A 72,089-nucleotide genomic window follows, 5' to 3' on the forward strand; every position below is an offset into this window, starting at 1 on the left:
AAGCTCGTCCCGTGTTCTGGATCATCTTTTCACCAGATTCCTTCAAAATTATCAGTTTATCTAAAGGTTGTCGTTTACCTTAACCCATCTGTAATGGTCAAATACTCATTCCAGAGGTTAATGACACCCAATTAGGACAGAACTGTTCTAGGAACACATAAAACACATACAAAACATAAAGAGCAGTCACACCCACACACACACACATTAAACATTAATTGCTCATTCGCAAATTTTACTTTTAGTGTTTACTCAAATTATTATTTAACCCTCAGAGCCCGACGGCATCGCCCACGACGTCACACGGCACCTCCGATAAATATCTATATTATTTCATGAAACTTTTATCGATTTTCTTACCGTTTTTTCCAGCAGAAAGCTAACGAGCTAGCCATCACGGGGGTGTCTTTGGTGTCTTTGTAGCCTTTACAGAAGGTTTTCTATCCAGCCTGGAACATGTGCATCTTTTTGGAGTTGTTCAGCAATAAATCAAAACGCTTACATCCAAGATATATCCACTTGATGTCCATAATTTATAAATTTTCCATCATTTTTGCCGCTAGCGCGATGCTAGCTGCCATTTTGGATGAGGGTTTGACCAATGACAGGCTGATCCGTCATCCACGTTGGTGTGCGTCATTACGCATGAACCACAGCTCTATTATTGTGGATAGAGAGAGAGACGCACGGCTAGTGTTGAGGAGATAGAGAGAGAGACGCGCTGCAGTTTTGTGGAGAAAGTTTGAAGAGAAGTTCCTGATAGGAACTGTTTTGAGGCTTGGCACCAGTAAATATCCAAAATCCAAGAGGCCAAAAGCGCCTGGACTTTTTTTGGAAAAATGTAAATAGTTTTGGTTCTGTATAAGTTATCATGTTTATTCCTGAGTTCCAGGACTCCAAAGACTTGAACAAACTGTTTTCCAGAGGAAATATGCTTAGCTTTTATTTATTTGTGTGTGTTTCCAATAAATATTTGAGTGATTCAATTTCCGTTTTATGTTTTCATTTGTCTTTATGGTCCCATAACTTATTTTACATTCAGGTGACATCAATGCAACACAAATATACTGACAGTGCAACTTGTCTTGAAAAAAAGAGGTGTGTCAATTGTCTGTGCACAACAGGGTTGATGTTTTACAAGCTTTTTTAGTAAATAAAACCAGGCGGAAAATTAATTGTAAAAATACCCTTAGGTCTTAAAGGGTTAAACTCAGCTTTTACGTATGCTCATTATTAATTTGTCTCTACAAAAGTCAGCTGGGTTGTTTTGGTTCTGATATCATTTCTTTGTTTTGTTTCAGCTTTAGCAGGGCGATAACAAATTGTACCATCCCTGCTTCCACAAGCAGTCTCTCTCTCTCTCTATAACCTTTTTAACAGTCTTCTAAAACTTTAACTTCAATGTTAAATTTATTCTCATTTAAGGTCTATGTGTAAAAACATCTCATACCTTTTTAAACACTATGTTTTCCCTAAAACATGTCTTATTATTTTCAAGTGATGCCCTGTGCGTTTACTCATCAATATCTTCTATCATCTGTGGCACAGGCTTAGATATCAACCTTGAGCTGGTTTTGAAATAGAGAGAGACTTCTATGCATTCAGGACTGGTACTGCATTTTCATAAACTTTTAACTTGTCACTCTAGCACAGCATAAGACTTGGCTAGAGATCACATTTATCTTCTAATAAACATCAGACTTCACACTATCTCAGCGTAAGACCTGGCTAGAAATTAAAATTGTTTTCAAATAAGTGACAGACATTTTCCTTTTAACTCTATCTTTTGCCAGAATTGACGGTTCCAAATAACCATAATTTTATATTTGTCTTTTGCCCAAACAGTAAATTTAAACTTCAGACATCTAAATTGAGTCTGAGTTACTCTTCCAATTTTAGCCACAGCACCAGAAATGACATGGTGGGGCAGATTCAGATAAGCGAATTGTTTAATTACAGCTCTGCATGAGCTTATCTCTTGAAACAAAACATCAGCTTCTAGGGTTTTTTTTTTTTTTTGCTATTAACACCAATTCTCCTACAGTGTTTTTACCAACATCCAGTCAAATAAACTTCATCAGAATTTTTCACGAATCATTTTAACATTTTTATCATTTAAACCCTCTATGTCTCTAATTATATAGTTACTGCCATTAATTTTTAACCTCATAATTTATTTTAAAATGATCATGGATGTTTCCTTTAAAAGGAATTCCTTAAGACTTCAATTTATTGAACTTATTTCCTTATTTTCAATCTGTGTACCTCTGTTTAAAATCCCTCCGTGTTCGTGACTATATCTGCTTTTTCCTTTTTCTTTTCAAAAACAACTTCAAGTCCTTTTACTCAGACTACACAGACCAAATCCTACATCATTTTCAGTGATTTCTGCCAATTTATCTCACAAACAGTTAGGAATTAAAAATTTTCCAGTCTTTTAGCTTTTAGCCAGTCAAGTTTCTGATTAACTTTTCCAATTTAGAATTAAAACTTTTGCTGCCCATTTACTTAATAATTATTTCAAATTTCTTTGACGTCAGGGCTTTAGAGCAGCGCTGCTTACAGCGTTTGCTGTCTTTCGTCTCAAAATCTTTATCTGGACTGATCATGTCACTCAAATTGTTAGCCATCATTTTAGTCAAAGTTCATACTCACCTGAAATTATACCAGCAGAGATGGAGGCGGCGATCTTTAACCAAGACAGCTGTGGCTTCTGCGTGATGAAACTGCAAAGTACACTTATACGAAAAAGTCACTTACTGGTCCATTCCAATTTGGGTCATACCTTACATTTTACTCGGGATCGTTCCTGATGCATCCCTGGCAAACAACCCTGAATCTATTTTTATTTTGTTTAACTAATAACTTAATCCCTAACTGTCTATTGTCCTAAATTCGGGGGCCCCCTGTCTGAGTTGGAAGAGACGGAGAAGGTTTGCGGTGTGCACTGGCCCCCTTTGTCCAGTGCCGCATGCCCCTGAGGAGTGGTGACCTCACCTTAGCTTCAACAATCAGCTCTCCTTCCGCATGCCACTATTTCACTCTGGTAACAGTTCTACTGGCAACCCAGAGCGCCCGCTTATACCCTTTTGTGTTTCTTAACAAAGCTTCTTGACTCACTCGAGATAGCTGAACACAACCCGTAGTATAAGTAATCCTTATTTCCTCTCGAAATTAAAGGCTCTCCCGTACCCCCAACCCAGTCTCTTCCAGTCAGACAAGTCTAATAATAAAAATATACTACCTTATCTACTTGTTTGCCAGAGGTGTACCAAGGAATGATTGCTCGCCAAATCCTCCACCATAAACTGTTGGGGTAACAGCTTAGGACCCAGGACCAGTAGTGAAAAATGAAGACCAGGAGTCAGGAATCAGATTAATTAAAGAAAATTTACTGAAGAATAGTTTGCAGTTTCATCAGCAGAAGCCAGCTCAAGAGGAGTTTGTAGGCCGCACTCCCTCCAACAGTCTCCCCGCCTCCGTCTAACGTACATACAATTTTCTGAACAGTTATACTGTTTTCAAGGTCTAGACACGTCATTACTGCCATGTGGAATGAGTCTGATTGGTTCTAACAACATGCAATGTAAGCAACTTTCCACACGTAGACAGATAGGAGCATATATCACTAAAAATGCGTAGACTCCGTGTCGCCCAGGCCCAGATTAATCCTCAATGACCTCGGAGGTCACAGAAAAGACGCCTCAAAGTCTGGAATCGTTTGCAGAAAGGACCATCTCCAATACTGGATCTGCACAAATCATACAACGCACACACACAATACTCCAGAGAATACCAGTTTCCATCAAGGTCGGGACATCTTAACTAACTATCAACAAAGCTGAATCTGCAAAACATGCTGATACTACATTTAGTACAGAAGTGACTTTATTCTATTCTATAAAGAAAGAAAAGTATATCAGAGAGGTACATTTCGGTTACATTTTGAGTCCCCAAAAGAGTCACATAGCTGTAACATAGATGACCCCGGGGGTCGCTTTAGGAAGACATACAGTTAACACATGCTGAGCTCTTCTCACTTCAAACACCAAGGACATTTGCCTGTCAGCACATCTTGACACAGACATCAGAGCTGGATTCAAAAGCACAGAGCAACTAAAACACTACAATATTCAAAATCACTCCTTGAATATAGAGAACTGATTTATCAAATGTAGGACACTGTTATAACTTGATTATCATTCATTCTTATTTTAATATTGAACATAAAATCATTCTTGAAGGATATGTGTCTGATGAAGAGACAAGTGATGTTTGGCTTGACCCTTGACCCTTCATTTGATATGTGTCTGATGAAGAGACAAGTGATGTTTGGCTTGACCCTTGACCCTTCACAATGAAATATCTTTACATGTATAGATATGATACAACAGGTATTTTGAAGTGGAGTGTAGGGGTAGTGAGGAGTTAAACACCACAATAACAGCTTCTCTCATAAACTAATAAGAGAATTTTAAGTCTTATTGACAGATTTAAGGGAGACGTGACATGAATGCACTACAGAAAAAAGAAAAAAGCTGGGATAAGAATAATAGGACAAGAAAGCAAAGCAATCGTGACAAAACAGTAATTTTCCTGCATTTCTGATTGTTGTTCTTCTAAATCTGATTTGATTTTGTACGTTTCTGCAGTTCATGTAGATGAGCTCTCAAAATACCAGAGAATAATACAAAATAAGTTAGCAATTGAGTATATATTCGATGCGATGCAGGAATGGCTTAAAGGGATAGTTCTCACAGAAATTAAAATGTACTCATCCTCACCCAAATTACATTTTTGGGTCATCTACCCTTTTAATTGAATCTGTTAGGGTGTAACGGCAGTCAAGATGTAAAATCAGTGACAAAAAAAAAAAAAAAAAAGAATATAGAGTTCAGGGTGTTTATTTTGGTGCAAAAAACAGTTTTCAACTGTAACTTTTTTTTGTGTTCAAGATTTACAAAAATTATATAATGAGAATGTACAACATGAATCCATTTTCCAAACCGTGTTTTTGTCTTACCCTAAATCATTATGGTACACTAATAATAAGTGGTTATATTGGGACTATTTGAGATCAGACTGGTAGGAACCGGAAGAGAGCAAAAGAGTTACAGACTGCAGCTTTAAATAATCTAAAATTAGAGTGTCACTGCATTATTCACAAATTATTTATTTGTGTAATTTAATAGTTTTAATTTTGTTAAATGTAAATCTTTTCTTTAAAAATGTCAAATTTTGAATATTTCTATTAATTTTCAGGTTTACATTAGATTTTAAATCTCAGATTAAATTTAAAATTAAACAACACATAATCCTCTCTATAGTCATTTTATATCACATGTTATAAAATGTTATTGGTATCACATTCAAAGAATGACCCACTCCAAATGCATTAATAACTGTATATATGTAATTTTTGTCAGTCACTGTCCACCAATCTATTATTGGCACTCTAAACAATCTGATCAAGTGCCTTTAGTATCAGAACATCAACATCATCCTCTGTGTCAATCTCATCATGGTAGTTCTTCACTGGGAAGATGTTTGACAATGGCAAACCCATTTTGACACTGCACATCTCCATCTGGACAGGAACAGAATGTTAGGTCAGAAAATTAGATGTGGCTTTTAAACATAATAATATAAACATGGGCAAATATTTGCAATATGTCAAATTTTAACATGCAAGTCATTGAATGATATCACATACCTTCTCTTTGATGATCTTGCTAGTGTAGATTTTCCTTAGATCATCGTTGACCAGCGGACATGCTTCATCCACTTTGGTCATGACAACCACTTGAGAAATCCCTACAGCAAATGCAGAAGCAATGTAAAGGTTCAATAACAAGATTTTTTTCTCAACAAAATGGAGAATTTGTGGTTTTTTGTTGTACTTATCTACATAACTAACCCACATACATTGTCTGGGTCAGATAAATAATTAAGCAGAAAAGTTGAGCCTTGACACATGTTCTGTTTGCACTTAAAATGCAGCCTGTGTCTGGATTTTGTCCACCTACTCATTGAAAAAACACACAAACCCAACCCACTTCATGCCCTCTTCTCTCTCCTATGAGCTTATGAATGAAAATCATAATCAAACATTCATGGGTCAGTTTTACCCTTATCACTGATTCTCTGGCGGATGATCTTCAACTTGTCAATAAGTTTATCATCTGTGAGTTGGACTGTATTTGCATCTATGACGTAAACCAGACAGAAAGCCTGATCGGAGAGGACAGGGTCACTGGTGTAAAGTCCATCCTTGTGTGTGAGTGCCTGCTCCTGGTTGAACTAAGATTGGAAATTCAACAAAATATGTTAAACGTCAAACCTACACATAGCTCTATGTTAAAATGTTAATGTAGTGATTTATTACTTTATAGCCGTCCTTCACGTGGCCAAACACAGCATTGATGATGTCATCTGTTTGCGCCCCAGCCAACACACCAGGTTCTAAGCCCATTATGTCCTTGAAGACGAAGGGCAAAGATTTTTTCCCACTTCTGATGGTGTATCCTTTGAGCTACAAATGAAGACCAAACATATTGTGAACAATTTCCAAGAAATCCTCACATGATCATCTAAAATGCTCAACGCTTAAGAGTGGGTCAAATCATATTTCTGGGTCTTTTAGAAAACATCCAACTTTGGTTAAAAATACCTACGTTTTGTGTGAAACTATGACTGTCACCACCAGTTGTATCAACTAGCGCTCTGGAGGAGATCTGTCCTTGAAAGACACTATCGATGGAGTTAATAAAGCTGGACTTTCCTGCTCCAATTTGCCCGGCTACCAGGATCTTGATGTCCTTTACATCTGGATTACTTGGAGAGAAGTTTTCCAGCTTTTCTTTCAGGGCTTTTTTCTGTCTGTACAAACAAAGAAAATATGAGAATTGATCGTGTTTGTGGGCCAAACTGCTGCCACTTTGTCATGTCAATAAAAAAATAACTTTGTCAGGTCAAAATCTTGTTATTACAATAATGGTCAGTAGATGGCTGAAGTGTTCTAGATCAGTGGTTTTCAAAATTTAAGAGCAACCCTCTTTTTTTTCTTTTTTTATTGTCGCGACCCATAGCCTACAACCATTTACATTCAAACAAGTCAAGTCAAGCATTATATTACTTATATACAATGGACCATTTGACTGTATTCTCCATTAAACCACTAGATGGCACAAATCCAGCTCAGCACTTTTCCACACAACCGCTTTTTCGTTCGCAACGCAAAGTTAATTCTGCACTAATTTGATCTAGCTATAAATGGGATGCTAATTAACTGCTGCATGCATTTTGCTGCATGCTTAAAAATACACTACATATACATAATATATATATATATATATATATACATAATATATATATATATATATATATATATATATATATATATATATATATATATATATATATACAGTATATATATATATATATATATATATATATATATATATATATATATATATATATATATATATAAAATCAAAAACATTTTAAATGTTTTTGAGAGAGAAAAAAAAGGTAAGTCATGTAGGCCTATAAGTCGCAGTTTATTGCATTCAGAAATAATACCGGTAAAAAAAGTGAAATGTTATAATGTAGTCTAGGCTACTACAAACATTATAAACACTACAAACATTGCTATAGGCTATTTTAGTTCCCCTCACTCCACAACAAATCATTTAACGTCATTCAGAACAGATCAAGAATGAAAATAATATAAGTAGCTACGCTAACTATATAATTTTCACGTAGTCTAACTCTCTCATTCGAATCCGATTTTTCCAAATATTCGCAATGTAGCCTATTTGGATGCTAAACCACTATTTATTATTGGCTCTGTACTTCACTCGCGTCCCAATATTGAAGGAAAAAATCATCCTCTTCACATGCGCAAAAATGTGCTTGGAAACACCACAGCGGAGCGGTGCTCATGCTGAATGGCACGAATTGTACTACTGACTATTCAAACTGAACTGTGTATCTTTTTATATGTTAGGTTGACTATTTTATTTTGATAATGAACAGGCTGCGATGTCAAGTTTGCAGTGCTGGAATATGTTGTGTGCGCGTGAAGTGCCGGCGTGATCGAACAGAGGAAACCTAAAATAAGTAATTTGGTCAAATAGATAATACGAGTAGACATCGAAATTGCAAAGTGCTTACTTACATTGTGCTATTGTAAAATAAAGAAAACAAGATGTGCTTTCTGTCGTCTGGGTTTCCTTTCCGTGAAGTTGTTGACAAAACTCACAAAAATGAACCAAACTCTGCAACAACTGTCGCACAGTTTTTTCTTTCTTTTTGTTAAAGCTGCTGTCCGTAACTTTTTTTGTGTTCAAGATTTACAAAAATTATATAATGAGAATGTACAACATGAATCCATTTTCCAAACCGTGTTTTTGTCTTACCCTGAATCATTATGGTACACTTATAATAAGTGTTTATATTGGGACTACTTCAGACCAGACTGGTAGGAACCACTGCAGAGGAGCACAGTCCCTGCGTGACTCGCCATAGACATAAACAGAGACGCATGCCGCAAGACGCATACAGTTCAAAAACAAAAAGTTACGGACTGCAGCTTTAATGTTAATTATTTAAGTGAAATATATTTTGCGTATGTATTCCTTTTATATAGGCCTATAGAATATGATTTTATGAAAAAAAAAAATATTTTTATATATTTTTATTTAGGCTATGTAATAATTTGTACTGAACACATTTGTCTGAACAGAGCACCAGAGTTACTTTATTCTCTCACCGGGCACATGAACGCACTCCTCATCGAGCATCACGCTCTCACTCTGTAATCACAACGTAATCACGTTCTCCTAAAGGCATACACCCATTACATCTCCCCTTTTCAGTTTTTTTCGAACAGAGTATTGAATATAAACATTTTCAATTTAACCTATGTTTTTTTTTGTTTTTTTTGCGTTTATCAACTTTCAACATATTTCAGCTCAACAACTTATTTCTTAATAATGATGATTGTTCTTTTTTAACCTGAGACTGGCTTACTCCAGCGGATGCAGGGATGAACTGCAAGTGACAGCGGTTGGGGTGCAGAGTTGCCCCTTGATGTGTCTAAATAACAAAAGATTGAGGAGTCGTGCTCTCTCCTGTGACCACAGTAGCTGTTCCCCAGGTCTTTTGATGGTCCAACTTTTTGAGCACGGCATCACCAGACCTGAATGATGGTAAGGTTCTAGCCCCATGGTGGCGATTAAAGTAGAAGGCTTGCTTTTGCTTTTCCATGGAATCTATTCTCCGTTATTGTCGTCCAGATTTGGCCATTCCGGCTGAAGATTTGTTTCAAGCATTGGAAGTGTTGTTTTAATATTTCTGCCCATAAGGAGTTAAGCAGGGCTTACGCCAGTAGTGATGCAAGGTGTTGCCCTGTAGCTCATCAGAGCCAGAAGAGGATCTTTCTGTTTAAAAATTTGTTTAGCAATCTGCACTCCTCTCTCTGCGTGTCCATTTCCTTGAGCGTGGTGTGGACTAGATGTGATGTGCAGAAAGTCAAATTATTTAGCAAATTCTTGGAACCCAGAACTCACAAACTGACGATCATTGTCCGAGACTATTTAATCAGGGCAGCCTACCCTCACAAATAGTGCTTTCAGTTTTAAAACTACTTCTGAGGTGGTGGTCATTGGCATGTGAAGGATCTCAAGAAATCGAGAAAAATAGTCTGACACAACAAGGTAAGTGTGCTTGTTATACTCACACAAATCAATAGCTAGCTTTTTCCAAGGCCTGTCTGGAAGTGGGGTTGGGATGAGAGGCTCCTTTTGCTGTGTCTGCTTCATCTCAAGGCATGTTCTACAGGATTGAACCTTTTGTTTGATTTCAGATGAGATGTCTGGCCACCACACAGATGTATTAGCGCGCTCCCTACACTTCGTCAGACCTTGATGTCCATTGTGTATTCTGTTTAGTATATCCACTCTCAAGACATCTGGAATCAACATACAACTTCCTCTTGTCAGTATTCCGTTGTGCTCAGACAGCTCATTCTTGAAAGGGAAAAACTGTCGAACTACCACTGGAGTTTTTTCAGCAAAATCGGCCATCCTGACTGGATATACTTCAGTACAGTTTGCAGGTTGTTGTCGGCCTTTGTAGCAGCCCTAATGGTTTCACGTTTTGTTGGGCGTGCGGGCATGCTTCCAGTAACAGCAGCAATGTAAAACTCCACATTAGAGTGTATGTTGAGGTCATTTTCCCTGCATGCTAGTGGGCTTCGTGATAAGGTATCAGCCACCAGCAAAGTTTTTCCTGGAGCATGTTCTGCAGTCAGTTTTAATCTCAAAAGCCTCATAAGTAGTCTTTGACATCGCAACGGAACAAGTCCTTTTTATTCTTAGGAGGCACTAACGGTTTGTGATCTGTCACTAATTTGAAGTTTTCAAGGCCAATCAGGTACTTTTCGAAAGCCCAGACACTCCCCAGACATTTTTTCTCAATCTGGGCATATCTGGACTCAGCCTCAGATTAACTGCATGAGCAATACGCCACAGGTTTCCAGTCTCCATCATGCAGCTGCAGTAACACTCCACCTATACCATAGCTGCTAGCGTCAGCTGAAACAGCGGTAGGCAGAGCCACATTATAGAATTTCAAAACTGGAGAAGGGGAAAGGATGTCTTTAATGTGCTGGAAAGCCGCCTCCTGAGGATATGCCCAAGTCCATACTGTTGTTGACCTCAGCAGGTCATATAGTGGTTTGCCTTCTGCTAAAGGTTAGGAATGTACTTGCCCAGGTAATTGAACATTCCAAGTACACGTTTAGCTCCTGAACATTACGTGGAGGTGAGAGCTCACGGACTGCTCTGACCTTCTCAGGATCGGGCCTCACGTTTATTTTATTGATCAAGTGACCGAGGAAGTGAAGTTGCTGTTGTCTCAGCAGACACTTTTCACGATTTAACTTCAATCCAGCAGACTCAATTCTCTCCAACACCTTGGTAAGCTGTTGATCGTGCTGTTCCATGGTGTCTCCATACACCAATATATCATCCATATACACTGATACTCCTTCAAGCCCTCGTAGAGTTTCTGTTATCTTTCGTTGAAATATTGCCAGGGCACTGGAGATGCCAAAAGGAAGACGTTTAAAGGAGTACCTTCCGAATGGTGTTATTAAAGTGGCCAGTTTGCTGCTTTCTGGATGTAATGGTATCTGCCAAAAGCCTGAGGCAGCATCCAAGGATGAGAAGACTGTCTCTCAGCTTTGCCATTATCTCCTCTGTTATTGGAAGAACATATCTTTCTCGTTTCACAGCTTCATTAATTTTTTTCAGATCTACACAGATGCATACCTTGCCATTCCGATTTGGTACTGGCACCATGGGTGCACACCAGTCTGTGGGGTCTGTCACTGGCTCAATGACCCCGTTCTCTTTCATGCGTTGTAGCTCCTCCTTTACCTTTTGCATGATGGGCAGGGGTTCTCTGTGCGCTGTGTGCACTGCATATGGCTTAGCATTTTCCTTAAGCTGGATTTTAACAGGTGCTGTTTTAAGAGTTCCATGCTCACCAAATGCATTGTGAACTTCCTCAATGCGTTTAACCAGTCCCATTGAGGACACAGTGGCTCGGCTAAGCAAATTGTTCATGTTTTGTCCATGGATGACATATAAAGGAAATGCATACACATTCCCAGTGTATTCGGTACTGGCTTGAAACTTTCCCAAGCACTCTAGTTTACCTCCAGGACTACACAGTGAAACATTTGATGGCTGCAGCATTCTCCTGGGATTTAGCCAGCTGAATGTTTCTTCACACATGATGTTTGCATCCGCACCGTATCAATTTTAAATTGAATTGGTGTCATTCCAATAGAAATTTGCACAGTCCACTGCTCATCATTTCTTTTTGAACTTGTAACAGCACACAGGAAATTGATGTTTTATAAACAAATTTCGGGAGAAGCACATTCAGATAATTAAACCTAACTAAACACAAGTGGAGCACCCTCAGATTATTAAACCTAATTGAACACGGGAGGAGCACATTAAAACTAATCAGTCAATCAACGATAGGAGGTGTATATAGACAGCCGATTTACCTTCCTGTCGTTGACAGTTTCTTAGCTTTTGGTCTGACCGTCTGCTACCATGTCGCAAAGCCAATCATCCTCCTCCTCCGTCGATGAAATCAGCACTCCTCGGGACCCTCTGCCGCAATCTGCCGGCCCTAGGCCAACTCCTCCGCCGCTGGACATCGCACCCGAGCCCCAGGCTTCTTAGCGCGGCCGCCAGCCTGCTCGTTCAGCCTCACGCTCACAAGACGCCGAGGCCAACCCTCGCCTCCACCGGCGAGACGGCCAACTCCATCCCCGGCGTCCTCTTACAGCTCGGCCGTCCCGACGATCCCAGCCATCGGGAAGTGGACGGTGGTAGGTCTGAGGCAAGCGCTGGCAAACTCCGAAGTACAGTTATCGCGGAAATTAACCAAAGCAGAACTGTACAAACTTTATGTCAGCTTGCAGCCAGACAACCGCTTTCCAAAATCCACTCCCAAAACAGCCAACAGGCAGACTAGAGCACGCAGGGCTCAGGAGTCACCTCGATCGACACCTTCTCCTCTCCGCACAAGATCCAGCTCGATTCGAGCAACGGGCAACAACAGGCCTTCAGCAAGCCTGGGACGCGCCCCTGATTTCACCGCGCCAAGGCCCCACCTGCTTTCAACCGAGGGCCAACCTCGCACCGCGGCTTCTCCCGCCGCAGCGGCGTTTGCAGCTGGGCCCACCAACCTGCCTCCAGTCTCTCCTTCCGTTCCTCCCACAGTTACTAACCCTTTTCATTTGCAGTGGCCTCCAGCTCCCTTCGCAGAGGCTAGCGCGAGCTTGCCAGCAGCCCAAGCGCAAGGTTACCATCAGTCCAAACCACCTTTTGCTAACTTTTCTTCTCCTTTCCAGTGGCCTGCAGCTCCAGCAAACTCAATGCCGCCCCTACCGACAGCACAAGCACATATTCCTCAAATGTATTCTACTTTTCCTCATGCTCCCAACAACTTTTCCCTCCAAGCTCCAGAAGCCCAGCCTCCTCTGTCTTCCAACCCCCTTCTGCAGACTAAATCTTCATTTTCTCTCCTCACAGCAACACAGATGCCTGTCCCTGCTAACGCCGTCGCCTCGGAGCCACCTCCAGTGGCTCAAAACATCCGGGCTCAGATCCTGGCAGGTGTAGATGTTGACTTGTCATCTCTCCTCTCTATGTTCCCTGTATCAGACACAAACCGTCAGTTAGACTGCGGGGATTTTTCAGTCACTCTAAAAAAACCCAACCCACATTCTTCCCGCTTACTTTCTTTTCCCGAATTTTCGATCGCTTTTTCCCGTTTCACGGACATAATTTGTTCCGTTTTCCCCCACAGGCGCCGCGAGCTGAATGATTATCTCGCAATCATAGCGGAGCTCGCGTTGTCCTTTGGGGGAAGTCATTTTTACACCCATCACAAACTCTTTTCAGCAAAGTGTGCCGTACGGCTCGCCCAGTGGAATCAGTGCGCTTACTGGGGCGCTCTCGATTCGGATCTCCACAGCAGGGTGTTCCTAGGCTGCAGGAACATCTCATGCGCAGTTTGCAGGTCAGTGGCACATTCCACGACGTCATGCCCCCAGATTAACCCCTACACCCCCGGCCCATATACAACACAAGTTAAATCGACCAGTTATGTGCCACGACCTGCAACCACCTCAGCAACCCAAGATTTCAGACGAAATCCCCCTCGTTTTGCAGACAACCAGCCGTGCAACAGTTTTAACACAGGGAAATGCTACAGACAACATTGCAGATTCCTGCATATCTGCAATTTCTGTGGTGGAGCGCACGCTCGCTATGTATGCCCAGTGAAAAAATCTATCAATAAAAACCCCAAAAATTACTTATCGACTCCTGTGAACATTTCTCGTCTTTCCGTCGAATTAGAACACCACCCGGACGCTGATTTCACAAATTATTTGCTAACCGGGCTCGAACACGGCTTTATACCCGGCATCGAAAGCCCGCTTTCCCAGAACACGATTTGTAACAATCTCCAATCTGCTCTCGCTGAAGCCGAAGTTGTAGATCACCTGATTAAAAAAGAAGTCGAGTCAGGATTCATGATCGGCCCTTTTGACGACCCTCCCATTGAAATTTTTCGCATTAGCCCCATCGGCGTGGCCACGAGAAAATTTTTCGGTAAAAAACGCCTCATTATTGATCTCTCAGCACCGCACAATTCCCCGTTTCCTAGCATAAACAGCTTGATCCATCTCGACGAATTTTCTCTCAAATACCATGAAATAGAGCATGCAATCGAAATGATTAAAACCGCAGGACGGGGTGCTTGGCTCGCAAAAATCGACATCACTTCTGCTTTCAAAGTGATGCCAATCCATCCAGATTCATGGCACTTATTTGGGGTCCGTTGGCACGAGAAATTCTATTTTGCCGTACGCCTAACGTTCGGATGAAAAAGCAGCCCCAAGATTTTCGACATGCTATCAGAAGCGGTTTGTTGGATCCTGTCGAACAATTATGCCATCCCTCACCTCATCCACCTGCTAGACGATTTTCTCATTATCTCGCCACCTGACTCCATCCCAGACGCGCACATTCTCACCGTCAAAAAAGTTTTTTCCGAACTCGGAATCCCCATTGCCCAGGAAAAAACTATGGGTCCTGCCACATCCATCGAGTTCCTTGGTATTAATTTGGATTCCGTAAAATTCCAAGCTTCACTACCAAAGGAAAAAATTTATAGGATAATTCTCGTCGCATCAACCTTTTTAGAAAACGCCCACCGTTCCAAACGCGAACTCCTATCCCTGCTATGTCACTTAAACTTCGCAATGCGCATCATTCCGCAAGGCCGCCCTTTCATCTCGCATCTTCTCTCACTTGCATCTTCGGTTCACGCGCTGGAGGACCTAATTCTAATAACCACGGCGTGCCGCGACGAACTTAGGCTATGGAGAACATTCCTAAACCAGTGGAACGGCTTGTCTTTTTTCTAAAACAATCTCGTTTCTTCCCCTGTTGACATCCAACTTTTCACAGCTCCTTCAATCGGCTTTGGGGGATTTTATCAAGGATGCTGGTTTGCGTCTCCATGGCCACTGCAGCTTCAGGACATGCTACAGTCCTCAGCGCTTTTCGAGCTTTACCCTCTCGTAGTCGCGGCTTTCCAGTGGGGGAAAGAATGGACGGCTAGTAGCATATTAGTGCATTGTGACAACGAGGCAACAGTCCAGTGCATTAATAAAGGCCGCTCTCATTCACCTGCTCTAATGCACCTTCTAAGACGTCTAATCTGGATCGCAGCTTGCGATCAGTTTATTATTACTGCAAAACATGTCACAGGGTCCGAAAACCTAATTGCTGACTCTCTGTCTCGTTTTCTGTTTCAGAAATTCAGGACATTGGCTCCAGAGGTACCTCATTATTCAGAACTGATATTTCCATAAACCACCCGCTAAAACCACTCTTTGATGAATCGCTCAACAGTATCCTCCAAGCAGTTTCTCCCAGAACAATCCAATCCTACGTGACAGCTTGGAGATGTTTTAAATCTTTCCATTTCCTGTATAGCTTACAGTTCCCTGATTTTTCTCTCCTCTCAATTACGTCTTTTATCTCCTATCTCAACAACATCAAGAGCTTCCAAGTTGGATCCATCAAAGGATACCTGAGCGGTATCCAATTCTACCACAAATTAATCTATGGCACTCCGTCTCCGGAGATAAACAACTCACAAACCTCCCTCTTGATCAAAGGAATTCAGCGATCACAGCCTACCCGCCCGGACAGCAGACAACCCATAACACTAGAGCTACTCACAAAATGCATTCATACCCTTCGTACAGGCTACCAGCCCCTTCATACAGCCCGTACACTCGATACCATGTTTATCTTAGCCTTTTTTGGCTTCCTTAGATGCTCAGAAATCGCGATCACCTCCAAATTCGACCATAAAGTCCACCCCACTATCTCAGACCTATCAGTACTCGATGATGAAACCATATCATACTTAATCAACCAAAGCAAGACAGACCAAGCTAAAAAAGGCCATTTGATCTACATTTTCAACATCTCCTCCCCAATCCAACCATTCCAAACTGTTCGTGCATACCTCCAAATGAGGAGATTTCAGGCGAAATCTCTTTCTGAACCCCTTTTCGTAGACGCTTCTAACAAACCCATCACACGCTTCTGGTTCCAAAAACAGCTCAAATCTGTTCTCCAGCAATCAGGCACCTCAGCGCAAAACTTATCAAGCCACTCCTTCCGCATAGGGGCAGCAACAACAGCAGCGCAAAAAGGACTCTCCCAACAGCAGATCCAAGCTCTTGGAAGATGGTCTTCTCACGCTTTTCAAAGCTACATCAGGACCGACCGATACCACATCAGGAAAGCTCACCAAACCCTTATTAATTAATAACATTTATTAAAAAACCCTGTCCTATTTTTTCTCTTCTTTCTATCTAGCGAGGCTCACCCATTGAATATAGCGAGTCTTGATCTCCTGTTGGATGCTGCAAGAGCTCTCCTGGACAGCGGCTATTCTTTTTCCTCTTTTTTCGTCTGGCGAGGCTCACTCATTCGACACCTTGAGCTGATTTCCCGTCGGATGCCGTGAAAGCCCTCTAGCCCAGCATCCATCTCTTTCTTCCTCTGACCAGCGAGGGTTCCCTTTCCGATGCCTTGAGAATTGTTCTCCCATTGGATGCCGCGAGGGCCCTCCAGGTTGCTATCAATCTTTTTCTTTTTCCATCCAGCGAGGCTTGCTCCTCCGATACCGCGAGTCTTGATCTCCTTTCGGACACAAAGAGCGCCCCAGGTCTATGCCTATCCCTTCTCTTTTCTCCGTCCAGTGAGGCTTACCCGATACCGCGACTATTGATCTCCTTTCGGATGCTGCAAGAGCTCTCCTGGGCGAACATCCATGCTTTACCCTCCACCCGTCCGCCAGCGAAGCTTACCCATCTGATACAGCGAGTATTGATCTCCCATCAGATGTCGGCAAGAGCTTCCTGGCTGGGTGTTCCACTTCTCCTTCACCGTGCCGTCGGCCGATAGGACCCACTCACCTGACACCAGAAACTGCTCCTGGTGGAGGCTGGGTGGGCCCCCTCGGTCAGTCGTTACTTTTAATTGCGCCGCCCCGTCTATCGGTCAGTAGGGCTCACCCGTCCGACGCCACGAGTATTGATCTCCCGTCAGATGCGGCCTGAGTTCCAAACAACGCGCCCCCCCCCCCGTTCACCAACCAGTAGGGGGCCCCTCTGGTTGGGCGGATTAAAACATGTGCTCCCCTTTCTTTCGACCGGTAGGGTTTTTTCCCAGTCCGATGCAATGAGCCTTGGCCTCCCATTGGATGTCGTAAAAGCCTTCCCGATCGGTTACCCCAAATTCGGACTGCTCCACACTTATCAGCCAGTAGGGCCCGTTTCGCCAGGCGCTATGAGCGCCCGTCAGAGGCAACACGGGTCCTCCCGGCCAGGTAGTTCCAAACCATGCTGCTTCTCATTTATCGGCCGGTAGGGTTTTTTCCATCTGATACAGTGAGCATTGGCCTCCCATTGGATGTTGCAAGAGCCTTCCCGACCGGTTGTTCTCATTTTTCGGCCGGTAGGTTTTTTTTCCATCTGATACAGTGAGCATTGGTCTCCCATTGGATGTTGCAAGAGCCTTCCCGACCGGTTGTTCTAAACGAAGGCTTCTTCCAGCCATCAGCCAGTAGGGCTCGTCCGCCCGATGCCGTGAGCTGCTCCCATCAGAGGCAACACGGGCCCTCCTGGTCAAGTAACCAGGCTTATCAAACCGCCAGCCCACCAATTATCTGCGTATTTGGGGGGTTTTCTGGTGGCTGTCCTCTGTTCTTGCATTTTGGGGGATACTCTGGGTTCGGGCAAAATTCCGAGCCCGGAGTCCTCCCCCGGACAGCACGCCAAATACGCATAATCTTTACTCTATTTAATTTGATGTAAGTGTGAACTCGTGAATTGATGTTTTATAAACAAATTTCGGGAGAAGCACGTTCAGATAATTAAACCTAACTAAACACAAGTGGAGCACCCTCAGATAATTAAACCTAATTGAACACGTGAGGAGCACATTAAAACTAATCAGTCAATCAACGATAGGAGGTGTATATAGACAGCCGATTTACCTTCCTGTCGTTGACAGTTTCTTAGCTTCCCCCCACCACCCCTTCTCCTCACTTTCTTAATTAAACTCCAATAAGACATCAGCACAATCATAAAATACATGCAATCTAGTCCTAGACTATTTCCATCATGGGGGGGATACTCTGGGTTCGGGCAAAATTCCGAGCCCGGAGCCCTCCCCCGGACAGCACGCCAAATACACATAATCTTTACTCTATTTAATTTGATGTAAGTGTGAACTCGTGAATATGGTGTTTGTGCAACAGTCTCTGTCACTTCTCTCACTGCTTTGCTGTGACACATTCTTTCCTGTGACCCACTTTGTTACATTTATTGCATGTTGTCTTTATTGCTGGGCATTTTTCCTGTTGTCTGTGTTTGATTTTTCCACACTTCCACATTTTGGTTCTCCTTGCTCTTTATCATTTTTCTGTTTATGTTTCCATTTCTGATGTCCTCTGTATGCTGCTTTCTCTTGAGCTATCTCTTGTACTGCACAATGTAATCACGTTCTCTTAAAGACATACACCCATTACAGGCTATGGCTGCGTTCGAAACCGCATACTTCCCTACTATATAGTATGTAAAAAGCAGTAGGCGAGCGAATAGTATGTCCGAATCCTTTGTATTCATACTAAAAGAGTAGGCGAGAACTACCAGGGTTTTGGACTATTTCTCGCGAGATTCAGACGTGCGTACATTAATGTTGCGTTCGAATATGCCTACTTACCTACTATATAGTAGGAGAAAACAGTACGTGAAAGGAGTAGTATGTTCGAAACCTCAGTAATCATAAAAGAGTATGCGAGAAATCCCCGGATGGCCTACTGATTCCGCGCAGATTGTGAAGCACTCACTGTCGGATACTTTTCTATCCCTGCCTTTTCATGAGGCCACAGGAAAGGATACGTCAGGCGGAGAAAAGCGAATCAAATGTGAGTATTACAAACCAAAATCATGGTTCCTTGTGTTAAAATCGCATTTGTTGAACTACTGTAGAGTAAACTGTTGAATTGTTGAAGGTGTAAAGACGACAGTCAGTATGTGTAGTTGTGATTGGGCTGTATAAACACGTTTTATTATGTATGAGCTCCAGTAACACACACACACATCTCCAAAGTGGATTTACATAAACCATATACACCTTAAAGATAAAGATGCTTACTAAATGTTTATTTAACATCTGACAGGAACATTTTCGATAAGTATTGCAGATGACATCACAGCATGAAATAGACACCTGAACAGAAGGATGTGTGTGTGCTATAATGTAGGGTTCACTGTAACGTCAACACTGTTAACTTTACATGAACGTCAGTAATGTTAATAAATCTACATAAAGTAACTAAACATAAGTTATCTTTTTTATTTGTCCATTAGTACTGTTGATGAATTGAGGAACAGTAACATATCAGCAACTACCTCACCATTTAAATGTAGTATTGAGCACATAAACTTTTATGCTTTTATCAAGGTGTTGTTTAAGATACAGGTAACATGAATGTTGTCTGATGTTACAGGGGCAGAAGAGCATGTGTGTGTGTTTATCTGGTGGAGACTGGAGAGAGGGTGATGAAGGAAGGCTGTCATCAAAGGCTTTGAGTATTCTACAGAAATGAATAAAACATCAATTTAAATATTAAGTTGTATTTTATTTTAATTTCAAACAGAGTTATTTCAGCACTTTTCTGATTCTTGATGTCTGTGCATTTGCTGCAGAGCTTCTGTGGTTGAGCCTTGCTCAAGGACACACTGGTGGTGACGGCTGCGGAGATTGACGCAGAAACCTTCTGCTTATCAGTTCAGTGTTTAGCCCACTACACCACAAAAGTGATAAAGCTACAATACAAATAGCATGTAATTGTAAAAATATTACATTAAATATGGCAAGAAATGGGATGCTGACAACATGAATTGTAAAACGTTTTAAGTAGTCATGCTGATGGAGAGTAGGCACACTGATGTTTGGAGCAGACATCAGCAGTCAAATTGTCCCGCACATGTTCTCCCACTCTTGCTTCAAGGTTGTGGGGTTCAGGAGGGACATGATGGACGGCTAGGACAGGCGAAGGTATTCACGGTGGTCAACTGCTTCATCAATATAAAGCCGCTGAATTGGCACAGCTGTGTTGAGATGGCAGCAGATGTGGGGTTCACCGCCTGTAAATGCGTGATGGTTTGTTAGAACAATACGTTTGAATAAAGCTTTGTTTCATGTGTTGTTGACTTTAATTCATTTATTGTGATGTTTACTTTTATTCATTCTTTTACTCATTAATTTATGTTTCCTTTTGTTGTCAGTAAATAAAATATTTTATTAACTCATGCATTAATTCATTGCTTGACTGAAAATTGATATGTATTCAAAGCGGCTGCATTTTTTCTAGTGTGTATTCATGCATCGCTAAGTCATATGACAACAAATTGCATTTAGCTTGTTTTACTAAAACGATATAATTTTCATAAAAAAATAAACAAAAGTAATATAATTAAGTATCGATAAGCATTTGTCATTATTATTGTAAGTGTTTTAGTGGGCTAGCAATGCAATTCATTCTGGTGTAATCTTAATTTTTAATAGTGATACTTACATTTTTCGAGTATTAAATCAACAGTTTTCTCCAAAAGTTAGATCTTCGAGCAGCTGAAAGATGTCTCTGTGCAGACATTACAAACACTGAGGGAAACCGCACAGGTCGGACTGTGGAGTTACTGATGCTATGAGCTGTTACTGCACCTGTCACTCATATCTTTTATTTTATAATTACATGGTTGTATCTTTAACAATCATAATGATAAAACAAAACAAATATGGGTTTGCATACATTATATACAAAAAAAACAATAACAAGGTTAGATATCTTTGAATAATTCATCATAATGCAATAAAATTTTTATTTCATAAGCCTGAGGGATGAAACAGGAGTTGAATTTAACAAGAAAAAGGAAAATATAAAGGAGATTTAGGCCAATTTTGCTTGTGGATGAAATTTTTTGCATATAAAACTGCTCGGGTTATGTTGTAGCGAATGTAGCAATTATGGGCGCAGACATATAGATGAATGAATCTTCCAAATGATTCGATCAAATGAACATCCCCTTCACAAAGCCCAATTCAGCTCCAGACCCCAGGAAATCGACCATCGATCACGAGAAAGATGGAGGCTCGATTCTGCCCGGAGCTACCAGTTGTAGAAATAATTAACCGACTTCCTATGGACTTGTGACCAAAACTTAGTTAAAGAGGACAAAGGACTCGTTGTGATCACAAGACAGAGAAACAACCAGATCTCTGTCTTTTCAATGACCGGTAAATGAACTCCACGTGACACAGCAATTATATAACTATTGAATGAGTGGATGAAAAGGCACTGTGTTTGATACCTGTGTGTTCGTATGGGTATAATCCAACAGATGAGCTGAATGAAATCTTTATAGAATTGATCATGTCCTTATAGTAAGAAATTAGGTCTAAATTTACTCTCTGCTTAAGAGCAGGAAACTGAATTACTATAGATAACCCAATTTTATGGGAGGGGTGGAGACACAGTCACCCTTGAAGCCTAATTGGCCAGAACCCATCCAGGGGATGGGCAAATATTTGAGTTTAATCTCAGAACATGAACGAAGTTTCCAGTTTTTAGTTCTGTTCAAGTCAGCTCAAGTTCGGTTCCAGTTCACGTCACAACCAGTTCGGTTCGAGCTGGTTCGCAGCCTGTTCGCAGTTCAGAGATGAGCTAAGTCCTAGCAGTTTGACCAGAGTTGAGTTCTGAAAGGAGAGCTCCCAGGAGACGATCTGACGATCGTGGCAGACCAAGATCAGAGAAAATGGGTTAAACAACGATTTCATTCAGGCCATCTGCCCTTCTCTCAATTTCCTTTCTTTTACTTAAAGTTTATTTTCTTTCCGTTAAGTCTCGGGTTCTGTTAAGTTCCGCCGCAAAAGTTTCTCAACAACGAGTCTCCAACCGCGCGCTTCAACTTCAAACAACGCCCAAAAGACTTTCATCCAGCCGCCAACACGCCACGTGATTGGCTTCCCAAGACCTCGATCCAAGACACGACCAGACCTTCAGCGAATCAAAGACCCGGGAAAACCCCTGTCCAGCCAGGAAAAGGGGTGGCCCCCCTTGTGACCCCCCTTGTCAGACGACACACAAGACACAAACGCAAGTAATGCCTCTCGATTCCGAGCTGAACTGGTGCATTAGATCAAATGTAATAACCCTACCTAAGAAACGATAGGAGGTTAAATTACTGATCAATGGTTTCTTCAGGTCATGTGTCATAAATGCATATATTGCTTGGGATTTCATAATTTCTCTCTCTTAGAACTTATTCTTTTCCTCACCTTCTTCCTTTCTGCAACGTGTGAATGTGCGAGTGCGTGTGTTTATGTTAGATATTAGTTTGATGTGTTAGAGTAATCAATAAAGTTCCGTTTGTATTCAAAGGTAACTGTTCTTGTGTTATGTGCTTATCAATTTAATGTCTTGAACTGCCGATCTAAGTTACCTGGCTGTTAAATAGTGTTTCACTATTGTTCGGATATTAATATCCGCTGCAGAGTTGCTTGGCTGTAAAATAGACTCTCAAAATTCCCTATGAATTCATTCATTCATTCATTTGAGCTAAATATACATGTCCCCTTTAAGTTCTTACCTATCGGCGGGCGAATAAGTTAAGGTGTAAACATTAATTCTGAATTATTTATAAATTATAGTGTCATTCGAGTCTCTTTCATTTTAATTCAATTCCCCGTTGAGTTATTATTTTATCTGACTCATAGTCGCTACATGTATATGTATAAAAACCCAAGATGGCGGCGCGAGTAGTTCGCGGGGCTCTGGGTCTCTCCAGATTCTGCAATTTTGCGGTATTTTTCTTGCTCATCTCGGGTCTGTTCGTTCAGAACAGTTTTGCCTTAACATGGTACACCCGTGGTGAGATTTTGGATATTGGTTTGCGAATTTCCGACAGTTTTATGGACAATCTTCGACTCCTTCCTGAGATCGCTAGGACAACTGAGGCCATGCACTCTACCCGGACGGGCGGAAGTGCTCGCAGGCGGCGTCGAGATCGTAAACAAAGGCGGGGGAAGCGTGGAGGTCTGAGAGCTAAGCTAAGGCTAAGGCTAACCCCACATCGGCTCTCTTTACCCAGCATTTTCCTTGCCAATGTACGGTCGCTAGTGAACAAAATGGAGGAGATTCGACTCAGCATTACACACAGCAAGAAACTTTTGAACTGTAACGTCCTAATCTTCACGGAAACCTGGTTAAACAGCGGAATACCGGACACCGCTATTGAGCTAGCGGGTTGCCACACGCTCCGGGCGGATAGAACATTAGATGGCTCCGGTAAGACCAGAGGTGGTGGTTTGTGCATTTACATTAACAAAGCTTGGTGCACAAACTCTGCTATTGTTGGGAGTCATTGTTCAGCTAACATTGAGTTTCTTATGGTTAAATGTAGACCGTTTTATCTACCACGGGAGTTCACTTCCACCATTATAACTGCAGCCTATATTCCCCCGGATGCTGATGCCAAGCTTGCTATGAAAGAACTTCACGCAACAATCAGTAAACAACAGACTGATCACCCGGATCAGTGCTACCCAAGTTTCACCAGCATGTTTCCTGCCACACCAGAGGAAACAAAACCTTAGACCATGTTTACACAAACATGGCTGGCGCTTATGTTGCGACACCCATCCCCCACCTGGCACAGTCAGATCACCTGTCTTTGTTCCTCACTCCCAAATATGCACCCCTCATCAACCGTGTGAAGCCATCAGTGAAGACCACCGCCTGCGGGGGTTGATTCCACACTCCAGAAAAGGTTTCTACACACAGACTGGAGTGTGTTTGCTTCTCAAGCCACCAGTGGCGCTAACACAGACATTGACTCCTACACCTCCTCTGTACTGGATCATATCAATACAACCATTGACAGTGTTACAACCCAGAAACAGATCACCACATACCCAAATCAGAAGCCATGGATGAACAGGGAAGTGCGACTCCTGCTGAAGTCACGCAATACTGCCTTCAGATCAGGAGATTCACAAGCCTACAGTTCATCCAGAGCAAACCTGAAGAGGGGGATCAAAAAGGCCAAGCACTGCTATAAGCTAAAGATAGAGGGTCACTTTTCCAACTCTGAACCTCGACGCATGTGGCAGGGCATTAAGGCCATCAGTGACTACAAACCCACCCACTCCACCCCTGCAGCCACTGATGTCAACTTCCTGAACGAGCTGAATTACTTTTATGCTCGCTTTGAAAGAGACAACAGAGAAATTAGCACCAAGCTCAAACCCTCAGCTGACCCACCAATCACACTCTCCTCCACAGATGTCTGCAAGGCACTGAGCCGGATTAGCGCGCACAAGGACCTGCTGGACCAGACAACATCCCTGGTCGTGTTCTCAGGGCATGTGCGGAGCAGCTCGCTGGGGTTTTTACAGACATTTTCAACCTGTCTCTTGCCCAAAGAGCTGTACCAACATGCTTTAAACGCACTTCCATTGTGCCAGTGCCAAAACACTCTAGCCCGAGGTGCCCCAATGACTACCGCCCTGTAGCACTCACACCCATCGTTATGAAGTGCTTTGAGCGGCTGGTCCTGGAACACCTAAAAGTTCTCCCTACCATCCACATTGGACTCACACCATTTTGCCTACCGCAGCAATAGGAGCACAGAGGATGCCATTTCCATGGCACTGCACTCTGTGCTCACTCACTTGGACAATAAGAACACTTATGCATGCATGCTGTTTGTTGACTTCAGCTCAGCATTCCACACTGTCATCCCAACCAAGTTAATAGCCAAACTTGGAGACCTGGGCATCAACACTTCAATGTGTAACTGGATTTTGGACTTCCTAACTGACAGACCCCAGAATGTTCAATCAGGATTCACCTGCTCCACATCCATCACACTCAACACTGGTGTACCACAGGGCTGTGTGCTAAGCCCGTTTCTCTACTCCCTCTTCACCTCCGACTGCAAGCCTGTGTATGGATCTAATTCCATCGTCAAGTTTGCGGACGGCACTACGGTGATTGGTCTCATCAGCAACAACGATGAGACTGCCTATAGGGAGGAGATCCAGCACCTGGCCACATGGTGCACTGAAAATAACCTGCTCCTCAACACCACCAAACGAAGGAGCTCATCGTGGACTTCAGGAAGGAGTCAAGAGGCACACACGACACCATCCACATCAATGGAATGGCGGTTGAGTGTGTCTCCAGTTTCAAGTTCCTGGGGATCCACATCTCAGCGGACATGTCGTGGACGACCAACACCTCCAGCCTGGTCAAGAAGGCTCACCAGCGCCTCTTCTTCCTGAGGACACTGAGGAAGAATCAGCTCTCCTCGGCTATCCTGGTGAACTTCTATCGCTGCCCAATAGAAAGCATCCTGACCAACTGTGTGGCAGTATGGTATGGGAGCTGCTCTGTTGCGGAGCGCAAGGCACTGCAGCGGGTGGTGAAAACTGCCAAGTGCATCACAGGGACTCCACTACCTGCCATCGAACACATCCAGAGGAAATGCTGTCTGCATTGAGCTCGCAGCATCCTCAAGAACTCCTCTCACCCAGCCCACAGACTGTTTTCTCTCCTGCCCTCCGGCAGGCGTTTCAGGATCCACCAGTGCTCGTTCCTTTTCTCAGGGAACAAGGGTTATATACATAACCCGAGTAGTTCCCTTTCGAGGGAACTCGCACTGCGTCGGAACGTCGATTTGGGGAACGAGTACCCACTAGGCCACAACGAGGGTAGCGCCTGCCCTAGTGTGAAGCCGGAGACCGGGCACAACTAGGACTGGAGCACCTTAGCGCCAGGCGTCACAGGGAGGTGCAAGCTGTAGAACCTTATGAAGGTGTGTGGGGTAGCCCACCCGGCCGCCTCGCAGATATCCTGCAAGGGGACCCCAGAAAGAAGGGCCACCGAAGAGGCCATGCCTCTGGTGGAATGAGCCCTCACGGCCACAGGTGAAGGCAAACTGCGCACCTGGTAGGCCATGGTAATTGCCTGGACAATCCAATTACTGATTGTCTGAGTAGACGCAGGCAATCCCTTCTTAGGTGAGCCAAAACACAGCAAAAGTTGTTGCGATCTCCTCCACTGTGCAGACTTCGCCAAATAAACTCTGAGAGTCCTAACCGGGCAGAGTAGGTGAAGTCTCCCCTCTTCCGCCATCACGTGAGACGGAGGATGGAATGCCTGCAGAACCAATGACCTGACCAACCTTGATGGTACCTTAGGCACGTAGCCCGGCCTAGGGTGTAAGATGGCCTTTACTCCTCCCGGGGCAAACTCCAGGCAGGTTGGCGATATCGCCAAGGCCTGGAGATCTCCCACTCTCCTGAGAGAGGTAATGGCGAGGAGAAAAGCCACCTTAAGGGTCAGGTTCTTTGGTTCAGCTGACTCCAATGGCTCGAAGGGGGCCTCAGCCAAGCCTTCGAGAACCACTGCCAGGTCCCAGGTTGGAACTCTGGAATGAGCCGCAGGCCTCATCCTCCAAGCCCCACGGAGGAATTGTACAACAAGCTGGTGCCTACCCAGAGGCCCATCACCCATAGGAGTGTGGAAAGCCGCAATGGCAGCCACGTACACCTTGAGTGTGGACGGGGTTAGGCCCGCAGAGAAGCGATCTTGAAGGAACTCCAGCACTGAAGCCACTGGGCAGTTAACTGGGTCCACCTCACGCTCCCTGCACCAAGTGGAAAATACATTCCACTTGAGGCTGTACAGTCTCCTCGTAGACGGAGCCCTGGAACTGAGTAAGGTCTCGATCACCTCTGCCGATAGGCCAGCCTCTAGGTACCTGGTCCCCTCAGGGGCCAGACCCACAGGTTCCAAATCTCCGGGCGGGGGTAAAATATCGTACCCGCCGCCTGAGATAGGAGATCCCTCCTCAGAGGAATCTCCCACGGCTGACCTGCTAGCAGAGCTATGACATCCGAGAACCAAACTCGAGTCGGCCAACGTGGTGCTACCAGAAGTAGGCTGACCCCCTGTCGCCAGACCCTCTCCAGGACTCCCGGGAGCAGAGCAATCGGGGGAAATGCGTACAGACGCGGCCTCGGCCACGTCTGAACCATGGCATCCAACCCCAGCGGGGCTGGATGCGTGAGGTAAAACCACAGTGGGCAGTGGGACGTCTCTCGAGACGCAAACAAATCCACTTCCACTGGGCCGAACCTCTTGCATATGGCCTCCACCACCTCTGGGTGGAGTCGCTACTCCCCGGGCCTCAGCCCCTGCCTCGACAGGATGTCTGCTCCCTGATTTTGGACCCCCGGGACATACATTGCTCTGATGGACAACAGTTTCCCTTGGGACCACAGGAGGATGTGATGCGCCAGTCTGCAAAGAGGGCGCGACCTCAAACCCCCCTGGTGGTTGATGTACGCTACGACAGACGTATTGTCTGTCCGTACCAGGAAATGTTGGCCGCGGAGGTCCAGAAAAAAGCTCCTGAGAGCTTTGTAGACCGCCATCATCTCCAGGCAATTTATGTGCCAGGAGGAATGACGGCCCTCCCACGGGCCCCTCGCAAAGCGGCCGTCCATGACCACGCCCCAACCAGTGAGGGAGGCGTCTGTTGAAATGGATTTCCGGCAACAGGACGCTCCCAACACTGGCCCCTGGGACAGAAACCAAGGTTTCTTCCATATGACTAGGGAACGAAGGCATCTGCGCGTTACCCTGATCATACGGAACGGATTCCCTCTGGGGGAAAACCCCTTGGTTTTCAGCCACCACTGGAGGGGTCTCATGTACAGCAGGCCAAAAGGTATCACGTTGGACGCTGCTGCCATGTGCCCCAGCACTTTTTGAAAGTGCCTCACAGTGATGCTGTGGCCTAGCCTTATTCCTGAGACCATCGCCAGTATGGTCTCGACTCGCGCGGGAGACAATAGTGCCCGCATCGTCGTCGAGTTCCATACAACCCCGAGGAACGTTGTCCTCTGGGACGGCGTCAACACGCTCTTTTTTGTGTTGAGTCTCAGCCCCAAGCACTTTATGTGGGCCAGAACGACATCTCGATGCCGGACCGCCATTTCGTACGACTGGGCCAATATGAGCCAGTCGTCGATATAATCCAGCACACGGATGCCCTGAAGTCTCAGTGGAGCCAGAGCTGCATCCATGCACTTCTTGAACGTGCGTGGGGAGAGGGCTAGGCCGAAAGGAAGCACTCGATATTGGTACGCTTCGCCCCCGAAAGCGAACCTCAGACACTTCCTCTGACATGGGAGGATGGAGATATGGAAGTATGCGTCCTTCAGATCTATCATGAAGATCCAGTCCTCGGACTGGATTTGACTCACTATCATGGGAATAGTGAGCATTTTGAATCTGAAGCTCCTCAGAGACAGATTCAAAAATCTCAGATCTATAATCGGACGCAACCCTCCATCCTTTTTGGGAACTATAAAGTACCGGCTGTAGAACCCGGACTCCTTCTCCAGCGGAGGAACGTGCTCTATGGCTTCCTTCGCTAACAAGGTTTTTACTTCTAGTTCCATTACCCGAACCCGCTCGGGTACCACTGTAGTCCAGTACAACCCCCTGAATCCTGGAGGAGGATGACCGAACTGCAGTCTGTAACCCTTTTCTACAGTACGCAGGACCCATGTAGAAATATTCGGAAGGCATTTCCATGCGCCGAGATAATCTACTAAGGGAACCAGCCTCTCGAGGCTGGCGTCGGGTGTTACACGGGTCCCGTCCCCAACCCCCTGAAGCGGCTGACCGGCAAGAAGTGGTTGGAAACGGTTCTCCGTGTGCGGACGCGCGAGCTGCCCAGATGCAGGTCTTTCCAGAGGCGGTTGGTGCAGCATGCGTTCGCGGGAAATCGATGTGGCCCGAAGCGTCATAGACGGCGGGATTACCACATCGATTTCCCCAGAGCGCCGCGGAGGAAACAACCTCGGTTGTTCATTCGCGGGGGGGACCGCTTTTGGAAGCCCTGCCGCAGCTAGGACTTCTTCCCAGCAGCCTTCTGCGCCTGAAGAACGTTCCTCAGATCGCCTTTAGGAGCGGAAGACTGCTGCTGAGAGCGCCGCCTCTGTTGCCAAGCTCCCGAGGGAGGGGCTCTAGAGGCGACACTCTCTTTTTGCACCTGCCGGTGCGAGCAGCTGGCTGACGGCTGAGGCTGCCCACTAGGGCCGACTGTCTCTTCGCCTCCTGGTATCTGGAAACGACGACGTTAACCGCGTCTCCAAACAGACCAGAAGGCGAGATCGGGGAGTCCCGGAGGAAGGTTTTATCCTTCTCCTTTATCCCCGATTCAGCCAGAGATGTCTCTCCACTGTCTGCAAGATGGATAGTGTGTGCAGGGAACTACCAGCCCGTCCAGCCGCCATATAAGCCTTGCCCACCAAAGATGAAGTATCCCGACAGGGTTTGGTGGGCAAAACCGGAGCTTTGAGGGACGATGCAGCATCGGGTGAAAGGTCGCTCGCGAGAGCCTCCTCTACCTGAGGCATCGTCCCATGGCCCGCCTCGCGTGCCCCCAGAACATTGGAATAATCCAATACTGGAGGATTTGAGACACGCGAGGAATAGGGCTTCCTCCAAGATCTGCACACCTCGGTGTGCAGATCCGGGAAGAAAGGCAAGCCCCGGCGAGGTGTTTGGACCCGGTGCGAGAGGAACCGGTCATCCTCTTGGGCGGTTGGATGAAGCGATGAAACAATTCCTGCTTCATCCCCCGCCTCGATGCCCACTTCCTCCGGGTCCTCGGAACCGGAGAGAATGAGCACCGGACCTCCCACCCCGGGGGAAGAAGCCGCAGAGCGGGTTTCCACACGGGGAGGAAGATCCTCGGAACTGTCAGAGGAGGATCGGGAAAGTGCTGCAGCAGTCCCGAAACCCTCTGACAAGTCCCGCTGTGAACCCCATGATCTGCGACGCCAAGCCGCATCAGCGACCGCGGGTCCAGAACCATGGGGCTCACGAGGCTGGCCGGCCTCATCAAACGCGGCCAGCCGAGAGTGGAGCTCTCTGAGCATCAGCTTCTCGCAGTGATCACAAGCGGCTCCCTCGAGAGCCGCTCGAGCATGCTGAACGCCCAGACAGTGCACACACAGCTGGTGTGTATCCGAGCCCGACATGTAGCGAGGGCAAGGATGCACACACTGCTTAAACTCTCTTATTTTCTCTTCCATTCTCACACACTTTCACTCTTGACAATACAACAATAAATAGACAGACAATATTGTGACACAGAGCGCTATGCTGAAGAGCATTAACTGCCGACATTACGTTCCAGCTCCCATTTTATACTTCCGGGTATGCCGTCACAGTTACGTCATCACGCACGCCAATCGGATTGGCCTAGTTGTCATTCTGACTTCAGATTCGCTAGTGCTAAGGGAGTATCCCCAAAGCGTCGAGTTCCCTCGAAAGGGAACTAACTGTCCACGTATGTGGACGTCATGCAACAGTGGAGTCAGATTGCATAAAGTCTAATTTCTGTAACCTGCTAGTATATGTGTTCTGTTTTTGCAAACATGTTTTGAATTGTCTTATATTGTAATAAAACAGATATTTAACAAATATATAAACATAAATAACCATTAAAAGTGACATATTATGGCATTAAATGGCAACTTTACACATACAAACCAAGACAAATTTGCATTTTGCCTACCAAACAGGGACAGCACAGATCAAGCACTCAGTTCAGAATAACAGAGAATATCCCTGAGGACAGTGTGTGACAGTGACCGCACTGATGAGGAGTGTGTACCAGCAAAGCCCAGCCCATATTGCTATTAGGTTTACACATATATGTAACTAGCATTATAGTTCCTACACTCTGTGTTTTATCGTTGTTATATTGTAATATTAATGTTTTAAATATCTGAAATGACATAATAAAAGCACAATATTCCATATTGTCATCTGTGGCTTTTTGTCCCATTTTACGCCTTTGTTGCATGGTGTCCACATACGTGGACAGTTAAATAATTTTTAAGTAAAACTGAATTTTGTAAAAATTAAAATGGATTTCAATTTTAGCATCATATTACAGTAATAAAAAGAATTTAAAAAAATCTAGATAACGTTTTCCATAATGCATGCATGAAAGCTTTAAATGGAAGTAAAATGTTACATACATTTTCATGCTAAAATAATTAATAAAACGTTTTATGTTATAATTTCATATGCTATACAACGGATATTGAGCAGAATTACTTCAGATATTGTTATGCACAAGATTGCGGTCCTTTATAAGACAACAAATAATTGGTTTGTTATAGTTGGTAACATTTATGGGGAGAGATACCAATAATATTTTACAGGGAAATAAAATTCTTAGCTTACACAGTATTTCCACTTTAATCTGAACAGATCATTGTCTTGACTGCTATGCACAGATAAGACATAGCCTGCACATAAGAAAAGCTTATGTACAAGTATAGCTTACCCAAAGTCAAATTTCCTCCATGGTTTATCAAGTTCTGTGGAAAAACATATAACAATTAAGCAGTGTTGGGGAAGCTACTCGTAATAAATTTTTACAATTAAATTGCATATTTACAAATAACTGAATAATCGTTAATGAATGTTTTAAGTTAAATGTTTGGGGTTTAAAACAACACAATGCAATACGAATATGATAAGAGTAAAGTTTTATTTTGTAAACCATCCAAACATACAATACTCAAATGTAGTCTATATCTCAAACTGACTGTCAAAGTGCAAAATCGCTACAAATGTCATGTCACATCAATGCAAGAACAAAATATAAGCAACTTGGAAACACAGGAGTAGACAAAAATGCAGGTAAAAAAAAATGCTTTGCGTGAACATTGTGGAATTAATCCCTGGTTTCACAGGAATGCAATGCAATTTTTTTTTTCATTTACATTTATTCATTTTTAGCATTTAATAATTTATTTGTAATATACACTTTAAGTGGCCCATTTAAATGTATTATTTATCTGTCGAATTATGTTTTTAAAACATAGCCTACATGATGTCATATTGTGACCATTGCGGTGTGCATAGAAAGAATGCATACACTATAAAAAAAATGATTGTGATTTTAATGGTATTTTACTGTAAAAATGCTACGGTGAAAAACAGTTCGTACTATATACGGTGAATAACTGTAATAGATCTAACCTTACATTTCATTTAATTTTACAGTAAAAGACCGTACATTGACATTCCCAGAATTCCCTGCGTGACACTTCACATTTGATGTATTTTCATTGCAATAACTATGTTTCTTCTTTGTTTTTCTAATCAGTTATGTACATTAGGGTTTTATGTTACATCTGATGTTGTTAAATTAATGTTTATTGCATTTTTTAAATTTCATGTGTTTTACCATGATGGTGTTTAGTGTTTGTGTGAATGACTCTGCACCTTATATATTAGTATCGTCCTCTTAAAAGCTGCTTGTGATGAGCTTTGATTCCTCACGTGATTCTCATCACCACTGTGATTGGTGGTTGTCCGTATATATCAAAGGTACATAACATATATTAGTATTTCAATAGGTTGGTAATTTAACATTAATGAAATATGTTTTTTTACCGTAAATTGTTTACAGTGTAAAAATAATTATTACATTATAAACCTTTAAATTAAACCTTTCTCTGTGAAAAAAATGGCATTTGGGGGGTAAAATATGTGTTATTTTGGCAGGGCTGCCTGCTAAAATTCGCCTTCCTGGGTCTGTATATCACATAATTGGGGTCGCTTCAACTCTCAGACTTGGCAACACAGTGCAGTTGAGTTCTTTTGACATTTGACAACGTCTTGGTTACGTATGTAACCCTCGTTCCCTGAGGAGGGAACGGAGACGTACGTTAGTCACTAACGAATGGGGGTTTCGCTTAGAAGCCAATTACCTTCGAGAATATAACAGCGCCCAATGGCGTGCCAATGCCATGGGCATGCGGAATTTGCATGCGTAACTCCGCCCCACCTTGTGGGTATATAAGGAAGTACACTGGCAACATCGCATTATGTATCTGCTGCGGAGCCAAGACCTGAACTCCGAGCGTTCCAGCTGATGTGGCAATGGAACGTACGTCTCCGTTCCCTCCTTAGGGAACGAGGGTTACATACGTAACCAAGACGTTCCCTTTCATTCAGTCGCTACGACGTACGTTAGTGACTAACGAATGGGGGTTCCAATATAACAACGCCACTCAGCTGTCTTCCAGTGCCCTGCGTAAGTGTGAGATCCCGCCATATAGAGCCGAAGGACTCCCACTTGTCACAGGAATACCAAGGTACACTGGGAAGCATATTCCAGTGGAGATATGCCAAGAGTGCCTACCCGTAGGGAGGACTTAGAGAGTACACATATGACCCACTAAGGGCTGCATATGGAAGAACTCTAGGGTACCAGCCGAAGGTGGAATCTTTAACCCTAGAGGTGGCAGGGGCTTGCCAAGGGAAAGACACTTGCTCACTGAGGAGACTTACGGTGGAAATACTCGTGTGGGGGTCGCCGGAGGGGAACCATACACACGGGGCACCTGGCCGGACATGAGGGTCTGGGCTCGAAGGGCAGACTGAACTGATGTCGGCGTCGACAGTGCTGGAGGAACTCAGGGCTCTCGGGGAGCTCACCTGAGGAAAATATTGCACATATCCAGTCCGTGGAGTGGAATGGCGAGCAAGCGAAGACACCTGAGCCTGATCCATTACCGGCCACTAGTAGAGGCGAGTACATAGTCGGACACTAGCTCCACTCGTAGATTGTAGAATCTGGTGAATGTGTTAGGTGTCGCCCAGCCTGCAGCTCTGCAGATGTCTGTTAGCGATTCGCCATGCTCTCGATTCGCCATGCGCTAGAGCCCAAGAGGAGGCCACACTCCGGGTGGAGTGTGCCCTTACACCAAGGGGACATGGTCGACCTTGCTGCTGGTAAGCCAAAACAATGGTGTTCACTATCCAGTGAGACAACCTCTGCTTTGAGAGAGCTCTTCCCTTCCGCTCTCCACCATAACAGACAAAGAGCTGGTCTGAGGTCCTGAAACACTGCGTCATGTCTACGTAGGCGCGGAGAGCGCGTACTGGACAGAGCAATTCCAAGGCTGGGTCTGCCTCCTCCAAAGGCAGCGCTTGCAGGTTAACCACCTGGTCTCTAAACGGGGTGGAAGGAACCTTGGGCACATATCCAGGCCGGGGTCTCAGGATCACGTGAGAGTTAGCCGGCCCGAATTCTAGGCACGCTTCGTCAACCGAAAATGCCTGCAGGTCCCCGACCCTCTTAACGGAGGCCAGTGCGGTCAGCAGTGCCGTCTTCATCGACAGGAACTTAATATCAACCGACCGCAAAGGCTCAAGGGGAGGCCTCTGCAGAGGGCTTAAGACTACTGAGAGCAGCAACGCATAGGCATGTCCAGGAGCCCGCGGCTGCTTGTCCATTGCACATGGCACCCCAGCCCGTGGAGGAGGCATCTGTTGATACAACAACATGCCTGGAAATTCGTTCTAAGGACACTCCGGTCCGTAGAAAACTGAGGTTCGACCACGGGGTGAGAGTCTGTAAGCAGGCCCGAGTCACTTGTACCCGGAGCGTGCCAGACCGCCATGCCCATCTCGGGACTCGATCGTGTAACCAGTGCTGAAGCGGTCTCACATGTAGCAATCCGAGCGGCGTCACCGCGGCTGCAGATGCCATATGCCCCAGGAGCCTCTGAAATAGTTTCAGTGGGACCGCACTCTTGCTCTCGATTTGACGGAGGCAAGTCAGCAGAGACTGCGCGTGCTCGCTCGTAAGCTGCGCGCATGTGGCAACCGAGTTGATATCCATACCGAGAAAAGAGATCCTCTGCACGGGGCAGAGTTGGCTCTTCTCCCAGTTGACCCGAAGGCCCAGACGGGCTAAGTGCTGGAGCACTAGGTCTCTGTGGTCTCTGTGGTGGATACACCCGAAGGTGGAGCACAGCCTAATCATCATCCCCAAAGGACTCTAGCCCACCTTGAGATGTGGCGATCGACATCTCGTTGCTATCTGGAGTGTGAACGGAACGAACGGGGCGTCAGAGACGGCCCCGCTGCTTCAGTCCAGCACTCGCGGGAAGCAATGTGCGAGAGGGGGGCGTGGTCCGAGGAATGATCGTCGGGGTTCTTAATACCACGGCACCGGCCGCAGGTCACCCTGGCCACCAGCCAAAGTACCACCTCTCTCGGAGACAGTAGATTGGGGTGTGGCAGAGGGGACTCTTTCTCCTCACGGAGATCACTGAGTCTCGACCGCGACATCGCGATGGTCACGTTCCCGCAGTGGGAACATGACACATCCACAAACACTGCCCGAACGTGCTGAAGCCCAAACACGTCGCGCAGTGAATGTGCCCATAGACAGCAACGGAGATCGATCGCACCCGGAAGTGCACGGGCGAACCGTCTTGAAAAAGACGTGCCACGTGCAAGCTCTTTTTGTGAGAAGAAAGCTCTGCAGAGCGCCCAGGGAAACACACACACAGCTGTTGCAGATCACTGCACAGATCAGCAGGCAGGCAATGTGAGATCGCTGGAACGCACTGTCACACCAACACCCTGGAGAACCGCTCGTCTCGAAGACTGAAGAGAGCACTTCAGAATTCAGGCTTGTAGGAGTGAAAAGATGCTCTTGGCTCCAAAGCAGAAACATAATGCGATGTTGCCAGCGTACTTCCTTATATACCCACAAGGTGGGGCGGAGTTACGCATGCAAATTCCGCATGCCCATGGCATTGGCATAATTGGCTTCTAAGCGAAACCCCCATTCGTTAGTCACTAACGTACATCGTAGTGACTGAATGAAAGGGAACTAATGTTATGCGCCGCTCCGTTGCTCTAATTGGTTGTAGGTCTATCCAATTGAGGTCTTTCCTGGTTCGGTTGAAACACGCCCCATAATCACAGCCCAACGGAGCAGTATCAGACTCATATTCTGACTAGAATTGAGTATGACAACGTCAGGCTATTATTATTTATTAAATCAAGGCAATTGGTTGATAAAACAATTTATTAAAATTAAGATACAATTTATATAAAACGAAGTTCACTTTAAAGAAAGGCTTTCAACAAACGAAGAGGTCAAAATAATTTTGACATATTTCGCATCTTGTGTCCTGTTCACTTTTCATAATCAACGTAAATGAAATATATCCATCCATCCATCCATCCATGTTTAAAAGAGTGTTCTCACCGATATGCTTGTTGTGCCTAGTGTTTTATAGACTTGATATTGTTTCTTATTCAAATGTGGTGATCCCCATTTGTATATATATACATAATCAAGTGTAACCTTTACTAGTCAATTCGTGTGAAGTTATCAACCCACTCCTGTACGTCCTTTACATAATCATCAGACGATCTCTTCTCTGTGAACCGTAAAGCCACAAGATGCGCGATGAAACAATAGATGGTGGTAACGCGTGAAAACACTGTGCTGCTTCAATGCATTGCAGGCTCGTCAAAACACAAAACGGAATGTAGCTTTTTAAAAGCAACTGAGCTACTGACAAGCTACTGAAAAATGTAGTTAAGTTAGTAGCGTTGCTATTTGTAGTTAACTAGGCTACTGCCCAACACTGCAATTAAGTTTAACAATAATTTGGTAGTATCTCTCTGAGAATGCATCTCTGTTGTGTGCATACAGTATGTGTTCTATACTGTAAAAAAAAATCATATGGAAGAAAGACCCTCTCACCTGGAATTGGTTTTGGTTGATGCACGTTTTCTTGCACTGGTTTTGAGCCTGATGATCCCATTTAGTTTATTTGTTTGTTTCTTCCTCCCTTCGGTATATTTATATCAACTCTGTCCTGGAGCACAGTTGTCTTGTATCTCACTTTAAGCAAGTGAAATCAGAACAGGTATATATATATATTTCTCCATTTCAATTTCAATTTCACTTTCATTTTTGAAAGTTTGCATGCATAATTAAAACTGCCCACACCCAGTCTTGTCTAGTCTAGTCTAGATGCCTATGCTGTTATTATATTGACATACATATTGGTGGCCGAGGAGAACTGGCACCCCGACTGAGCCTGGTTTCTCCCAAGGTTTTTTTTTTTTTTTTCCCGTCGCCTCCGTCGCCTTTGGCTTTTGGCTTGCTCAGTTGCGTACACTAAATATTCATTTAGATTATCATAAAGTCATAATTAAGAGATAAAATGTTCAAAAATGTCCTTATTATTAGATATGACATGCCATTATCGAAAATATGACATGCCAAGTCATATTTATAAGATAAAATATTGAAAATATGTTTTTAAAAGTCCTCATTATTAGATAAAAAAAGTCAAAAATATAACATGCTAAGTCATTGTGAGATGAACAGTTGAAATTAGGACTTTAAAATGTTTTGGATTTAAAGTCAAAATTATGACTTAAAAATAAAAATTATGATTAAAAGCCCTAATTATGAGATAAAAAGCTGAAATTAGATTTGAAAAAAGTCTAAACTATGACCAAAACACACACTAAGACATTTAAGAGATGAAATCATGCATGTTTTTTGTTTTTTTTAAATGCGCTTTTAATTTTTTGATTCTGTAAGGGTCCATCCGTTAGCCCAAAAACGAAATCTAACTGGTTAAAGGACTTCTGCTTGTAAGCATTTTCAGCATTTCTGTTAAATTCACTTAATTTATTGATATTTTAAATCTGACTCCATGAATAATTTGATCTGACTCCAATTTTATGTGACTCCTTTAAATTTGTTACATTTGTAACTTAAGCGCTGAACATAGGATTAGTTGTGATTTAATCTAGATCGTTGATTTGTATTAGTATCACTTATTTTCAAATATCCGTTCCACCATGAGACCCAGAGCCGCACAGAGGCTAAGCGTCGCAATTTCGTTTATCTCACGGACACAGATTGGTCAGTTCTGATATTAAAGGTTTGAAGGTAGGTTTGAAAGGAAAGGTTTGAGCAGGGTGATGTCCCACAGTCTTTCTGTGAGATCTTCTCTCCAGATAAGTGAGTTTTATTGTTCTATTGCTGGGGGTTAGATCTCAGCTTTTGTCTTAGCAGCAAAACCAATCCTTCCAATTCACACTTATAATAATAATATTTACATTATTGTTTTCATTTTGTGCAATATATTTACATTTTGAAATCAGTTTTTACAACAGAAAGTAATCAATCAAAAACTTACTTTAGCTTTTTATCTGAAACAAAATTAATTTCCTATCATCACTGTAAAGCTGCTTTTGAAGCGCAATAAAAATAAAGGTGACTTGACAAACATTAGATACCACACATAAATATGTTTTAGATATGTCCGATAAAAACTTTCAAGGCATACCACCTATGTAGATCTAAGATTTCTAAGAGGTGAATTGGAACATGCTTAGTCATACAAGAATGGAGATTGTGCATTATTTGCAATGTGAATGTGTGTGTGTGTGTGTGTGTGTGTGTGTGTGTGTGTGTGTGTGTGTGTGTGTGTGTGTGTGTGTGTGTGTGTGTGTGTGTGTGTGTGTGTGTGTGTGTGTGTGTGTGCGTGTGTGTGTGGCTGTTATGCTGCATGCTGGCTAAGTCTTAAGTCGATGGTATGTTCAAATTGTAAATTTGTAGTTGATTGATTGAAGTGCTTGTGCTTCAGAAGTTCAGATTTATCTGCTTTGATAATGTTTCTGCTATTAGTGATATGTTGAGAAACCAGGGGCCCTCTGGTTTGCCAATCACCCCAATAACCAGAAAGTTTAAACACTTTGAATTTGAATAGCAGGTCTGTCTTTGCATCATCAATTTGTGACTGTAGCCATGCATATGTGTATTACACTGTGTGTAGAATTATTAGGCATCTTGATTTTCTGATCATATTTTTTTCCAGGCACATTTTACCAATTCCAAACCACATTACAGGGTTCCTGATTCTTAATTCTTTTGCGGTTAACATGTGTCTTTTCTTCACCACCTGTTTTTGTCTGACCCTGTTGACCCAATGAGCATTTCACTGTCCAATGGTCATGCCTTAACTGCAATGTCTAGTATTGCATTCGTATTGTATCCTTATCATGGGCATTTAATAATTTTTGACTTTTCAGTCTGAGTTAAATCTCTTTTTTGGCTAATTTTATCTGTAAAAGAAAATGTGCCTAATAATTCTGTACACCTGAATATAAGGTGTTTTTCACTTCCAGCCTTCATGAACAATTATATATCACTTATAAATTATTAAATACTAAATTAATAGTAGTTATTTGGATTACTGTGGTTTGGAATTGGTAAAATGTGGCTGGAAAAAAAATATGATCAGAAAATCAATGTGCCTAATAATTCTGCACACAGTGTACAGTGTTTTCCCATGAGTTGGTAGAAGGTTGTTGATAGTGTATGCTATGCGTGTCTGTCCCTATGTGCGTGAAGCTATGTTCATGTGTAGGTGGACAATAGATCTTTAGTGAGGTAACACTTGGAATCTAAGCCATCTTTGTCTTCTATGACATGCAGTGTTCAGCCTGGATAGTCTAGATCTATATCAGGTGATGATTCCGTGAGAGTGTTTAGTGGAGGTGTGTGCTCTATGTTTAGGTCTGGTAGATAGATGGAATCTAATCTATAACAATCTGTGTTGCATAATTTCATTCCAGTGCTACACTGGAAGGCCATGTAGACATACTGGCCCTCATTTATCAATCTTGCATAGAAACGGGCGTATATATTGGCGTAAGATTATGCCTACACTCCTCTCACCACCTGATTTATGAAGCTGTGCGCACCTCTGAAATACAGGTGGACGCAAAACCTGCCCTTGATAAATGCTGCGGCTGAAAACGATCGTCATTAGAATAACACGCCCCTATATATTCAAGTCTCTGCCTCCCCCACGCCCTCATTTTACGCCATGGACACACGGAAGATGGCAAAGAAGCGAAACTTCTCCGACGTGGAGCTCGAGACCATCACCAGGGAAGTGGAAAAAAAACAAAATTGTTTTATTTGGGAGTTTAAAGAGTGGGATTAAAGGCGCCCACAAAAAGGTGTACGGTGGAAATCCAGTTTAAATAGCTGTTTGGATGAGAAATTACCTATCACAATTCATTATTTTGCAGCACGTGTTTTGAAATAATTAGTATTTAATTTCGTATCACTTCACATGTATTGGGGTGTACAATAGTGATGATGATGTGATGTGGAGTACCATTCATTTACATTAATAATTGCATGACAATTTGTAAGATTCTTATTATTATTATGATTTGTATTATTAATGACGCTTATTGTTATTTAGAAGAAGAATGTCGTTATTATTATTATTTATTTTATTATTATTTAAAAGAAGAAGAATGTCATTTTTATTATTTTGTCAGTCTGAATTATTTTCAGTCCCAGTCCGTGCGCAGCTGCCGGGCCTAACCAACGTCAGGTAAAGCGCACAGGCTCGCAACTGGAGGAATACATGTGCCTACAAATCAAATGCTTTGGTAAAGTCACACAAATTAAACATTGAAGTCCATGTTGCACAAAAATAAACACTGAAGTTTATAATTACTATATCCCTATTCGCACGGGATTCGTAGCCTATTATGTGGGGACCTCTGGTGATTTGTAATAATTGCAGAGAATGTCTGTGATCTTAATCCCGTGCGAATCGGCCATCTGTAATATGTAAAGTAAAAATTCCCCCGCAAATTACCGACCATATTTTGCCGAACACCGAAGTCCTGTGATAATATTAGTCCCATGCGAATCGGCATCTCTGTGATTTGGCCGGGATTAGGCGGATCGTATATCATTTTTGCAAGGTGTTTGTGTCCTGTGCGCATTTCTATCTTTATCTTTCACGAAGAATGGAGCTAGGCTGCATATGTGCACCGTTATGAATTCCCGTGCGGCCGCGCGGATTACTTTCACTTTAGAATGAGCACTAATTTGGGAGTAAATTGCTTGAATGGTGTGTTTAATATTATTCTTAATGGAAAACACAAAAACAGAACATATGACAAACTCGCTTAAATGGGCGCTTTTACATTTAGCTTTGAAACTGAATCTTCCATCGTATATTGTTATTATTGCTCAGTTACGTTTTTAATTGCGTCTGTTCTCTAACTGAACGAAATTATTTGTATTACAATAAAACAATCAAAATGATATCGATACGACTGTTTATAATTTCATACAGCTATATCTATAACGAAAAAACATTTTCAAGTCTTTACATCATATCCGGGAGATAAGTCAGTAAATTCGAGTAAAATCACAGCTTATCTCGTGCGAATGTGCCAAGCAAAATTCAGATGTGGGGGAGTAATTTCTAAATCACACGAGGTCCCCAGATAATAGCCTACTTATCCCGTGCGAATAGGGCTTTAGTTGTTGTTGTTGTTTTACAGTGGGTCATAATATAGCATATCGTCGCTGCCCGATGAAACTCACGTATGTCCAAAACGGTTACTTTTCAGGAAGTGAAAAAAACACAGTATTTCAAAAGCAGTTGAATGTAGCATTGTCATACTTGGTACGGCATCTTTACATGTAACCATATTCTTGCCAGTGTAATGATATAATCCACATTTGACCAAAATTGAGTTTAAATGGACATACGTGCATATTTTACAGAAACGGTGGCCGATACGCGTTCTTCCGATCATTAATTAGAATGGCCAAGTCGCGTTTCATATTGACAGAGGAATACGCTCAGTTTATTAAATAGCCTACGTCTTAGTTTATTAAATACGCTTAGTTTATTTAATTTAATAATTATAAATGTATTAAATGTCTCTTGCAAACTATGAAGGGACAATGAATCACTGACATGGTAATGCTGGACAGATACTTTGTTTGTACAGTCCTACCGTAATTTTGTCACTCCTAGACGTACGTCTGGCGTCAAGGGGGAAACCTCGATGAAGGAAAGTCATTGTCTCACCAGGCTATGTTTATTTGGCAATGTATTGCAGAAAAGAAAAGTGAAAATGAAGATGCAACTTCACGAGACCGGCGAGATGCTTCCACAGGGCGGGAGATACGCGGCGTGATTGACAAATGGATATACGTGAAAATCAGATGACATGATTTCACAACTTTTCATTGGCCATTTAGATATGTGAAGCATACTATATACGGAAATGAACCTCGACATTCAATCCGTCGAAAAATCTCAAAATCGGCAAAATGGACATACGTGGTTTTCATCGGACAGCGAAGATATCTTTGTCAGTGCGTTTTGTGGTGTTAGGAATTGTTTTTCTGCGCATTTTCGCACTAACTCAAAACGTGCGTACACCACCTCCTGAGCTGGCGTAGGATTTGAGTGTGCCGTATGCCAACGTCCATATTGATAAATCTCAAAGTCACCGTGGTTTTGGGTGTACGCCAGGTGTACGCTGGAAATTTGGTGTACGCACTTATGATAAATGAGGGCCACTTTGAGGTGTGAATGACCCAATCAAGTGTCTTCGCACCCATCTCCCTCATTTCAGGTTATGTTCTAACAAGATGCAGGTGGGGTTAGGCACCTACCCGGTGTCCGTCCTCCAAGGAATTGCAGTGGTCAACCACAACAGACGAAGAAAAGAAGCAGATCAAACCTCTTTGCTTACTGCAAATCCCAATATTCCACTGAAAACATTTGCTTGCCTGAGTTTGCAAGATCACAGAGGTTGGTCACCACTTTGTAAGGCCTTCCCAATCGTCCCAACGACGGCTTCCGATAAGCGGGTAAAGGTTCATGCGTGTTCTGTCTTTTCAGCGGGGCAAAATAATTTAATTCCAATTTACTTTTATCTGACTCCATTTTATCATGACCTCGAATTTAGGTTAGAATGCCGGCGGTCAGCGGTGCACAAGTTGACTTAAAAGAGTAACCCTTGAACCATTGACGCATGCGTATTGACGAACACAGATGCACAGAGGAAAGAGCAAAACAAAACGTAGCATTGCGGGTTACCCTATTAGCACAAGTCGACTCACGTACCGCTGACCGCCAGAAGCTAGTTATTTTAGTCTATACATTTTTTTAAATATGGATTTTCTTCTTACACAAATGTGCCACTTCGCTTCAGAAGGCCTTTGGAGCAGTTAAATGATGGATAGATGCACTTTTATGGACTTCAAAAATAACAACAATGCAACACTCTTTACAAAAAGAAATCCTACAGTCCTGTATAAACTGACAACTTGCATGTAATGTAATAAAATTACCTTCCTTTCTGTCTTGTAGGATTACTTGCTGAGTCCGTCCACACAGAGATGTGTTCAGCTGTATAGGCCTGCGTAAAAAAATTGTACCGTATCAATGTTTCGTCCACACGGATCCGCCGTTTTGGGAGGATGAATCCGATATTTTTTGAAACCGGGTCCCACAGTGGATAAATCTGAAAACAACACCCTTGTGTTTTCGTGTGTACAGCCAATCCGTATATTTTTTGTGAAATGGTGATGTTATCACCACTTCCCGCACAGGAAAGACTAGAAAGGAATACAACTACGGGCACTGGGCATGCGCACATCAATATTGCATCATTTAATTACTGTATTTGCATTATTGTAAGGGTAGGTTTAGGGTTGGGGTAGGTGTAGGCGTTAATAAAACACATCTGGTAAGTAGCACATTTATTTATTGTTATTGTGAGATTTTGCCTCACTTCCTACCATTGCTGTACCCCTTCTAGCCACAACTCTTCTTCTCCGTTTTTAGTGTATTTCTGCATCAGAATTACAGCGCCACACACTGGCCTGGCATAAATACTACATGGTTTTGAGTCGGTTTCAGTGCTCTCGTGTGTACGCAGATATTTCTTGAAACGTCAGATAGGGAAAGCTCGGGCTTCGTGTGGATGGGGCCTGTGTCTTTACTCAATAGCTCTTTTAAGAGCCAACCCTAACAGGAGCCACTAGTGAGTTGCAGCGAACCTTGCCATGATCTGTCCTTTCCAGGTAAAGTTTCTAGAATATATCAATCAGTATTTACTCATCAAATGCCTATCACGGAACAGAAGGATACAGACAAGCAGGAAAGTATAAGTGTTCTTTATTAAGTGTAGAGTGGGGTTGAAGTAGCGTGGACCAGGCAATGGAAGTAGATGGTGACTTGTAGAAGGGTAATGGTGACTTAGCTGGTGTAGACTCAGAGTGTGGTATCTTGCAGGTGACGGAGAACTCAATGCGTGAAGATTGGTAGACAGATGGATAACAGGAGACGAGATGATCATGGATAAGTAGAGCGGTAAGGGGTCTGTAGAATCAGCATGTACTGAGACGAGAGCAGATAAAGAGTGAATGGTGACTGAGTGCATATATAGTGATAGTTTCTGATGAGGTGCAGGTTCAGCGAATCAGTATTCTGGTGAATGTGAACGAGTGGGTGGGTCCTGGTGATTAGGTGATGATTGGGCTGTGATGTGTGACTGACTCTGTGACAATGCTCTCCTGAATCATATGGTAAATTAACTTATTAGGGGCCAAGCACCGAAGGTGCTTAGGCACCTATTGTATCCGTTCCCATATTATTTTTCTTCTGCCATTGAAGTCTATGGCAGCCCATAGAACCATTTGCGGGAAAGTTGTAACGATTTGACATTCTGATAGAGGACAGTCCCAACTAGGCATGTGCCGGTATCAAATTTTCATGTTGCGATTAATTGCTGAAGCTTTTATCACGGTATACGGTATTATCACGATATTTATAAAAAAAGTTGCAAAAAAAGTGTTGTCATACTATAAAAGGTTAAAAAACTTTCTTATAACAAAAGAACCAAACATTTAAATACAATAAAGCAATACACAAAAAATGTATAAAGTAAACAAATATTTGAAACAGATTAAAGTGCTAAAGAATTATAAAGAACAATAGTTAACACTTTACAATAATGTCTCGCCAGTTAATGCATTAAAATTAACAAAGAGCGAATAGCTACATTTTTACAGAAGTTATTCTTCTTTGATAATGTTAGTTTAAAAAAGCAACTGTTAGTTAGAGTAAGCTCAGGTCCATTAAATAATACAGTTACAACTTTTGATTTTAATAATGTGTTATTAAATGCTGAAATGTACATTTAACTAAGATTAATACATGCTTTAGAAGTATTTTTCATTGTCAGTTTGTTAATGAATGAACTAATGTTAAATAATGGAGCCATATTGTAAAGTGTGATTGAACAACAGTCAGAACATATTCAAACAATATCTAGGGCATGTAATTTAAAACTAAAAAAAAAAAAATTAAGTTTGAAAATGACTTTAATTCTTTAAGTATTAGGTTATGTGATGACGAGCACCGGATTATGGTTACTGGGGAAACGGCTGTATTTCTGCTGTTCCATCAGCGCCCTCTGCTGTCTGAAAGTGAATGTGCACTTCAGTGCGTCTTCACGCCTTCCGCCATGTGCTCGACTCATGAACGGTCTGTTTACATCAGTGCACGTTCCTCTTTGACGCTCTGTTCATTTTAAACGGTTGATGGGTAAAGTATTCTTAAAATACATTCTAAAAATCTGAATAATTCGTAATAAATAATTATTCACGGTATTTTGAAGTGCCCACGATAACAATATTGTGCATGTTCATTATTGCGGTATATCGTATTACCGTTTACCGGCACATGTCTAGTCCCAACATTAAATACACCAATTTTGGTGTCTCTAACTCAATCCCTCTAGCACCACCACCTGTCCAAAGTTTCACTCATGTTTATGTTAATAACTTTTGAACCTTAAGGCCTAGAAACAAAATTATAGTTTCCCTCTGATTCCTGAGCTCATGCCAATTTGATCGCACCCTATGACGTAATTTTCCATCATTATAAATTTCCCGCCATTTTTAATTTTACTAAAAACCTACTTTTGCGAACTCGTCCTAGACAGTTTGTCCAATTTGCACAAAAATTCAGCCAGATCCTCTTCAGCCGGTGCCAACAAAAAGTTATGGAATTCAAGTTGATTCGTCAAATCAATTTTGAAAAATGCGCAAACGATTTTATGTAGCGGTTGCAAAAATACACATAAGCCTATATCTCCGCAACACTTTATTGTATTCAAACCAAACTTGGTACATGTCATCACGAGCACGACTTGAGGCAACGTGCAGTGTTTCGGCACAGCACCACCTACTGGTCCGGAGATACAAAAAATGGCTATTTTTGCTTATAACTTCTGAACCGTTTGGCCAAAAATCATTAAAGTGGTCTTGTTAGATTCGGGACATCATGTCGAGTCGACTGATATCCAATTTTACCATATCGGCCATTTTGGTTGTCTTTGGTTGTATGTGATAAAATGCTGTATTTTATGAACACATGAACGGATTGTTACGAAACTCGGTATGGGTCATCAGCACAATGCCTTGAAGAAGCCTGAGAAGTTTTGAAACAGCGCCACCTAGTGAATTTTTAGAATATGGCATATGGTGTGTGCAGCATTGTAATTAAGCGCTTATAAAACATTAGCTGATATCTTCGAAATCGCTACTCCGATCGAGACGAAACCAGCGTCAGAAGTTCGGAAACATAGGTCGATAGTCACGGCCGTGAGCACAAATGTCAAAATATTGATAATACGGGGTAGTAAAATCCAATCAAAGTTAGGTGTCAGTCATTTTTCTCATGTTTTTTTCATTTAAATGTCTATAACTCCAAAACCATAAGTAGGAAAATTATGAAATTTGGCAGAATTGTAGGGATGTTCATCAATTGTAAATGGACCAAGAGTCTCTAAGACCAACTCCATAGCGCCACCACCAGTTCAAAAATAAAATAAATTTTGAACCATTTGATATAGAGAAATTAAACTTAGTACACCTGATTCCTCTCATCATGCTGATCTTATTCATTAAATTACATCAAAACTCCACCCATTACAGTAGAAGCCATTTTGAAAAGTACAGTTTTCAGTTTTTTTGCTACTCCTCCTTCAAAATTTGTCCAATTCTTACAAAACGTGGCAGAGATGATCTTTGGACCGAGTTGCACAGAAATGACTGAACAGTATTTTTGTCCTACTGGTAAAAAAAAAGTTATGATGTCGCAAACTTAACAAGGTCGACCCAAAATTGGTTCAGAGGCTGTATCTCGGCCAAACTTTGATCAATCAAGACGAAAATTGGTACACTTCATCAGACCCAAGATCTGAGGGTCCATGCATAAGTTGGGAACAGTGCCACCTATGGGTCATGATATATGGAAAATTGTTATTTCTGCTCATAACTTCTGAACAGTTTGTCAAATCATAATATTGGTGTCTATGGATAACTCGTGTCATGCTGAATCCATGGATACCGGATATGCCATGATCGGACAGACCACATAACCGCCATTTTGAATTTTGTCATAAATTGCAATATCTTTTAAAATATTTGAATATTAGAATTTTTTTTCCAAATGCTTATAACTTTGGGTGTGTTTTAAATATTTTCACAGGAGTCATCTCCTTAGACTCCTGAATCGTTGCCGAGTCCAACGATACCAGACTTGCCAGGTTTCTGCGTATGGTTTGTGCAGCGTTGTAATTTAGTGCTTAAAAACGTTAGCTGATACCTTCGAAACCGCTAGTCAGATCGAGACGAAACCAGCGTCAGTAGCTCGGAAAGGTAGGTCGATAGGCAATTGATGTAGACCAAATGTCAAAATATTAATAGTAAGAGGTAGTAAAATCCAATCAAAGTCAGGTGTCAGTAATTTTTTATGTGTTTTTTCATATAAAGGTCTATAACTCCAAAACTAAATGAGATATTTTCACCAAAATTCACACACACATCTATGGGCTCACTCCGAGGACACATATAAAAAAATGGTAGGATTGTGCCTCGTGCTGGCACTTTAATTAAACAAAACTATGACATTGGCTCTATACAACTCAATGTATTAATGTGGGGTTTCAACATTTTTGCTTAAAATTGTCTCCAAATGTCTTTACTCATTTTTGCAGTTGGTCTGCTGCTAGTTGGTCTCTGTTGTGCTTGGCCCCGGTATTGCTGCTTGCAGCTATATTTTATAACTGTCTTTCTTGTAGAGTAGAGACTGTCTTGTTTTACAGCAGAGAATGAAGACCAGTCCTTATATCAAAGCAAGCTAATCGAAAAAGTTCTTTGTTTAGGGTGAGGAAGGAACATGGCCATTTTGTGCAGACAGAAAGGTGCATAAGATGAAATCATTGATGAAAAAATATCACTTTGTAATATTGAATCAATGATATTACCATTGATTTGTGGTTGAAATCTCAACATTGCTTCAACATTAACTGAGGATGCAAGAGTGATACTGAACCAACACCACTTTGCAACGTTAATTCAGTGCAGTTCAATGCACTGACTCAACATTGTTTCAATGATTACATGCTATCTGGGATGTATTCTGCTGTATTAAAGCTGGCTAAAACGGTATATCAAAAGCCAACATAAACAGTAGTAGCATTTACAAATAACAGTATATCTAGAAAGTATGAGACAACTAAAAATAATATAACATACCATTCTGAAACGTCCTAACAGCCATTCTTGCACAGGTTCTCGATCCTCTTCACTAATAGCCTATTCTCTGGGTCTGATTCAGGTTCAAATTAATAAGGCAATATTGACACCATTGTTTATTACAATACACCTGATTATATGCAAATACCCGTAGTAGGGGAGAGCGGGGCACAACCTAACTCTCAGTTTGTGTAAATCCACTTGGGGTTCAGAGTATTTATTTTTTCTCACATTAATTCCCCACATGTCTAGTACAAATATGTGGTCTTGTTTCATTAATACAGTGTATACTTTTTTCTTGATTTACCCCCGAAAGAATGGAAGTGAAATGTGACAACATACATTGTAACATGTGTTGTAACATGACTTTAAGACAGCCAGGCAGTAAGGCACGAGGACACTAAGTTTCCAACAAAAAAATGGGTTTTATTGTACCCAAAAAAAATAAAGAAAAACCACCAATACCAAATACAAAGTAAATCAACTTAATCTAACAAATTCGCTAGCTAGACTTAACTAAACTGAGGTCAGCAAAATAAGCTTTAACTCAGCATAAAGGAAACATAATGAGAACTGAACAGAACAAAGCTGACCCACAACTAAGACAACAGACAGCTAAGAGAACAGACAGGTATTTAAGACAAACGGTGAGCTCACTTAAACAAGACAGGGGAAAACATAAACCAACATTTTATAAAGTAACAGGTTATTTATAATCCAACAAAATGAAGTAAATATAAACAACATAATAATAATGATAGTAATAATAAATGTTGCACAAAAATGTTAACAATAAAAATGAGTGAAAACTCAACAAATCAAATTCAACTTAAAAACTTAAAGTTACCCTTTTCCATGTGTGGCTGCAGGCTCAGCCATCACACACACCCTCCCTTCAGACATCTTGTTGGTACAACGAGAGAAGTAGTCAGCGGTCACATTGGACTTGCCAGGAACATGCTGGACTGTAAACCGGAAAGGTTGCATGGCCAGATACCACAGTGTGATCCTCCCATTGGTGTCTTTCATCTTTCCCAACCACTGGAGAGCTTTATTGTCCGTTTCTAATTTGAACTCTCTTCCCAGCAGGTAATATCTCAAGGAGTCTAGGGCCCATTTAACTGCCAAGCATTCTTTCTCTACTGTAGAGTAGCGAACTTCTCTTGGAAAGAGTTTGCGACTAATGAAAGCCACTGGCCGTCGCTCCCCTGGAGGTCCTTGAAGCAAGCAAGCCCCGATGCCCCTCTCCGAGGCATCTGTCTGGACAATAAATTCCTGATCAAAGTCCGGACTGTACAGCACAGCATCTTCCCTTAAGGCAGTTTGAACATCTCGGGTTTGAACATCTCGGAAGGCTGCCATCCTTTCCTCTGACCACTGGCATTGATTTGGACATCGGATCCCCACCATATCGGTCAAAGGGGCAGCCCTACTTGAAAAATTAGGGATAAACCGATTATAAAATCCTGCCATTCCCAAAAAGGATCTGAGTTCCTTATGGGTCTGTGGGACAGGAGCCTCCTCTAAGGCCTGAACCTTTTTAACCTGAGGTCGCACCACCCCGTTGCCGATGACGAAGCCCAGGTATTCAGTTTCCTTCCGGGCCACGGCACACTTAGCAGGGTCTACTGTGAGGCCTGCCTTTTGGAGACGCAGAAGAACCTCTTGAAGGTGTTGAACATGCTCCTCCCAGGTGCTACTGTAAATAACTATGTCATCTAAATAAGCTGCAGCAAAGGTTAGTCCATGTAATACCTGATCAATAAGCCATTGAAAGGTAGTCGGTGCCCCATGCAGGCCAAAGGGTAGAACCCGGAAATGAAACAGACCCCAGGGTGTCCTGAACGCGGTTAAGGGACGCGCCTGCTGTGTCAGTGGTATCTGCCAATACCCTTTGGCCAGATCAATGGTCGTCAGGTATTTTGCTTTGCCCAGTCGATCAATTAAGGTATCTATACGGGTAGTAGGATATGAGTCAAACTGAGATACAGAATTCAAGTACCGGAAGTCAATGCAAAACCGAATACTCCCATCAAAAGTGTCTTTTAATTCGTGCTGTGGTTTTCTTCCTCCCCAGGTGGCCAGCCCAGGGAATTGAATGACTCAAGTGAAGAACAACCTCCCGCGCATCCTTCCGGGACCATCAGCTGCTTCACAGATCCAACCTGGCGGTAAAGTATGCCCTGTTCAAATACATAACGCTCACCCTTGTCATTAGGGAGCCCCTCTCCCTCATTTTCTCGACCCGCTTTCTCCAAGCACACAGCCAGACTAGCATCTTCTTGTTGTAATTGAATTATGTTGGTAGGGAGCTGGACCTGTGGAGTTAGATCACAGACGCCCTCTACAGGCAATCGAGAGGCATTATATTCAAGCTTTGCTCGTTTCCTTTGGCGTCTGGATTTTTTTTACTTTGGGGCACCTATCTCCAAGTCGGTATCATAAAAGGGCAGTGCTGAAAGAGTCTGCAGGGGTTCCTCTGGCTGCTTTGCCATGGCTCTGGTAAGCACCACATAGCACTGCTGCAAAGGCCGGACTAGATCGAGGAGTACTGGTAAGTCACGACCCAGAACTACGGGATAAGGAAGATTATATGCTACCCCGACCTCTAACAGGTAGGTTTGCCCTTCTACCCCAATGTATAGGTCTGCAGTGGGCACCATCCTTTCCTCCCCATGAACGCAGCAGATGGGTAGTTTGTTAAAGGGCCTGACTAGAGATGGAGCCACAAACTTCCTGTTCACCAAGGTCTGTTTACTCCCAGTATCAATTAGGGCTTTCAATTCCTTACCATTGACGGTCACGGTTCTTGTCTGTAGCAGTACATTTGGCTGGTTTACCTCCGCTGACCCACCTCTAGGAACATAGCAAACATTGGTAAGTTTAGCTGCATTTTGTGGGCAGGCTGGCCTTGTGTGGCCTTCTTGTCCAAACTGGAAGCAAACAACTGGTCCTTTTAAAATTTTATGTGATTTACTTTCTGGATGATCTCCCTTGGGAGACTTACCCGACCCAGCCACAGGTTTCTGATGGGACTGAGGAAACTGTGGCCGTCGAGTCTCATTACCAGTCCTCCCAAGGTTGATTTTTCCTCCTAGCTGCCACAAAGACATCAGCCAATGACGCGGCTTCTGCATGGCATAATGGTCCTGAATAATCTCCTGTAGGGGTAGCATCCCTCGAGTGGGATGTAGATTGGGGAGGAGAACATTGGTTATCAGGTTTGGCATCCTCACCGTGTCCTTCTTGATAATCTAAGTCAGTAGGGCGTGGCTCAGGAGTAAGTGATGTGCGGGCTTGAACCTCCGTCTGCAGTAGGCTGAACTGGTGTTGGAGAGCCCTAAATCGTCGCTCTTGCTCTCCATACTCTTGCTTCCTTGCCTCCCGAGCATCCATTTTCGCCATTTGACCCCCAACTAAGACAACAGACAGGTATTTAAGACAAACGGTGAGCTCATTTAAACAAGACAGGGGAAAACATAAACCAACATTTTATAAAGTAACAGGTTATTTATAATCCAACAAAATGAAGTAAATATAAACAACATAATAATAATGATAGTAATAATAAATGTTGCAACACAAAAATGTTAACAATAAAAATTTGTAAAAACTCAACCAATCAAATTCAACTTCCTTCACCAACCCACCAATTATTAACTTTTTTAAATAAAAGAATGGGATTTTTTAATCATTAAAAATATACTGATTTTTGAGTTTGACAACAAACACAGCTAAATACAGATATACAGCACAGTTCAATAGGGGCTCATTGTAGCGCAGTGTTACAACGCACCCCATCTGCACAACTGGGATTTAAACCCGGCTCGTGTCTTCTGCTGGTTAGATCAGCATTAAATAACGATCTCAATTGTTAAATAATAGATATAAGATTAAAATAATATCAGGTTTGTCTTATTTTAAATAAACACAAAAAACAGAGATGAAAAATAAACTTATGTAAGAAATGTACTTTTGCTATGGTTAAATAAATGTTCAGAGATATCTTCAAAAGATTTTTTAATTTTGGCGCTATTTTTTCTCTAAATAATGTTGATATGGCAACTAGTAAATACACTAAGTTTCGTCATCCTGGCAAGTGTGGAAAGTGTTAAACCATGTGTTACAACTAACCCCACGTTAGGTTGTGCTTCATCCGGATTCCAGGTGTTCACCTGAATCATATATAAAAGTAATTAGTGCTCTATATATCTGTCTGTCCATTAAACCTTTTCTTAAAATATCCTCATTCTTCATTCTATCCTCACCATTCTTCAGATGACTGAATAATACATCCCAAAATATATTATACTTATTACACATAAATAATACATGACATACATTTTCAGATACACCACACACATTGCATAATCCATTTTTATGTAACCCCATAATTGCCATTGTTGATTTTAACCCTGTATGACCCAGTCTTAACCTAGACAGCAATACTTCTTCTTTCCTATTTCCTCCCTGGCGATTTATCCTCCCTACTGTCTGTGTGATACTATAACACAATCTCCCTTTGCTACTACTGTCCCATCTAATTTGCCACTTATTCATTAACTTCTTCGTTAAAATCGATTTTGCCTCCTTTTTCCCCATAGGTACTTTAACATCCACCTCCCTCTTGTCTAGTGCTTTTTTTTGCTAGTTTATCAGCAACGTCATTACCAGATACCCCAACATGTGCTGGTACCCAACAGAAATACACCACTATTCCAGCCCCTTTCAGTCTGTATAATGATAAATATACTTCCATTAATAAATCTTCTCTGTCTGATCTTGCATGTACTATAGTCCTACTAATTAAAGCTGAAGAAGAATCTGAACATACAGTTTTACTACTTTATTTGGTCTGACTTGTTCGACCCACTGTAGTCCTATAGCTGTTAACTCTGCAGTGTACACGGATATCTCATCAGTTAACCTCAAACTAAACTGTGTTTTAAATTGTGGAATATATACACCTAATCCAACCTTTTGACTGACAGGTTCCTTAGAACCATCTGTAAATATTTGTAATACTGAATAAAATGTGTTATTTAAAAAAAGTATTAACCTCATTTCCAATGTACTCCTCTTTGGACTCAAATCTACAAGCGGTTCAGGACTTTCCATGGTGGAGTACCAGTAAGTGGTATATTGGGACAGATGATCTTATTGTCCATGCAACATTCCTTAGTCCATACTCTGCTCTTCCATCCAAAACGGTGTCCTCCATCATATGAGTATTCCCAGCACTACTCCAATACTTTGCGAGTAAGGTGATTATTTTCTGATTGTTGAAGATTTACCCAGTATGTAATTGCCAGTTTTTCCCTTATAATATCAAGTCAAGTCAAGTCAACTTTATAGCGCTTTTTACAATGCAGATTGTTTCAAAGCAGCTTCACAGTGTTAATCAGGAAAATAATGCAACAGAATTTTATTCGGCCGTACAGCCGCTCCGGAGAAAACGGTGATGTCATCTAGCTCATTTCAATGATCATACAGTGACAATGTGGGCATCAGATCAGTAATTAGATCAGTAATTTAGTTTATAAGGTTAATTTAGTTTACTAATTAGATTTATTTGGATATTTAGTTGATAATGTTGTGTCCCCCACTGAGCAAGCTGAAAGACTGTGAAAACTTGCATAATGCCAATATGTATGGTTGAGTATATGTCGGCCTACAACATAAATAAGAAAATATTATGACAGTTATGTATATAACAAAAGTCATTCTGCATTAATCATACCTACTTCAACAAACCTGACTTTGACATGTATTTGCTTGTAACAGCAATTCTAGATAGGAAGCTGTTAACTTGCTCCACTTCCTCACCAATAGTTGACCCAGCTCCCTCCTGGTAGGCCCCACTATACTTGACCTAAGTTTTCAAATCCGACAAAATCAATGCACTCAAAATGTATGCGTTTCTTATTATTATTACTTAAAACACATAATATACCTCACATTTCCAAGAGTGTGCTTTGGCATGCATTCCAGACAGAAAAGGACACATGTCCAGTAAAGACTGCAGCTCGGGGCAGTGCTTAGATACACGTTGGAGATAAAGGAAGTATTTACAGGCTACATCCAAGCAGAAGAATTTGATGCTTCCTTGTGACACGTCGTCTAGTTTTTTCGGAAGAAAAAGGTGGTAAGCATAAATTTCCCCTCTAAACATATTTAAGGCCATAAGGAGAATGCCATGGCAACAGACAGCAATCTCTAATCCCTCCTCGTCCAGTTTGCTGCTTGATTTCTTGGCCAATTCTTTTGCTGCTGTCCAGTGTGATGCACCACACAATCCTCTTCCTGACACCTGGATCATATAAATTATACACATTTTTAAAAAAGCTCAAAAGAGATGGCCACTGCTCTCGCGATACTCTCATGTGGAATAAAATAAAATAAAAAATATTCCTTGACATTTGATTAAATAGTAATCAGTACACTTTTAACAACTAATAAGACATCAATTTTTCACTAAATAATATTATAATAATATTATTTACTAAATATACAATAACGTTTGTCTTCCAAGTGTATGTCACGTGACTTGGGCGATCGCATGGTGGAAGGACAAAGAGAGCCAGTTTCCCCAAAATGCTACCTTGGAGTCCCAGCTACATCGTCGCGAGTTAGCAGGGAAGGTGTGCGTTTCATCAGGAGCAGTTTTCATGTTTCATTAACATTTCATGAAGTATTGTGTATTCACCATGGTAATTGTTGTTTCCATAACCCCAAAATGCCACTTTATTTTCACTTTATGTTATTTTGTATGTTTTTAAATTAGTGTGGTGGCTACTTTATAGTATTAACAAAAACTGCTATTTAATAGCTTTAACTTATAGGCCTATTTATTAATCAGTATTAGTCCTATTCATACAATTTATGTGTTTATGTGTTAAGTGACATACATTTTTATGAAATAAATGTGCATAAATGAACATTTAATAAACATTAGGGTAAATGGTAAAATTAGTAGATTTCTAACTAGTACACAGTGCAGACATTTATTTCATTTTAGTTTACTCAGTTGTGCTAACTGCTCTAAAGAAAACGTCAAGCCAATGAATAAAGTTAATAAATATAAAGTTAATAAGTTAAATTATTGTTGTTGTTGTTGTTGTTGTTGTTATTATTAAGTTAAAAATGAATCGTCTCGGTTACGTATGGTAACCCTCGTTCCCTGAAGGAGGGAACGGAGACGTACGTCGGACGTACCGACGAATTGGGATCACTTCTGGGAGCCCCTATCAGCTTCGAGCTATCTAGAACCGGCCAATGAACAATTGGCGTGCGAGATTTGCATCTCGCGCTCCGCCCCGCGCCGCGGGTATAAACAGGAAGCGAGAGCGAATGCACGCTGTTTTTCACTGAGGAGCCACACGTAGTGGCTCGACCTGCAGTGATGGTACAGCAACTGTGGCGACGGGACGTACGTCTCCGTTCCCTCCTTCAGGGAACGAGGGTTACCATACGTAACCGAGACGTTCCCATTCAGTCGGTCACGTTCGACGTACGTCGGACGTACCGACGAATTGGGATCCCCTATGGAAAACGCCATAGTTACTACCACTTCCAGCGCCCAGCGATGAGCCCCACAGACCCCGATCTGATGCGGGCGGGTAGGTTCACGCAGGGAGAGTCAAAGCTGCTGTTCCGCAAGACCCACTCAGCTGACTGTATTGGATAACGCTGGGAAAGCGTGCCTGTGAAGGCAGCTGCGGAAGCCACATCATGCCCAGAGGGAGTTAACATGTGGAGAATACACGTATGGGCTGGCCGTGGGCAGCACAACATACGGAAGTCTCAGGGGTGGCCCCGGCCAATTAGGAGGGAGACAACACGTACCTGAGACGGCAGAGGAGCTCTGCCGAGGGAAAGACACGGGCTCGCCGTAGGGAGCCGTACCGTGGAAGAATACACATATGGGACCGCCGTGGGGGTCACTACATACGGAACCCAGCCTAACACAAGTTCCACCAATGCATACGAGTGTTAGACCTGGCATCGAACGCTCCGCCACGTCCGACTGCCGCGGGTTGCGGAGGACTCAACAGGGTTCGCCGTTCCGGGGAACTCGACTGGAGCGGAAAAGCGCACGCATCCGTCTACCATAGGGGAGGGAATGGCGCAGCAAGCCGACACTAGAACGGGTACTTCGGTGTTACTGACTATGGGAAGTGAGCACACAGGAAGACACCGGCTCTACACGGAGGCTATAGAATCTAGCGAACGTGTTAGGTGTCGCCCAGCCCGCAGCTCTACAGATATCTGTCAGCGAGGCGCCACGAGCCAGCGCCCAGGAAGAGGCAACACCCCTAGTGGAGTGGGCTCTTAACCCGAGCGGGCAGGGCACGTCTTGGGACTGATAAGCCAAGACGATGGCATCCACTATCCAGTGGGCCATCCTCTGCTTGGAGACAGCCTTTCCCTTCTGCTGTCCTCCGTAACAGACGAAGAGCTGCTCTGAGGTCCTGAAGCTTTGCGTTCTATCCACGTAAGTCCGGAGAGCACGGACGGGACAGAGAAAAGCTAGGGCTGGGTCTGCCTCCTCCGAAGGCAGCGCTTGCAGGCTCACCACTTGGTCCCGGAAGGGAGTAGTGGGAACCTTGGGCACATATCCAGGCCGGGGTCTCATGATCACATGAGAGTTACCGGGCCCGAATTCCAGGCACGATTCGTCGACCGAAAATGCCTGCAGGTCCCCTACCCTCTTGATGGAGGCCAACGCAATCAGGAGTATAGTCTTTAACGACAGTATTTTCAACTCAGCTGACTGCAGAGGCTCAAAGGGTTCTCTCTGTAGTGCAGTTAGCACCAGAGCTAAGTCCCAAGAGGGTATAGAGGGAGGACGAGGAGGATTTAATCTCCTTGCTCCCCTAAGGAACCTGACGATCAGATCGTGCTTACCTAGAGATTTTCCATCTACGAGCTCATGATTAGCGGCGATAGCGGCGACATAGACCTTGAGGGTGGAGGGAGACAGCCTTCGCTCCAACCCATCCTGTAGAAAGGTAAGCACAGAAACGATCGAACATCTTCGGGGGTCTTCTCGGCGAGAAGAGCACCAGTCGACGAACAGGTTCCACTTCAACGCATAGAGGCGCCTCGTAGAGGGGGCTCTAGCGGAAGTGATGGTGTCAACTACCGCTTGCGGTAGGTCACCTAGAACCTCCGCGTCCCGTCCAGGGACCAAACATGGAGTTTCCAGAGGTCCGGACGCGGGTGCCATAGGGTGCCCCGTCTCTGAGTCAGGAGGTCCTGTCTCAGAGGAATGGGCCAGGGAGGTGCTGTCGCGAGGAGCACTAGTTCCGGGAACCAAGTCCGGTTGGGCCAATACGGAGCGACCAACAGGACCTGCTCCTCGTCCTCCCTGACTTTGCACAGTGTCTGCGCAAGAAGGCTCACTGGGGGAAACGCATACTTGCGTTCTTCCCGGGGCCAGCTGTGGGCCAGGGCATCCGACCCGAGGGTCCCCTCGGTCAAGGAATAAAACCGCTGACAGTGGGTCGTCTCTGGGGAGGCAAACAGGTCTACCTGTGCGGCCCCGAAACGACTCCAGATTAGCTGGACCGCCTGGGGATGGAGTCGCCATTCTCCCGGAAGTACCTGCTGACGTGACAGCTCGTCGGCCGCACGATTGAGCAGGCCCGGAATGTGAACGGCACGAAGCGACCTCAGATGCTTCTGACTCCATAAGAGGAGATGGCGGGCGAGTTGCGAAATGCTACGGGAGCGTAGACCACCCTGTTTGTTGATGTACGCTACGGCCGCAGTGTTGTCCGTCCGGACCAGAACGTGCTTGCCTCTGAGCGGAACTTTGAAGCGGCTGAGTGCAAGACGAACTGCTAACAACTCGAGGCAATTGATATGCCATTGCAGTTGAGGCCCCGTCCACAGACCCGAAACTGCAAGCCCGTTGTACGTGGCACCCCAACCCGTGGATGAGGCATCCGTGGAGACAACGGAGTGCCTGGACACTTGTTCTAGGGGTACTCCCGCCCGGAGAAACAGAGGGTCCGACCACGGGCCGAAGGTTTGGCGGCACCTCGGAGTCACTTGGACGCGGAGGGAACCGCTGTGCCACGCCCATCTCGGGACTCGATCGTGTAGCCAGCGTTGAAGCGGTCTCATATGAAGCAATCCGAGCGGCGTTACTGCGGCTGCGGATGCCATATGCCCCAGGAGCCTCTGAAAATGTTTCAGTGGAACCGCTGTCCTGCCTCTGAACGAATTCAGGCAGTTCAACACCGACTGGACGCGCTCCTCGGTGAGGCGCGCAGTCATGGCGACCGAGTCTATCTCCATACCGAGAAAAGAGATCCTCTGCGTGGGGCAGAGTTTGCTCTTCTCCCAGTTGACCCGAAGTCCCAACTGGCTGAGGTGACTGAGCACCTTGTCCCTGTGTTCGCACAACTGCTCTCGCGACTGGGCAAGGATCAGCCAGTCGTCGAGATAGTTGAGGATGCGAACGCCATGCTCTCTCATGGGAGCAATGGCCGCCTCCGCAACCTTCGTAAAGACGCGGGGCGACAGGGACAGGCCGAAGGGTAAGACGCGGTACTGATATGCCCGTCCCTCGAACGCGAAGCGCAGAAAGGGCCGGTGTCGAGGAAGAATCGAGACATGAAAGTACGCGTCCTTCAGGTCTATCGCTGCAAACCAATCTCGGGGACGGATGCACCTGAAGATGCGCCTCTGCGTTAACATCGTGAACGGCAGCCTGTGAAGGGACCGGTTCAGGAATCGCAGATCCAAGATCGGTCGTAACCCGCCGCCTTTCTTGGGTACAATGAAGTAGGGGCTGTAGAACCCGGACCTCATATCGGCTTGAGGGACCGGCTCTATCGCGTCCTTCGCCAGTAGGACAGCGATCTCCGCCCTGAGCACGGGGGCGTTCGCCTCCACTACAGTCGTGAAGTGAACGCCCCTGAACTTGGGGGGACGCCGGGCGAACTGAATCGCATAGCCGAGTCTGATGGTACGGATGAGCCACCGAGACGGGCTGGGAAGCGCTAGCCAGGCTCCCAGACTCCGAGCAAGGGGGACCATCGGCACCACAGACGTACCCGCAGCGGGGCAGCGAGGCGGAACGCAGGGATCCGGCACGGACGGCATGGGAGCGGCCCGAAGCGGGATCTGAGTGTGCTGTGCAACACTTACCTGCATCCGCGGAGGGGACGTGCGAGTGTGGGGAGGCCGCTTGTGTGCGTCCCGACAGCCGGCGTCCCCTGCTGGCGAAGGGAGAGGTACTTGAGGGTGGCGAGGCATGGGAGCGTCGACCACCGCCAAGCGCGCTCTCTTGGCACCCAGAGATATTGGAAACTGCTCTTTTATTGATGTTTTGGGTGCCGCTGGCACTGGGGCCAGCGGCGGAACAGACAAACAAAAGATTCTCCCCCGGCCCTCCTCCGGGGGAAGGAGTGGTGCTGCAGCCATCTCCCTCCGAGCAGTTTCCTCCATCTCTGGGTGGCCCGTCTCAGGGTCGCTTGCGACGACGCTTGCCACCTGGCTTGGCAGCGGCCTGAGCGGGCTGGACATCCTTCCCACGGCCGGCCCCACGCCGTCGGCTGGTGGAAGGCTGCTGCGGTGCCTTGGCGGGGGCGGAGGCGGCGGCGGGTGGACGTCCTCGGCGACGAGTAGTCGGAGGCGCTGCCGCCGGCGGCGGGGTGGAGGCAGCAGCGGGCCGCCGGGGCAGGATGTGCTTGATCGCCTCCGTCTGCTTCTGGGCGGCCGAGAACTGCTGGGCGAAGCTCTCGACCGCGTCGCCGAACAACCCAGCTGACGAGATGGGGGAGTCCAGGAACCGATATTTATCGGTCTCCCTCATATCAGCCAGGTTGAGCCAGAGATGACGCTCCTGGACCACAAGCGTGGACATCGCCTGACCGATGGAACGGGCGGTGACTTTCGTCGCCCGGAGGGCGAGGTCCGTCGCCGTCCGGAGCTCCCGGAGGAGCTCTGGGTCAGGCCTACCCTCGTGCATGTCAAGGAGCGCCTGGGCCTGGTGGACCTGAAGCAGCGCCATGCCATGCAAGGCGGACGCAGCCTGCCCGCAGGCCTTGTAAGCCTTCCCAGTCAGACTGGAAGAGAACTTACAGGCCCGGGACGGGAGACGCGGGTCACCGCGCCAGTTAGAGGCGGTCGCCGGACACAGTTGCATCGCGACGGCGCGCTCCACTGGCGGGATCCCCACGTAACCCTTGGCTGGTCCGCCGTCGAGAGTAGTGAGGGGGGAGGAGTCACTCGGCCGGTTTCTGGCAGAAAAAGGTGCCTTCCACGACCTCGTGAGCTCCTCATGCACCTCCGGGAAGAAAGGTGTCGGGGCGGGACGCTGAGAACCAGCGCGACCCACCCCGAGGAACCAATCGTCCAACCTAGAGGGTTCGGGACACGGTGGAGGGTTCCACTCGAGCCCAACCCTTTCGGCGGCCCGGGAAAGCATAGCAGCCATCTCAGGGTCCGGTGCAGCCGTTGCCACTCTCCCAGAGGGAGGCAGTACAACTGAACCTTCATCCCCCGAGGACTGAAACTCCCCCTCCGATGCAGCGATTGACATCTGTTCATCTGCTGGAGCTCCAAAAGTCACCACTGGTCTCCCGTGGGAGGGTCCAGCGGGTTCTCCTGGAGGCTCTACCGGCTGCGGAGCAGAGGGAATAGGGGCCTGCGGAGATTGACTCGGCGGGTTTGCCCTAAACGTGATCCTCAGATCACCCTGGCCATCCAAAGAAGCAGGTCCACCCGGGTTAGGGGCAGCCCTGGTTCGTGGGATGGGTAAGGGGACTCCCCCAGCCCGGAGGTAGGAGAGTCTCGATCTAAGCTCCGCGATAGTCATGTTCCCGCAGTGGGAACATGAACTATCCACAAACGCCGCCTCAACGTGCTGTATGCCCAAACACGTGAGACAGCGATTGTGACCGTCAGCAGGGGACAGGGAACGACCGCATCCAGAAACGCACGGGTGGTAAGACATCCTGAAAAGGACGGCACGTCACCCGTGAACTCTTTTTGTGAGGAAACGCTCTTGTGCTGAAGCACTCAGGGGGAAACGCGACAGCGCACGGGATTGTTGTGCAGCCCGTGCCTGTACTCAGCAGGAAAAACGCCCAACCAGACCAACAGGATTTGCTGTTGCTGTTAAAACAGCAGTTTTTCTCTGCTTGCAGAGGCAGCCGATGAGTCAGCGCGGATCCCGCTGGAATGTGCCGTCTCTCCAACACGCGTTTCCTGGATTCTCCGGTCTTCTAAATAACTTGCTGATAGCAGCGATAAACTCAAGCAGTGTAGCGTTGAGAGTCCTCTTCATCTGCCGTGTGGCTCCGAAGTGAATGACAGCGTGCATTCGCTCTCGCTTCCTGTTTATACCCGCGGCGCGGGGCGGAGCGCGAGATGCAAATCTCGCACGCCAATTGTTCATTGGCCGGTTCTAGATAGCTCGAAGCTGATAGGGGCTCCCAGAAGTGATCCCAATTCGTCGGTACGTCCGACGTACGTCGAACGTGACCGACTGAATGGGAACTAGTGTTATTATTGCTGGTGCCCTGCCATGAACCCTGCCTCCACAGCAAACAGAACCGAACTGTGGCTCTAAAACCGTGATATGAACCGAACCATGGCATTGGTCTATCGTTACACCCCTATAAACTATTATATTATGTTCTTCAAAGTATACAATCTCCAACTGTTTCAATTCAAGCTAATTTAAAAACAATGAACACAAATATCTTAAGTAGTCATAATGTAAAATGCACATAGCATGTTGTCAGAGAGCATCATATTTTATCTTCTGGATCTCTTTTAATTATTTTCTAAGTGATACATTTTTCAAATTGTTTGAGAAAAGCTGTAAATCAAATTATCCAGTAATATCTGCCAACATAAATTATAATACTAAATACTAATAATATTTTTTGTGGACAAAGTCCACAAAGTCAGACACCTCCACATCACTCTGTATAAAAAGTTGGTCAAGTAATCCCCTTTTCTCTGTGCTATTAAGGAACACATTCAGAATGCACATTAAAACATCATTCAAAGTTAAGAAAATCACTTTAAAATAAAAAAGGAAAAGTACCTTGCTGTGTTTTTAAAACGATAGTGTTTGCGATTTCCATCAACACATACAGCTAGCATGGAGTGCATGCTGGACAAGTGAAAAACTCCTCCTGGCACATCTTTTCCACTGCATATCTTTCTGCAACCCATTCATTGAAACTGCAGCTGAAGACATTGGCTGATATTTTTCCACTCTGCAAAATTAAGCACATGTAATACTGCTGTTTTACTGGGTAGAACTAGTTTTTATTATAAGTAGTATTGAAAGTACTCATATTCTTGAATCTTCAAAAAGTTAAAAGGATAGTCATAAAGGATAGTTTGGTTAACATATCAGTTAAAGCTAGTGTAAAGACCATTGCCATATAAAGTCAACATAGTCTACAAAGAAGCAATCATTTTCATATAGAGAAAGAAACTATTTTCCAGGTTATATAGTTGAATTGACCTATCGGTAAGCCCCGCCCCCCTTAGTTACTGTTGCTAACTCGGACAAACAAACCTTATCCCAAGATGTGTTTGGACACAGAATGTTGCGTATAACCCGTCCGAATGATGGCCAAACTTTACTGTTGGTTTATCAAGTTTATTGTTTATTTTTTCACTCCAAAAAATCATCGTAAGAGCTGAACAAACAAAGCATAAGAAGTATGCATTAACGTCTCATTCACAAACTATCTCTCTCCGTTGCTCTCTCCGTTACACAGCATACACAGCAAATTACACAAAAACACTCATACAACTAACAGTAAACAAACATATGCACAGAGCTTATGACTTTTCGGGGGTGCAGTTAATAACTGGTAAACTTTGTATCTGCAAAACAACTCCGATAAACTGCGTGCGAGCTCTTCCTTTCACTACATTACCCGTAGACTATAATACCCATTAAAATAGGAGTCCTCCTTAGTAGGACAGATAATGTAGACCTTAAACATACCTAAAATTAAATTAATTTACATATAACCAGTTTAATATGGAGAGGCACTGAAATGTAGACCTTCGTGTTTTTGACCTACAGTGTTACATGACGTGAGAACAGTTAGTTATTTTGGTTTGTATGTTAGCAGGGACTTTAATCGTAACTTAATGAGAGTATGACAAACAGAAAATCCTCTCAGGATCCCTGGAAACAGTGTTACAGTACCTCAGGCACGACATTTTAGCATTTTTGTAGCATAAACACCATCAAACCGATGAGAGCTTCGGATTCCGGTCCCAGCACAACTGATACTCAACTGCTATTGGCTCATCTGCGTTCGAGGGGAGGGGCTTACTGATAGGTCAATTGAGAATCATATTGTAAAAAATATTCACTGTATAAAATATCTTAGTAGTTAAATCTATATATAAATACAAAAAAATATATATTTTTACTAGGCAGTTTAATGATTAAACAACTTTAAAAACAAATAACATACTGTACCAAAGAGAATTGTTTTCTCATCAAACATTTTAACAAATGCATGAAAAGACATTCCTGGTGATGCCATTTTCATCTCTTGAAAAGAGACAAGCACATCTGTTGTAAACAGGATACTTGCAGGAATGTTGCCAAGCCAGTAACCACTCCTCTGAAGTTCTGATAAAGGCGTCTCTTGTGAATGTCCACACGAAGCACAGGACAAGTGAGGCATGCTAAGGTTGTAATGACCTAAGAGGTAAACCCAGCTACATGAAATTTTAAGACAACAAGGAAATGGTAATACATATTAGAAAAATATTATGCAAAAATCTTCCTTTCCATTCAGTGATGAGGGTCATGGGCCTGCCTGAAGAAACAAGGACTGTCCCATTACTGCAATTACAAATATGGGCAGGTACTTCTACAGACAGCAGTCAAACTGTGCAACAAAGAAGTTATATTTAAAAACATGATATAATAAGAGCAAAATGAAACAACAATAATACAACTAAGTATAAAATTCTTACCAACAAAGTATAAAAATCTTACCAACAAAGTATAAAAATCATACCAAGATGTTTAACAGAAATGTGACCAGCAGTCTGGCAGAATCCTGTGGTTGGAGGTAAAGGTTGTGAAAAAAATGTGTGTGGGTTTAAGTGGCTCGTCACTCTATACACCAAGTTGCCGGCTCAGGGATCTGACCCACCAAAGAGGATCCGATTAGAGACCACACGAAGATTCACGTGTTTGGGAATAACCCATTTATTGTCACCACTCAACAGACTGGCTGGTTGGATTGTATTAATGTGTTAATGTGGTTCCCATTAAGTCGGTCACGTTCGACGTACGTCGGACGTACCGACGAATTGGGATCACTTCAGGGAGCCCCTATCAGCTTCGAGATATAGAGAATAGGCCAATGGGCCATTGGCGTGCGAGATTTGCATCTCGCGCTCCGCTCCGCCCCGCGCCACGGGTATAAACAGGAAGCGAGAGCGAATGCACGCTGTCATTCACTTCGGAGCCGAACGCCGTGGATGAAGCAAGACTGCTTTTCTAAAAGAGAGCCTATCTGCAAGAGAGATGCTCCAGAGAACGAGAAGGACGCTCTGTGTTGGCGAAAAGGCACAATCAGCGCGACCGCATGTTCACCGCTGCATCAGCATAACAAACTCTGTTCTCACAGCAACTGTCGGTTTGGTGAGGGCGTTTGTTTCAGTGAGCGCAAACACAGGACTGCACTTACCACCTGTGTGTTGCCGCGGTCTTCCCCTGGGTGCTTCAGCACTGTTTAAAGAGCGTTTCCTCACAAAAGAGCAACACGTGTGTGACACTGCGTCTTTTTCAAGACGTCATTCCACTCGTGCGTTTCTGGATGCGGTTGTTTCCTGTCCTGACGGCCACGATCCCTCTCGCATAAACATGTTGAGACTGTGTTCGTGGGTGATCCATGTTCTCTCAGGGAAACGGGATCACGTCAACGCGCTGGTCATCTCACCTTCCGCGTGAGGGTTTGAGTGTTCAGCGTGCCGTGTGCCGTCTGGCTGCCGGGTGACAGCTCGGGTTGCCACGGCAACTCTGCGCGCGTCACTCGGCACCTCCGATGCGCGGTCGAGACTATGATGCCTCAAATGGGGTTGAGTCCCTTCGCTTATACCCCGATCTAGTCTCTTTTATGGTGCACCAGAGGGGGGACTATTTTGTCTGATAAGCCTGCGTGACCTGAGGATTACAGTGAGGCTTCCCTCGCCGCGTACATCTCTGTGGGCCCCTCACTCCTCTATCGCATCACAAGCATGTTGAGACTGTGTTCGTGGGTGGTCTATGCTCTCTCATGAGAGCATAGCCACGTCGGCGCGCTGTTCGTCTGGCCTTTTTCATAAGGGCTTGAGTGTTCAGCGCGCCGTGTGCCGTCTCACGGCCACGCCCACTGTCTCACGTGTCTGCTGGTAGCTTACAGATGGGATTGCTGGTCCTTGAAAGGGGACCTAGCGTTTCATTTGGGGCTCTAGCAGAGGACAGATGTCAATCGCTGCATCGGAGAGAGGGCTGTTATGTGTTGAAAATGAAGATGATGCTGAGATTCCCACCGTAATAGTGGGCGCTCGTGCTGAATCCGATTCATCCTTGACAGCCATGCTTTCCCGGATGGCTGAGGCATAGTGCAACGCGTAAATCGCCTTGCCTGCCCCTTGCCTTTTCTCGGATGTGCATTGGAAGGCTTTGGCATTGTGGAACTATTGGTGCCAAAATATGGAACACCAATAGGGCCATAATCTGTATAAAGTTTTCCTCTCTCTCACTACCCTCATCGGTGGGGTGGCAGTGCCACTGGCAGGCCACCTCCGCCCTGCTTAGTGCACGAGGGTAGTTCTGAGCCGAGGTTGAGCTGCGCACAGCGCTGGCCCTTGGCTAGACGATGTCCACCCTGGTCCAGAAACACCATTGACCCGGATTTGGTCTGGAACTGTTCTTCCCCGGAGGAGGGCCGGGTGGAAAACCATTAGTAATTCTGTTCCGCCCACACTCGCACGCCCCCTCCGCGGACGCAGGTAAGTGTTGCACAGCACACTCAGATCCCACTTCGGGCCGCTCCATGCCGTCCGAGTCGGATCCCTGCATTACGCGTCACTGCCCCGCTGCGGGTACGTCTGTGGTTAATCCCCTTGCTCGGTGTCTGGAAGCCTGGCTAGAGCTTCCCAGCCCGTCTCAGGGCCGTACCATCAGACTCGGCTATGCGATTCAGTTCGCCAGGCGTCCCCCTAAGTTTGCTCCGGGCGGAGATCGCAGTCCTACTGGCGAAGGACGCGATGGAGCTGGTCCCTCCAGCCGATATGAGGTCCGGGTTCTACAGCCCGTACTTCATTGTACCCAAGAAAGGCGGCGGGTTATGGCCGGTCTTGGACCTGCGATTCCTGAACCGGTCCCTTCACAGGCTGCCGTTCAGAATGCTAACGCAGAAGCGCATCTTCAGGTGCGTCCGTCCCCAAGATTGGTTTGCAGCGATCGCTGAAGGACGCGTACTTTCATTCTCGATTCCCCTCGACCGGCCCTTTCTGCGCTTCGCGTTCGAGGGACGGGGATGTCAGTACCGCGTCTTGCCCTTCGGCCTGTCCCTGTCGCCCGCGTCTTTACGAAGGTTGCGGAGGTGGCCATTGCCCCCATGAGAGAGCATGGTGTTCGCATTCTCAACTACCTCAACAACTGGCTGATCCTTGCCCAGTCGTGAGAGCAGTTGTGCGAGCACAGGGACAAGGTGCTCAGTCACCTCAGCCAGTTGGGACTTCGGGTCAACTGGGAGAAGAGCAAACTCTGTCCCACACAGAGGATCTCTTTTCTCGGTATGGAGATAGACTCGGTCGCCATGACAGCGCGCCTCACCGAGGAGCGCGTCCAGTCAGTGTTGAACTGCTTGAATTCATTCAAAGGCAGGACAGCGGTACCACTGAAACATTTTCAGAGGCTCCTGGGGCATATGGCATCCGCAGCCGCAGTAACGCCACTCGGATTGCTTCATATGAGACCGCTTCAACGCTGGCTACACGATCGAGTCCCGAGATGGGCGTGGCACAGCGGTTCCCTCCGTGTCCAAGTGACTCCGAGGTGCCGCCAAACCTTCGGCCCATGGTCGGACCCTTTGTTTCTACGGGCGGGAGTTCCCCTAGAACAAGTGTCCAGGCACTCCGTTGTCTCCACGGATGCCTCATCCAAGGGTTGGGGTGCCACGTACAACGGGCTTGCAGTTTCGGGTCTGTGGACGGGGCCTCAACTGCAATGGCATATCAATTGCCTCGAGTTGTTAGCAGTTCGTCTTGCACTCAGCCGCTTCAAAGTTCCGCTCAGAGGCAAGCACGTTCTGGTCCGTACGGACAACACTGCGACCGTTGCGTACGTTAAAAAACAGGGTGGTCTACGCTCCCGTCGCATGTCACAACTCGCCCGCCATCTCCCCTTATGGAGTCAGAAGTATCTGAGGTCGCTTCGTGCCATTCACATTCCGGGCCTGCTCAATCGTGCAGCCGACGAGCTGTCACGTCAGCCGGTGCTTCCGGGAGAATGGCGACTCCATCTCCAGGCGGTCCAGCTAATCTGGAGTCGTTTCGGGGCCGCACAGGTAGACCTGTTTGCCTCCCCAGAGACGACCCACTGTCAGTGGTTTTATTCCTTGACCGAGGGAACCCTCGGGTCGGATGCCCTGGCCCACAGCTGGCCCCGGGAAGAACGCAAGTATGCGTTTCCCCCAGTGAGCCTTCTTGCGCAGACACTGTGCAAAGTCAGGGAGGACGAGGAGCAAGTCCTGTTGGTCGCTCTATATTGGCCCAACCGGACTTGGTTCCCAGAACTAGTGCTCCTTGCGACAGCACCTCCCTGGCCCATTCCTCTGAGGAAGGACCTCCTGACTCAGAGACGGGGCACCCTATGGCACCCGCGTCCAGACCTCTGGAAACTCCATGTCTGGTCCCTGGACGGGACGCGGAGGTTCTAGGTGACCTACCGCAAGCGGTAGTTGACACCATCACTTCCGCTAGAGCCCCCTCTACGAGGCGCCTCTATGCGTTGGAGTGGAACCTGTTCGTTGTTCATCCCTGGGACTTCCGTATGTTGTGCTGCCCACGGCCAGCCCATACGTGTATTCTCCACATGGTAACTCCCTCTGGGCATGATGTGGCTTCCGCAGCGGCCTTCACAGGCACACTTTCCCAGCGTTATCCAATACAGTCAGCTGAATGGGCTTTTGCGGAACAGCAGCTTGGACTCTCCCTGCGTGAATTCCCCGCCCGCATCAGATCGGGGTATGAGGGGCTCATCGCTGGGCGCTGGAAGTGGTAGTAACTATGGCGTTTTCCATAAGGGATCCCAATTCGTCGGTACGTCCGACGTACGTCTCCGTTCCCTCCTTCAGGGAACGTGGGTTACCATACGTAACCGAGACGTTTTCTATAAAATAAAAACAGTAACATAAACATGAATATACATAATAATAATTCTGATAGTACTGATAATGAATTACAATAATTAAACAGATTGACAATAATACAGGACAATAAATTAAGATGAATAACTAAACATAAACATTATCCCCAAAAACAGGAAGCAAAACATAAAGCAAGCTGTAATTCTTAAATTATGGCAAGTGCACAGCTGTAACCCGACACCTTGTTAGCGCTGCAAAGCTCTGTGAGAGCGGCACATCATCAGGTCTATGAGGGCGCCTGCGCAAAGCCAATTGTTTACATATATTTTTCCATTATACAGTATATAGAAAAACACTGAGAACCTTGCCTCAAACAGGAACATAATGTAATAATAACGACATGGGTAACTCTAGCACTGACGACAATGAAGATATGTACACAAACATACAATCTAGCGAGTTACAGCCATGAATACACGTATACATATACATCGTTACCTCACGTGCATATTAACTTGTTTACAGGAACGAATACAGTTCTCATCGACTATATAATTAAAGATTGCACAATTATTCTGCATACAAGCACAACACTTTGACCCAAAAGATGATATATTAACAGTTATTAAACTTCCGCATAACTTCCGCGAGCTGTCTCCCGTGTCTCGCTGCAATGAACTAGCGTCTCTGTGAGGGTGGGGGAGATCACATGGTCATGTGTTGCTGGATGCTGTGTGCCTCAGAATACAGAGGGAGACTTAAGAGAGAGAGGTTTTGGTGCTTTTCCATTACCAGTACCAGCTCAACTCGACTCGACTTGCCTTGTCTCGGCTCGGCTCACTTTTCACTCCGTTTTCCATTGCAGATAGTACCTCCACAATAGTACCTGGTCGTCATAGCGACGCCGCAGGAAACTGCCGTGACGTAATCTTCTACGCGACACACACCCGCTACCCACACACACAGGACAATGGAGGAATTCGAGTTCATGCTTTTTTGATCCTCGGGATGTGGCTGTTTCTCACAGCAAGAAGACAAACGCTATTTCAGGAGAGGCTGAGAGCAGCAAAACGAAACATTGCTGACAAAAACAGGAGAGTTTGGGAATTACTACAGAGTTCAGACTACGAGACAAATCTGGTTGTTCAAAGCTGACGCAAGAGGGTAAGTTATGCTAACGTTTGCATATGTGTAAATACAATACTATATAAAAAGTATTTGATCAACAAGCTACCAGTATTACGTACTAAAATGTGACCAGTCACGGAAAGTAGGGACACAAGTCGGTTCTGGGGCATTTTGATTTATTTACAGATTCTTAAAGTGTAGTCTCTGTATTTATAATAACTGTAACTGTATTTATTTTTGGCCATTTGACAGAGGTCTGATATTCTATTTGTCATATTTCTGTTTTGCATAAAACTGAAGAATATTCGGTACATCCTATACTGTATTCTAAAATGATCTAATATTAACTTTTGCATGGATTTTATTGAAAAGAGCTTAGGCTCATGTAACCTGTCTATTTTTACAATATTTCACGGTGTGTCTGTGAAAAGCTAAGGTACCGTATAGTTTTGTGCGCGCGTGAACATCATGGCAACGTACAACACAGGGTACCTCACGCGGGAAACACTTAACGTAATGCGTAAATGCAAGTAACAAACGTAAATCAAGCATAGTCCATGAAATGTTGCCGAAATAACACATTATCGGACCGGAGAGAATAATATGGAATTTCTTCCAGAAAACTTCTTGCACAAAATAAATTCAAGCACTTTCAAGGACCTGTATGTATGTTTATTTTCAGTCATGTCGTTGTACAATGACGAATAACTCGGATGTGTGTCTAATGTTACCTTTGAGTGCAGGCGAGGACACGTTCGAGCTGCATTCGGTGCAGTTGGAGTTGGAGTCGTTGGAGAAGCAGATTCGCGATCTACTAGAGAGACGAGCCGTGCTGAGAGAGCGACGATCAGCGCTTGAAACATCACGCGCCGATGCGGTTAGTAACCTCTTGACTCCGACCTCGTCTACTCCGTGTGTTTCTCTGCACAGGACCAAAGCACCCAGGACGCGATCATCATCCCTGGTTTCGTTCACTCCGGCGCCGACACGACCCTGGGTGCTTCCACAGCGGAAGACGCGAGCCAGGACCAGAGCGAGGACCTCTCCGCCCCTCCCGGTCTTCGAGATCTCCACCCGGAACCGCTTCTCCCCTCTTCGCGAGACGGAACGCGACGCTGTGGTCATCGGTACTTCCATCGTCCGACATGTCCACGCTACCTCAGGTAAAGGCAAGGTAATCATTCACTGCTTTCCTGGTGCTCGTGTTCTCGATGTCGCTGCGCAGGTTCCCGAGATCCTGAACGGTGACGAGCGCATCGGAGCTGTCGTGCTGCACGCGGGAACGAACGACACCAGGCTGCGGCAGACGGAGGTTCTGAAGAAGGACTACAAGAGCCTGGTCGAGACGGTGCGCAGAACATCGCCTGAAGCAACGATCATCGTGTCTGGACCTCTTCCCACGTACCGACTAGGACATGAAAAGTTCAGTAGATTATTTGCTCTAAATGAATGGTTAATGTCATGGTGTAATGAACAGAAGCTGCTCTTTGTAAATAATTGGAATCTGTTTTGGGAGCGACCTAGGCTCTTCCGTCCTGATGGCCTTCACCCCAGCAGAATCGGAGCGGCTCTTCTGTCGGACAACATCTCCAGAGCGCTGCACACCACCATATGACTAGTAAGTCAAAGTCCAAATCACAGTATTTGCTGTCCTAACTTAACTGACATAAGTACCAATGTAGAACATTATATAGAAACTGTGTCTGAACATAACTGTGTAGAACATTATATAGAAACTGTGTCTATTCCTCGTTTAGTGAGGTCAAACATTAAATCTACTGTAAGATCTAGGAAAAATCTAATTGTGATTAAACCAGAAAATCTCAATATTAGTGAACAAAAACAATGCTGTCCAAACTTAATTGACATAAGTACCAATGTAGAACATTATATAGAAACTGTGTCACATAACTGTGTAGAACATTACATAGAAACTGTGTCTGAACATAACTGTGTAGAACATTTTATAGAAACTGTGTCTATTCCTCGTTTAGTGAGGTCAA

At 44.5% G+C, this 72,089-nt stretch overlaps 1 protein-coding gene and 1 long non-coding RNA gene across 2 annotated transcripts; both read right to left on the bottom strand.

Annotated features, from left to right (window-relative positions):
* Positions 1-3,374: 3,374 nt before the first annotated feature.
* LOC307123214 (interferon-induced protein 44-like) lies at positions 3,375-37,077 on the bottom strand. The gene is made up of 7 exons (XM_079811667.1): positions 36,875-37,077; positions 31,634-31,667; positions 6,675-6,879; positions 6,386-6,532; positions 6,129-6,300; positions 5,714-5,814; positions 3,375-5,587 (listed from the first exon to the last, which is right to left on the bottom strand). The coding sequence occupies exons 1-7, from the start codon at positions 36,933-36,935 to the stop codon at positions 5,456-5,458; spliced, it is 852 nt and encodes a 283-aa protein (XP_079667793.1). The 5' UTR covers positions 36,936-37,077; the 3' UTR covers positions 3,375-5,455.
* Positions 37,078-48,992: 11,915 nt separating this feature from the next.
* LOC307123457 lies at positions 48,993-53,780 on the bottom strand. Its single transcript, XR_013816164.1, has 3 exons — positions 53,643-53,780; positions 52,718-52,758; positions 48,993-51,999 (listed from the first exon to the last, which is right to left on the bottom strand). It is a non-coding gene; the product is annotated as an uncharacterized lncRNA (long non-coding RNA).
* Between the last annotated feature and the right edge of the window lie 18,309 nt (positions 53,781-72,089).

This window comes from Gobio gobio, assembly GCF_949357685.1.
Source record: "Gobio gobio genome assembly, chromosome: 3".
Lineage (NCBI taxonomy): Eukaryota > Metazoa > Chordata > Actinopteri > Cypriniformes > Gobionidae > Gobio > Gobio gobio.

Bases quoted from the DNA above. Each gene is read 5' to 3' on its own strand.
- LOC307123214 (XM_079811667.1), bottom strand. From the start codon at position 36,935: ATGGGATCATCAGGCTCAAAACCAGTGCAAGAAAACGTGCATCAACCA. The intron at 6,880-31,633 runs GTAAGCTATACT...TTGTTTGTACAG, and splicing joins TGGAGGAAATTTGACTTTGG to ACAGAAAAAAGCCCTGAAAG. The intron at 6,533-6,674 runs GTAGGTATTTTT...CTTCATTTGTAG, and splicing joins GTCATAGTTTCACACAAAAC to CTCAAAGGATACACCATCAG.